At 42.8% G+C, this 57,955-nt stretch overlaps 3 protein-coding genes across 6 annotated transcripts in view; all 3 read left to right on the plus strand.

Annotated features, from left to right (window-relative positions):
- LOC309976906 (uncharacterized protein) overlaps positions 1 to 4,487 on the plus strand; it is a 9,162-nt gene extending 4,675 nt beyond the window's left edge. For all 3 annotated transcript variants that reach the window (XM_082862733.1, XM_082862734.1, XM_082862735.1), the window contains 2 exons: positions 617 to 743; positions 2,044 to 4,487. In XM_082862733.1, coding sequence (XP_082718859.1) covers positions 617 to 743; positions 2,044 to 3,560 — 1,644 coding nt within the window. In that variant the 3' untranslated portion in view covers positions 3,561 to 4,487. The remainder of the gene's footprint in view (positions 1 to 616; positions 744 to 2,043) is intronic.
- A 27,804-nt stretch (positions 4,488 to 32,291) lies between these two features.
- On the plus strand, positions 32,292 to 32,537 carry LOC309977493 (mitochondrial import inner membrane translocase subunit Tim8 A-like; the record flags this gene model as incomplete). The annotated part of the gene is made up of 1 exon (XM_082863611.1): positions 32,292 to 32,537. One exon carries the CDS (start codon positions 32,292 to 32,294, stop codon positions 32,535 to 32,537), a length of 246 nt encoding a protein of 81 aa, XP_082719737.1.
- A 14,194-nt stretch (positions 32,538 to 46,731) lies between these two features.
- Positions 46,732 to 55,849, plus strand: LOC309977025 (uncharacterized protein). Of its 2 annotated transcripts, XM_082862938.1 has the most exons (4): positions 46,732 to 46,972; positions 50,272 to 50,310; positions 52,257 to 52,383; positions 53,683 to 55,849. In XM_082862938.1, exons 2-4 carry the CDS (start codon positions 50,278 to 50,280, stop codon positions 55,236 to 55,238), a joined length of 1,716 nt encoding a protein of 571 aa, XP_082719064.1. In that variant the 5' UTR covers positions 46,732 to 46,972; positions 50,272 to 50,277; the 3' UTR covers positions 55,239 to 55,849. The 2 variants fall into 2 exon arrangements, with proteins under 2 accessions (XP_082719064.1, XP_082719063.1); XM_082862937.1 differs by lacking the exon at positions 46,732 to 46,972 and having other exon boundaries at positions 50,265 to 50,310.
- The last annotated feature ends 2,106 nt before the right edge of the window (positions 55,850 to 57,955 follow it).

Below are 57,955 nucleotides of genomic sequence, written 5' to 3' on the forward strand. Positions count from 1 at the left end.
CAGCATGTGGGACACTGTGGAGGACAAGGACTCGGGCATCTGAGCCCGCAAGATGTCTGGGTGCTGACGTGGGAACAGGGATCAGGGCCATGTGGGGAGACAGAAAGTAGTACTGGGACCGCCTGTAGCAGTGGGTCCCACAGAGGCCTGGGGAAGCACTGAGTGCTGGGTGGCACGAGGGGAACATGATGAGGTGCCAAAGGCCTGGGGCCGAGGTGGTGGCGTGGCGTGGGGTGTGGGTCACGGTCGGGCACGTGAGGGATTTGTGACCCTGCAGGGCTGGGCAATGGAGAGGGAGGGAATGTGAGCATGGACTCAGGGCCCTTGTCCCCAGGCTTTACTCCAGGGGGCTGAGCACAAGTGTCATTGTGTGTGGTGTGATCTTAGGAGAGTCGACTCTGAGGAGAGTGGCTGGGGTTCTGTGTGGCAGCCTCAGAGCGTCTTGTGAGACTGCTTGTCTCCCTCTCTGTTTTAACTGAATGATGTAACACTAGCAGGTTCCTGTGGCATCAGGGCCTGGTGTGTCCTCTGAGCTGGGTCACTGGGGTGGACGACCATGAACTGGGGGTCCTGGTTGCAGAGGCTGCTGTGAACTCACTTGTCCCCCTCATGACAGGGCCATGTGATCTTTGAGGATGTGGCTGTGTCCTTCTCCCAGGAGGAGTGGGGTCTCCTTAACGATGCTCAGAGACTCCTGTACTGTGACGTGATGCTGGAGAACCTGTCACTTATAGCCTCCCTGGGTAAGGACCCCTGTTCCCACACCATTGCCCCGTATGGGACTCTGCCCTTCTTTTTGCATGGCTCACTCCATCCTTCCCAGCCTGGACCTTGGACATTGCTTACTTCCCCGATTTCCTGGCACTTGAGCTGCATTCCCCCACCCTGTGTGTGTTCAGCCCTGTACCATAGGCTCTGAAGTCTTTCACAGAAGCCTTTGGTCTCAGAGGCTTGAAGCCTGTCCAGCTGATGCCACTTAGGTTTGCCACTGCTAGGTGTGTTGACTGTTCAGATGTGTGCAAGATCTGTGTCACACGTTCTAACCCTTTTTTTGCACTGCCTGTGTCAGGAATTACAGACACTTACATGGTCAGCATTTGTGGTCAACCCTAGATTATTTTTGCAAGACTCCTTAAGGTTCTTCTAGTGATACATTTTTTTTCCTGAAATCTGTCATTGGTTGGTTCACTCTGGGCCAGTGTCTTTCTCCTAATGGCCCTATTTTCCTCTGAGGAGTTTGATCTGGTAGGGCTCATAGTCACCCAGCCTGAGCTGAAAGCTGGAGGCAACCCTGGGTGCCTGATGAGGTAGGCCCCTGTCTAGTCATAGGATGAGGGTTAATTGCATCCTGAGCCTGGTGAGCAGGAGCTGTAGGAAGGCATGATATCATTGATGAGTTCTAATCCTACAGGGAAATGTCCTTTGCTCTCTCCTCTTTCAGCGTCAAGACTCATCATGCTCATACTTAATTTCTTTCTTCCACTTCTCCCCATTTTGACACTTTGCCCACTTTTCATTTCTACTGTGATTTCTGACTCCTGTTTTCCACCTTAGTGTCCTCCAAAACTCTCCTTTCCCCCTGTCTGCACTGTTCTCCAATTTTATGTATTTTTTATATTGTATATGCATATCCTTAATGTATCATGAGAGGTACATGTTTACTTACATTGTCTTTGAACACTGATAGTCAGGTGTAATTGCATTTTCCTGGATTGAGACACGCATTCTACAGAGCTGACCCTTGTCACCACCAGAAAGTCCTGCTGAAAGCCATCTGCCTAGCAGTGGGTTGTTCTAGCCTCTCCTCCCGGCACGGCGCCACTACCTGGTATCCTGTGTTCTTGCTGGTTTGAGACATTTCCTGTTCTGCAACCATCAGAGACCTAGCATTGTAGAGTATCCCCTTCTACCACTTGACCCTTCCTCCCTTGTTTTAATAACAAACCCATGGGCTTATTCCTACATGTGTCATGCACAGATTTGTAGTGGACTCCTGTACCACCAACGTCTCCATACAGTTTATCAGCATTTTTGTGCTTTCAGGGTGTTGGAGTGCATTAGGTACTGAGGAGGCCACTTCTGAACAATGTGTTTCTGTAAAACAAGTGACACAAGACAGGAATCCAAATCCAGACCTATCTATCCTGAAGACTCTTACTTCAGATATGGGTGCCCTGGTAGAGAAATATGTTTTGTACCTGGCTGAGCACCAAGGAGTGCATCCTGGGCTGAAACCGTCCTCTTCTGGGGCTTGTGGGAAAATGTTCACTTCTCACCTACAACAGCACCAGAAGCAGCCCAGTGGAGAGAAACACCTCAGAAGGGAAGAGAATGGGGCCTTGCTTGTGACGAGCTGCAAAGTCTTTTTACCCGACAATATGTTCACATGCGGAGAGATTGAGAAGGCTTTCTTAGGCAGCTTGGGCTTTCCCCAGCACCAGCCCTCCCACGATGGACAGCATCCAGGAAGAAGCAGGGAGAGCAGGGAGGTCTCTCACCCTGGACAAGGGCATTACGAGTGCAGCGAATGTGGCAAAGCCTTCAGTAAAAAGTATAAATTCACGGAGCACCTGAGAGTTCACACTGGAGAAAAACCTTATGGGTGCAGCGAGTGCGGCAAATTCTTCAGACTCAGGGGAGGTCTTTCTCATCATCGTAGAGTTCACACAGGAGAAAAGCCTTTTGATTGTGGTAAATGTGGGAAAGTCTTCATCTACAAATGTAAACTTGTTCAGCACCAAAGAGTCCACACTGGAGAAAGACCCTATGAGTGTAATGAATGTGGGAAAGCCTATGCCCGCAAGGATTCACTTGTCCAGCACCAAAAGGTCCACACTGGAGAGAAACCTCATAAATGCAGTGAATGTGGGAAGCTCTTCCTTTACAGAAATAAACTTCTTGTGCACCAGAGGATCCATACTGGAGAAAAGCCTTTTAAGTGTACCGAATGTGGAAAGTCCTTCAGTTATAAAACCAGTCTTATTATCCACCAGAGAACGCACACTGGAGAAAGGCCTCATATGTGCAGTGAGTGTGGGAAAGCCTATGTCAACAAAAAAAGTCTTATTGTACACCAGAGAATTCACAATGGAGAAAAAGTTTATGGGTGTAAGAAATGTGGGAACTTCTTTATAAGCAGCTTTGCCCTTAATAAACACCAGAATGTTCACACTGCACAAAGGCGTTATGAGTGCAGTGAATGTGGGAAAGCTTTCAAGAGGAAAATCAGACTTGCTGAGCACCGGAGAATCCACACTGGAGAAAGACCCTATGAGTGTAATGAATGTGGGAAAGCCTTCAAGCTGAAGAATACACTTGTTAGCCACCGAAATGTCCACACTAGAGCAAAGCCTTTTCAGTGCAGTGAATGTGGGAAGCCCTACAGTAACAAAACAAGTCTTGTTGTCCACCAGAGAATCCACACTGGAGTAAAGCCTTTTCAGTGCAATGAATGTGGGAAGCCTTACAGTTACAGAACAAGTCTTATTGTCCACCAGAGAATCCACACTGGAGAAAGGCCTTATGAGTGTAGTTCTTTGTATGTAGCTCCAAGCTCATAAAAAAGAGGAAAGTTCACACTGGAGAAATGTCTTCTGGACTTATGTGTTCCTTCACTTGAGTTAATATCTAGCACCACAACTCCTGTGTTGTAGAGTAGGTGAACGTTTAACTTATGTGGGGTCAAACTTTTTTTTGTGTGTGTGGTACACGGCCTTCTCACTGTTGTGGCCTCTCCCGTTGCGGAGCACAGGCTCCGGATTCTCAGGCTCAGTGACCATGGCTCACGGGCCCAGCCACTAAGCGGCATGTGGGATCCTCCTGTACAGGGGCACAAACCCGTTTCCCCTGCATCGGCAGGCGGACTCCCAACACTGAGCCCCCAGGGAAGCCCCAGTCAAACTTTTTAAAGTGGTAGTATCCTTTTACAGTCTTGCCAGAAACACCAGAACCCAAGTTCCCATTCTTTCCATTCTTACCAACACTTGGTATGTGCAGGGTTTCTAATTTTTGTGACATCGTAGGTGTATAGTGGTATCAAGTGATTTTAATTTGCATTTCCCTAATGACATGATGCTGAGTGGTCTTCCATGTGTTAATTTCCAGCCATATATTGTTATTGAAATTTCTATTCATTTGATTTGTTGTTCTAATTACTGAGTTTTGACATTTCTTCATGAATTATTGAATACGGTCCTCTAATGGAAATACTTAGCAATACTTTCTTCCAGAATTGGTCTTGTCTTTTCAATTACTTTTCCAGAGAACAAGTTCTTAATTTTAGTGTAGTCTAATTTGTCCATTCTTATACTTTTTCCTGTTTCCTCCTGTAACTTTTATGGTTTAGGGTTTTTATTGATACAAAGGAATCATTTTCAATTAATTGTGGGAGTTATTTTTTAAAATATAGACACCCAATTGCTGCAGTGATACTGATTTAAAAGATTATACCTTTTCCCCTGAATTGCTTTAGTATCTTCATTGAAGGTCAATCATTTATGTATATGTTTATTTCTGGAATTTCTATTCTGTTGCATTTATCTACTTTATTTATGCCAGTATTTTCATGTATTAACTAATTTGTTTTTATAGTATGTCTTGAAATCAAGGTTGTATACTCCTTTGACTTTCTTTTTTTCAGTCATTATAGCCTTTCTTGGTTCTTTGCTTTTCCATATGAAGTTTAGAATTCACTTTTCAGCTTACACAGCACAAAAAAATCCTACTAGGAGTTTCACTGGGCTTGCATTTAGTCTTCAATTTATTTTTATTTTTATTTTTTGGCTGTTCCATGCAGCTTATGGGATCTTAGTTGCCTGATCAGCAATTGAACCCAGGCCAGGGCAGTGAAAGCGCTGAGTCCTAACCACTGGACCTCCAGGGAATTCTCCTAATCTTTAATTTAGAAAGAAATACTGAGTGTCCCAATCCATAAACATGATACATCTCCTTTTATGTAGATCTTATTTAATTTTGGATGGAAATGTTTTTAGATTTCTTTTTATAGGTCTTGCATATGTATTTTCTAAATCTGATAATATTGTGAATGAGAATTAAAAAATTTTTGTTTGTGAAATGTTCAGTGCTAGTACGCTAAGAGAGATATCAAACTACGGATAGAAGTGAGCCTTCTTAATCCTACAACATCTACAAAGAGTAATTAGAAATACTATACCTTTGAACCATTATTAAACTATTGCCATTAGAATAAAAGGAGGGCAGCTGCTCATTGTTCTCTTATTCAGTATCATCCTGGAGTTCCAATTTCATTCAATACGAAAAAAAAAAAAAAAAACCCGGCAAAATAATGAATATGTAGCAATTGGAAAGGAAGAAAACACCTAAAATATATCCTTAGTTTTCATCTTCACTATGAATCCAAATATGGACACTCATTTTAGTGCCTCAACGCATCATAAACTCATAATTGTTTCATCACCCATTCACTGACCTTCTTACTTCCTTAGGACCCATCACCTTCTATTATGCTATGCAACTTAATATCATAGAAGAACTGCTTATTTTATTTTTCTATCAAATACAGAGTAAGTTCCAGTAGGAAAATATGTATTTACATGTTGTGCACTGATACATTCTGTATTCCTAGAAACATGCCTGAAACACATATGGTACTTTTTTATTTTTGGCCTTAGTGCGTGGCATGTGGGGTCTTAGTTTCTGGACCAGGGATCAAATCCTTGCCCCCTGAAATGGAAGTGCAGAGTCTTAACCACTAGAACGCCGGGCAAGTCCCCCATGTGGTACCTACTGACATCTTAAAATATGGAACAAAATGATAATGCACATTTAACATTCATTTGCACAACTGTGGGTGTACTTTCTAACTCTCCTCACCCTGCTTTTTCCTTCAGTTTTACTACCATGAATGCTCTGAGTTATAGGAAGAAATTATGTTTTGTGAAAAGCCTTTAAATCTACTAAAAAATCCCCAGTAGATATTTTAGTGGTTTCCTTCTCTCACTTACTAGATGTCAGGTGTGTGTGTGTTTTTTTTTTCCTCACATTCCAGTGGGATTTTGATTATTTCAAAAACAAGTTTTCCACCATCAATTTCTGCCAGTCCTCATGGATATCTATCTCATTAAGCACTTTTATTATTTTATTTTTTTTTAGTTTATTTATTTCTTTTTGGCTGCTTTGGGTCTTCATTGCTGTGCGTGAGCTTCCTCTAGTTGTAGCTAGTGAGAGCTACTCTTCATTGCAGTGTGCAGGCTTCTCTTTGGGATGGCTTCTCTTGTTGTGGAGCAAGGGCTCTAAGTACGTGGGCTTCAGTAGTTGTAGCGCATGGGCTTAGTTGCTCGGCGGCATGTGGGATCTTCCCGGACCAGGGCTCAAACCCATGTCCCCTGCATTGGCAGGCCGATTCTTAACCACTGCGCCACCAGGGAAACCCTAAGTACTTTTAATAGCTCTGGATAGTTACACAGTCTGAAATGTTTTTCTGAGTTTGTCTCCTCTCCATATGCAGACACTGTCAGTGCACTTACAGGTGACGTAATCACTTCCAAGGAGCAGATGACATCGTGGGGTTCTAAACCTTTATCTCAGGCTTACGTGTCCCCATTGCACACTCAGATGCTGCTATGGCATCCTTGTTATGGGAGGAAATACACATTTGGTAAGTATCTCTTCAGGTATCTGATTCTTAGAAAACATTTTTGTCAGAAAACTGGAAATTAACTCTTTCTAAAATAAATTTCACTTCCTGAGGTCAGGACAATAAAAAAGGAACAATCTTATATAGGTTATAGATATAGACAGACATAAGAACAAAGCCATAAAAACAGGAAAGGCATTTGCTGAGGAAACCAGAGGCATGTTGCCCCCTCATCAACGTGCATCAGGAGTGCCTGACAGTTCCCCTCTCTCCTCAGTTGCATTGTTTTGAAACTTGTTTCACTGGCTTCTCACTAAACACACTGATCATAAACAGGGTTCACTGTAGAGGCTTCATGATAAGGTAGGTTGTGAGTAATAAGATGAAGAAGATAAACTCCTACTCTGAGTAGATGCCTAGTGTCTGTTGTATCTGCTGATGAGGGGCATGTTGTGTCATGGAGACTTGAATGATGTGTCTCTAAATTTTTGTCCTTGGTGAAGTGCTGTTCATTGCATCTCAAGTACTTGGATGTTCTCTTTATCATAGTAATCAACACTCTCTACCCTCCCAGGGCCTTGGCTTCCATTCCTCACCTATAAAAATGGATCCATTCTTCTGTCATCTGTATGTCTATCATCCACCTATATGTCTACCATCTATATATCTATCTCTATCATCTTTGCCTTATTGTGATTTCATCTCAATGACATGTCCCATTTATAAGATAATTTTCTTAAACAGAAAATAAAAATTTGGACCAGACATCCTCTTAGAAGAATGGAGTCACCCTGTGCTCAATGAGAACAGGGCATTTAATTTAGACCCTTCCTGTGTCTCTGCAGAACCTCTATGATCAGAGGAAGTTGTCAATCATTACTACCTGTGACTCACTGGAGGTCATTAAGAGTGGACTGATCCACAACCTAAGCAATGTCATGGTTGTTAGACTCAGATTTATGCACACTTCCAAATTCCCATGGGAAATTCTACTGGCATAAGTTTTTGTTATTTAACTTCATCTTGTGATTCTTATCAAGATTTCTGGTTCTTTCTTTTGTCCCTTATTTTGCTTCATTTTCTAGTTTTGTAACCTATTTTCATCACACTGGTGATATTTTTTACTTCAACCTTAAATAGTATTATAAAACTAATTTTTACTATGAATATTTTGAATGAATCCACTGGTGTATAAAGTTAAACTGAATAATGATATTGATACACTGCACTCCTCCTCCCTTACAAAGTCCGCATCCCAGGGAAGCAACACTTCACAATTGGTGAGGATCTCTCCAGACAGAAGTGACAACTTCATAGAAATATTTGATAAGATCCCAGAGAACACCCCATAACCACTGGACCACCAGGGAATTCCCTCCCTTGGATTTTTTAATTGAATTATTTATTGTGAAAATCAGTGATTCACATGCAAGGGTAAGAATGCAGAGAGGGAGTTCCCTGGTGGTCTAGTGGTTAGGATTTGGTGCTTTCACTGCCGTGACCCAGGTTCAATCCCGGGTTGGGGAACTGAGATCCTGCACACCTTGTGGCACAGAAAGGAGAGGACAAAGGAAGGGAAAGGGAAGGTAAAGAATCAGAGAGATCCTGTGTGTACTTTACCCAGTTTCCCCAGTAGTAAGACTATATTATATCACAACAATTATATTGACGTTGATACTATCACCTGATCTTATTCAGATTCCTCTAGTTGTACTCAGGTTGTGGTTTTATCCCTCTTTTTTTTTTTTAAGTTTTATTTTATATTGGGCTATAGTTGATATCCCTCTGGGTTAAGCCACTTTCTTTATCCTGGATATACCATCAAGGCAACACAAAATCTCTCTCAATTTTTCTTCCATTTTACTTTTGATGTTATGGATTTTAAAATTCCATTTTGATTGAGCATTGTTTGTTTAAACTTTATGGGAAATACTTAAATTTGTACAAACTCAAAACTACAGCACAAGGAAATTTCATCAGTTTTGTTCCTGTCCTTCCAATCTGTTAAATCTCTGTCCCTATATTTATACTCTTCTACTTGACTCAAAAAACATGGTATTTATTCACTGTTATACACTGTTCTGGACCATAGTTTTTCACTTAAGAATACATCCTGGTAAGGGAACTCTTGATACTGTTGGTGAGAATGTAAATTGTTGTAGCCACTGTGGGAAATAGTATGATGGTTTCTCAAAAAAACTAAACATAGAACTACCATATGATCCAGCAATTCTACTCCTGGGTATATATCTGAAAAAAACCAAAAACACTAATTCAGAAAGATACATGCACCCCAATATTCATAGCAGCATTATTTACAATTACCAAGATATGGAAGCCATCTAAGTGTCCATCAAGAGATGAATGGGTAAAGATGTGGGGTGTGTGTGTGTGTGTGTGTGTGTACACACACACACACACACACACAATGGAATACTACTCAGCCATAAAAATGAATGAACATTTACCATTTGCATCAAGATGCATGGACTTGGAGAACATTATGCTAAGTGAAATAAGACAGAGAAAGACAAATACTGTATGATATCACTCATATATAGAATATAAAAAATAAACTAGTGAATAAGACAAAAAACAGTCTTACAGATAAAGAGAACAAACTAATTGTTACTGGAAGGAAGAGGGTGGGGCAAAATAGGGATGGGGGATTAAGAGGTACAAACTACTATGTATAAAATAAATAAGCTACAAGGATATATTGTACAAGAGAGAATATAGCCAATATTTTATAATAACTATAAATGGAGTATAACTTTTAAAAATTGTGAATCACTATGTTGTACACCTGAAACATATAATATTGTACATTTTCTCTCTCTGTCTCTGTCTCTCTCTCTATATATATATGTATGTGTGTGTGTGTATGTATATATATATATATATATATATATATATATGTATGTATGTATGTATGTATGTATGTATATATCCTGGAGAAAACTTCACAGAGTCAGTTCTACAGCAATGCATTGTATGTGTTCCTGAAAACCACCAAGTTATGCAAAATCCAACAGAAAATCACAAGGCCTATTGAGACCCTTGAAATACCTTCAGTAAAACAAAAAATAAAATGGAAGCCTAATATATGTGGTACTACAGTTTGACACGTTAAAAGTTTGAGAAACAAACAAAATACCGTAACAAATATGGTCCTTGACCTTCATTCTGTCATTGGCACATGTGTAATTACAAACACTGGGCCCTGTAATAATTTATTTAAATAGTCCCCATCATTTCTGTTTAGTCAGTCTCTGTCTTCCCTGTAACATTTTATGGGGCATATTCTATCCTAAGCATAAATATGTCACTTCAAACTTTGAAATTAACTATCCTCAAGTATCTCCATATTCTGGTGTACATGGCCACAGCAAGAATTTCTGTGCTGTCTTGGTTTTCAGACTTACAGCTGTTGTCCAGGGGTTCCATCCTCAGCCAGACTTACAGCTGCTGTCCAGGGGTTCCATCCTCAGCAGAGGAGTCAGGTAATGCCCTTCAGTCAGCCCTGCACCTCCTCTTCCCTGTACTGCAAAAAGTGAAATCTTTTTTGGCAAGGCTGAAAGGGCCTTAAATATTACATGGGAGACACTTTCTATGTTCCAGAAATGGTTTAGGAAATCTGGAAGGAACTCGAATTAAGAAACTAGACACTTTCAGGTCTGTACAATTAATGGGCACCAATCTGACTGCTATATATAAGTTTGCCTACAGCAGGTTAATATTTCCCACAAATGTTCCCCTGCAACTCGTCCTGGAGACTGGGTCCTACTGAAACACTGGAAAACTAAGCATCCAGAAGACCAGTCCATATTTGCTGGGCCAGACCTCATAAGGAACGACACAGGGAACAGAAACCACGCTGTTGAAGAAAACCATGACCAATATCATCCAAATCCTGGCTGGTTCCAGATCCCCGATACTGACTTCTCTGAATGGGCAATGAACCCCTACAGATCTTAAGTTGCTTTCAGAAGGAAGTTACGAGAAAGAAATTAAGGTGAGGGACTTCCCTGGTGGTCCGGTGGTTAAGAATCTGCCTTACAATGCAAGGGACGTGGGTTCGATCCCTGGTCGGGGAACTAAGATCCCACATGCCATGGGCCAACTAAGCCCGCGCACTCTAAAGCCTGTTCGCCACAACTAGAGAGCCCGTGTGCTGCAACTGCTGAGCCCACGCACCACAATGAAAGATCCCATGTGCTGCAACTAAGACCAAACACAGCCAAGTAAATAAAATAAATAAATAAAATATTTTTTTAAAAGAAATTAAGGTGAATGGTACCAAAGCTCTTGTTCAGTCAATAGGATTGTCTGCTGGCTTTATATACTGTTAACCTAACTGCATGCCTGACATTTATGACTGAGGAACTCTAAATCTTTGTGGGGATATCTATGCTCCTAGTGGGATGGCTACAGTGGTGACTTTGGCAAAGTAAAATTCCTCAGAAGGTAATGCCCCAAGGCAAAGCAACAAATAATTAGCTCACTAGATCACCAGAATGAGTGTTCTTTTCTTTTGCTATATTTCCTCTGTGATTTTATCCTTCCAGGTTTGGAAGAATAATTAGGATTTCTCAAACATTGGGAAAAACAGGCAATCTTTCTAGATGTTGGCTAAGTCATCTAAAACCTTTTTCTGTATGTAATCATGCTGACCCCTTGGTTGTGCCTGTCATGAGTGTTTTGGCCATCCTGAACTTCACTATGATTATGAATTAAAAAAAAAAACTTCAGATGTACTCTGGGAAAAAGCTGACTCATTAGCCAAAGTAGTCCTAGATAATTGTATAGCTCCAGATTATATACTAGCTGAACAGGGTGAAGTTTGTGCTATTGCTAATACCTCTTGTCATGTATACATTAATGCCTAAGCTGAAGTGGAAACTCATATAGACAAATCAGGCAACAGACTACTGGCTACAGCAAATATCCCAGAAGTACTGGGTCCAAACTGATTTCCAGGACTATTTTCCTGGATCCAATCTCTTAGGAAATATATGCTCATGGATCCCATCAGGAATAAGATCTATATTATAGGGATTAGTTAACTAGGTGGTGGTGTTTTATGATTGCTAGGATTTATATTTCTTCTTGTCAGAAATCTACTTGCTGTTTGTCTCATATGTTTAAGCCCCAAACCCCAACCCATATGAACATAAAGGCCCAGAACAAAAGCCTTGGCCTCATCTAGGGAATCATGAGTATTTGCAATCAAATAAGAAACAGTTTCATTCCTCAAGCCCATATCAGGCCTATGCCCCTTTTGCAGGAAGTAGCCAGAGTAGTCATTGCCCCTCTTCCCTTAAGACTGAGTAATGATCAAAAGGCAGGGGGTGGGGGTGGTGTGATGAACTGAGCGATTGAGATTGACATGTATACACTGATGTGTATAAAATTGATGACTAATAAGAACCTGCTGTGTAAACAAATAAATAAAAATTTTTTTAAAAAGATGGGGTATTGAAACTATTCCTTATAGGGTTAAAAAACCCATCCTGAAACCGTGCCCCATAGGGTTAACAGAAATTGGTGACTAACAGAAATTCTTGAACTTGTCTGACAGAACAGGAGATAATGGAGCAGCTAGTTGAAAATACCTTGGCTTGTAACACAACAAAAGTGGCTGAAAATAGATGAAACCAATGTGGCCAAACCAAGTATGCACAGAATAGACTTGGTTGTCTGATAAATGACCTTCAACTTTACAGCCCCAAATTCCCCCAAACGTTTCATACCAACTCCTCCTGAATTTGCACGTGTCTCTGAAAGCATGTAGCTTCATTGTGCCTGCACAGAACGATGATCATTTCACCTTTTCCTGCCTCCAATCACCTTCCCTATACCACTGACCACACTACACTCTTCACCCATAAATGGCCCAAGTTCCCCATCTCCTGAAATGTGTATTTGGTATTTGTTCTCCAATCTCCTCACTTGGCTGCCTTGTACAAATAAAAATAAGCCCTTTCTCTGCTGCAAACCTCCACATCTCAGTATTTGGCTTGCTGCACATTGGGCAAAGGAACCTGGTTTGGTAATATGTTTTTCTTCACATAAAATTTGTTTCTATAAATGCAAAATAAACGAGACTTTATTTTCTCTGAATGAGAATGAATGTTAACTTTCACAACTGAGAGAAATTTAGAAACATACTAGACTTTGTCTAACAATACATGCCTCTCCCCCCCTTTGCAAAACAAAGGAACACCACCAAAAGCACTTATGCATAGCAGCAGCTATCATTCTCAAACTCAGCATCTGGGAACCCATCTTCCCTGTCTTACTGCTCATCACATGCTTGTAGGAAGAAATCTTTAGAGTGAAACCTGTGAGGTTCAGTGTGCTTACTAGGGATAAGTGAGAGATGTTTTCATAAAGGGTTGGTAACAGGAGGAGAAACGAAAATCTCCAGCAGCCCTGAAGCAGGTGGACAAGTGTGGTGATAGCCTCTGGTTCCCTTAACAAATGTCTTTCCTTTCCTGTTTTTGTCTGTCTGCTATCTGTCTCTCTAATTTTTTTAATATTTCAACCTCAGAAAGCCTAATTATTTTTTAAAATGCTTATTTATTTATTTTTGTCTGTGTCAGGTCTTTGTTGCTGTGCATAGGCTTTCTCTAGTTGGCGAGCAGGGGCTACTCTTTGTTGTGGTGCACAGGCTTCTCATTGTGGTGGCTTCTCTTGTTGCCAAGCACGGGCTCTAGGCACGCAGGCTTCAGTAGTTGTGGCTCATAGGTTCTAGAGCACAGGCTCAATAGTCATGGCGCATGGGCTTAGTTGCTCCATGGTATGTGGGATCTACTCATTGTGGTGGCTTCTCTTGTTGCAGAGCATGGGCTCTAGGCACGCGGGCTCAGTAGTTGTGGCTTGAGGGCTCTAGAGTGCAGGCTCAGTAGTTGTGGCACACGGGCTTAGTTGCTTCACGGCACGTGGGATCTTCCCAGACCAGGAATTAAACCCATGTCCCCTGCATTGACAGGCGGATTCTCGACAACTGTGTCATCAAGGGAAGTCCCGCCTAATTATTTCTTAATCTATGAATCTATAATCTTCATAGATTTCCTGAAATACATTCCTTAAGAGAATGTGAAACCTATCTGGAGGGAAAAAAAAAGAAATCTACTAACCCAATTGTTTGCTGTGAGAACAGTGGCTGCAGGTGTGGAAAGGGGGGGATTCTGAACCCTGGGTAAATGTTTTGAAATGCCATGATCTCATCTTTTTGCTGGAAGGTGATTAATCACTTCATCTGTAATTGCAGTAATAGTGTCTGCAAAGGGATTTGAGGTCATTTCTGGAAAACATTTGTGAGCTATGCAACCACTGAAAGCTACTAAAAGTGATTAATAAAGATATCTTAACAGGAGAGCAGAACAGATAGGGGAGAAATTATTTTTGAAATAAAAATCCTAATGGAAAAGGAGCAGAAGACACTGAAATCTAATAGTTGAGAGAAGAAAGAAAAAAACTGAGCACATCCTATTCATCTTTCTTAGTCAATTCAGCGTTTGAATCCAAAATATGACTTCTTTCCATTCCTGAGAACCCTTGAAGGTATTGAAACTGATTGGGTGAGACAGGAATAAGCAGTGTTGGAAAAAATAGCAAACAATGTTACAAATGAACAGGAACTTCCGGTTTTCATGTTTGTTCAGTGCTTCAACATATATTCATTGCATATCTTGTCAGGCACATTCCTAGATATATATGAGTGCACAGAACATAATAAGTAAAAAAAATGCATCCTCATGGAAATTGCATTCTGGTTAAGGGAAACACACAACAAGCAATGTGCTAAGTTGTTAAATTACATAGTATCTTAGATGGTAATAATAGGTCTTAGGGAAAGAGAAAAGAAGAACCACATAGAGGTGAAGAAAAGTATAGGGAGTAGGGAAGCATTGCAATAGTAAATTGGGTCTCCATAGTAGGAGTCAGATGTAGATGAAATTTGAGGAAATAATTAAGGTGGTTAGTGATAAAGTCTTTATTCCTTCCCAAACATTATATATTTATCTCTTGACTTATTTCACTAGAGAGAAACACCAATGTAACAATGAATAAAAGTGCATAGAGCAGTTCACAATGCGTGGGGAAGTATTTTATAAGGGACAAAGAGGCATGACATTTGCAATAGCACTTTTGTAGAAGCATTATATAAGATAAAAGAAGATCCCTTCTGTATTAGTTTGATTTCCCTCTCCTCTCCATCTCTCTCTCCTCACACACACAGCAATTAAAAAAAAAAACCAAAATAAACAAAAAACACACTGGAAAAAGTATTTTGAGCTGAATAGAAAAAAACACTCAACAGAAGAAAATTTGTGAGAGGTTTCTTTTTTGTTGCATTCATTCATTATTTTTTTACGTTTATATTAGGTTCAGGTGTATAACATTGATTCATTATTTTTGTGCATTATGAAATGATCACCTCAGTAAGACCAGTTACTATGTTTGAGCACTGGTTACAATATTAACTATATTTCCTATGTGCAAATTACAACCTCATGACATTCATTTTATATCTGGAATTTTCTACCTTGTAAACTGCTTCACCTATTTTGTCCAACCATTCATCCCCCTTCCCTCTGGTAACCATGAGTTTGTTCTCTGTATCTATGAGTCTGTTTCTGTTTTGTTTGTTCATTTTTTTTTTTTGTTTTTTAGATCTAACATAGAGGTAAAATCATATAGTATTTCTTTCTCTGACTTATTTCATTTAACATAACACCCTCCAGGTCCATCCATGTTGTTGCAAATGGCACAATTTCTTATTTTTTATGGCTGAGTGATATTCCATTTTGTGTGTTATACATAGCTACACACACACATACATACCACATCTTTGTCCATTCATCTATTGATAAACTTAGGTCCTGTCAATATCTTGGCTATTGTAAACAATGCTGCAATGAACATAGGGGTGCATATGTCTTTTCAAATTAGTGTTTTTGTTTTCTTCAAATAAACTGAAGTGTAATTGTTCAACCATTGATAGTTCTATTTTCAGTTTTTTGAGGAACCTCCATACTGTTTTCCACAGTGGCTGGGCCAATTTACATCCCCATCAACAGTGTTTGAGGGTTCCCTTTTCTCCACATTCTGGTCAACACTTGTTTCTTTTTAAAAAATTTATTTTACTTATTTATTTTTGGCTGCAGGCTTTCTCTAGTTGTGGTGAGTGGGGACTACTCTTTGTTGCCGTGTGTGGGCTTCTCATTGCAGTGGCTTCTCTTGTTGTGGAGCGTGGGTCCTAGGCACATGGGCTTCAGTAGTTGTGGCTCACAGGCTCTAGAGCACAGGCTCAGTAGTTGAGGCGCATGGGCCTAGTTGCTCCATGGCATGTGGGATCTTTCCAGACCAGGGCTTGAAGCCATGTCCCCTGCATTGGCAGGCAGATTCTTAACCACTGCACCACTAGGAAGTCCTGTTGTTTCTTTTTTTTTTTTTTTCTGGTACACGGGCCTCTCACTGCTGTGGCCTATCCCGTTGCGGAGCACAGGCTCCGGAGCGCAGGCCCAGTGGCCATGGCTCACGGGCCCAGCCACTCCGCGGCATGTGGGATCCTCCCGGACCAGGGCACAAACCCGTGTCCCCTGCATCGGCAGGCGGACTCCCAACCACTGCGCCACCAGGGAAGCCCTGTTATTTCTTTTTGATAAGCCATTCTGACATGCGTGAGGTGGTATCTCATTGTGGTTTTGATTTGCATTTCTGTCATGATTAATGAAGTTGAGCATATTTTCATGTGCCTGTTGGCCATCTGTATGTCTTCTTCGGAAAAATGTCTATTCTGCTTCTTAACCCGTTTAAAAAAAATTTTTATTTTAAATATAGAGTTCTATGAGTTCTGTATATATTTTGGATTATCAACCCCTTATTGGATATATCATTTGAAAATATCTTCCCCCATTCAGTAGGCTGCCTTTTCATTTTGTTGGTGGTTTCCTTTGCTGTGCAAAAGCTATTTAGTTTACTGTGATCCCACTTACTTATTTTTGCTTCTGTTGCCATTGCCTGAGGAGACACATCCAAAAAAATATTACTAAGACTGATGTCAAAGAGGTTACTGCCTATGTTTTCTTCTAAAGAGTTTTATGGTTTTGGGGTCTTAAATTTAAGTCCTTGGGGCTTCCCTGGTGGCGCAGTGGTTGAGAGTCTGCCTGTCGATGCAGGGGACACGGGTTCGTGCCCCGGTCTGGGAGGATCCCGCATGCCGCGGAGCGGCTGGGCCCGTGAGCCATGGCCACTGAGCCTGCACATCCGGAGCCTGTGCTCCGCAACGGGAGAGGTCACAACAGTGAGAGGCCTGCAAACCGCAAAAAAAAAAAAAAAGAAAAAAATTTAAGTCCTGGGCTTCCCTGGTGGCACAGTGGTTGGGAGTCCGCCTGCTGATGCAGGGGACACGGGTTCGTGCCCCGGTCTGGGAGGATCCCACATGCCACAGAGCAGCTAGGCCCGTGAGCCATGGCCGCTGAGCCTGCGCATCCGGAGCCTGTGCTCCGCAACGGGAGAGGCCACAGCAGTGGGAGGCCCACGTACCGCAAAAAAAAAAAAAATTTAAGTCCTTAATCCATTTTGAGTTTGTATTTATATGTGGTGTAAGTGGTCTAGTTTTATTCTTTTTTTAATAAATAAATAAATAAATAAATTTATTTATTTATTTATTTATTTATGACTGTGTTGGGTCTTCATTTCTGCATGTGGGCTTTCTTTAGTCCCGTCAAGTGGGGCCTACTCTTCGTTGCAGTGCACAGGCTTTTCACTGTGGTGACTTCTCTTGTTGCAGAGCACAGGCTCTAGGCACATGGGCTTCAGTAGTTATGGCATGTGGGCTCAGTAGTTGTGGCTCATAGGCTCTAGAGCGCAGACTCTGTAGTTGTGGTGCACGGGCTTAGTTGCTCCGCGGCATGTGGGATCTTCCTGGACCAGGGCTCAGACCTGTGTCCCCTGCATTGGCAGGCAGATTCTTAACAACTGTACCATGAGGGAAGCCCCCTAGTTTTATTCTTTCACGTGTAGCTACCTAGTTTTCCCACCACCATTTATTGAGGCAACTGTCCTTTCCCAATTGTACACTCTTGCCTCCTTTGTCATAGATAAATTGACCATATGACTGTGGGTTTACTTCTGGACTTTTTACTCTGTTCCATTGATCTATGTGTCTGATTTTGTGACAAGACCATACTGTTTTGATTATGATAGCTTTGTAGTATGGTTTCAAGTCTGGGTGCATGATACCTCCAGCTTTGCTCTTCTGTCTCAAGACTGCTTTGGGTATTTGGGGTCTTTTGTAGTTCCATACAAATTTTAGAAATATTTGTTCTAGTTCTGGTGAAAAATGTCATTGGTATTTTGATAAGGATTGCACTGAGTCTGTAGATTGCTTTGAGTAGTATGTATATTTCCATGATATTGATTATTCCAATCCATGAGCATGGTATATCTTCCCATTTGTTTGTGTCATCTTCAATTTATTTCCTCAGTGTCTTATAGTTTTTAAACTAGAAGTCTTTCACCTCCTTGGTTAAATTTATTACTAGATATTTTATTCTTTTTGATGCAACTGTAAATGGGATTATTTTCTTCATTTCTATGACAGTTCATTATTAGTGTACAGAAATACAACAGATTTCTGTGTACTAATTTTGTATTCTGCAATTTTAGTCAATTCACTTAGCTCTAACAGTTCTTTGGTGGAGTTTTTGGGGTTTCTATATATACAGTGTCATGCCATCTGCAAATAGTGAGTTTTACTTCTTCCTTCTGTAAACTGAAATTTCAGAAACAGACCTGATTGAAATAAAAAAGCATTTATTTGGGGTTTGTTAAGAATGTAGTCCAGGAGGGAATTCCTTGGGAGTCCAATGTTTAGGACTCTGCCCTTTCACTGCCAAGGGTGCGGGTTCAATCCCTGGTCAGGGAACCAAGATCCCGCAAGCCACCCCCCACCCCCCAAAATGTATTTAGTCCAGGACACACAGAGTCAAGGAGCATGTGAATTGTATTCTACTATACTACAAAATGGAGAAAGGTTAAAATGGAAGGCAAAAACTGCAAGGCCATAGTGAGTTACATAGTTGTCTGTCAGGAATTATAATTGGAGCAAGCAAGAAATAAGGCAGCTTGTTAACAAGGATTGGTTGGGGTTCAAAATGGTTGCAGTTACAAGGGGAAATTTTAGACCAAAAGAGTGAAGCTTCTGAGTGTTCTAAATATGGCTGATGGTGTCCTTGGGTTTGGTACAGTTCAAAGAAAGTTCAAATTCTCAGTGATGCTGGGATGTGTCTGAGATCTGATCCTTAATGGCTGCTCAACTCCATTTTGTATGCCTGAGTATGATTACACCATTACAATTTCAATTTGTCATTCCTCAAGGTAAAGATTTTATGACAGATGAATAATTCCAATATTAGGATTATCAGGATTAAAGAAAACATGAGGAAGGGGTAAAAAGGCTTACTGACCCTCAATGTGACAAAGTCAAGTATATAGGTACCTCAGTTAAAAAAAAGAAAAACAGTCTGAAACTATCAACAAAGTTGGGGTTACAGGCCTGGTCTCGACTCTTGCGATGAGCTGTCTACTCAGATGTCATCTGCTTCTGACCCAGGGAAGTTTTTCTTGTTCTGACGAAGGTCATCAATGGGTTGGGAGGTCCACTCAGGATTGGTAGCCTTTTAAAAATGAGAAACGTGACTCCATGATTGAACACCAAAGGTTTTGCTGCACATGGCTTAGTGAACAACCTGTTAATACCTGATTAACAACCTCTTTCCATTGAGGTTTCAAAGCATCTCCAGGGAGGTGTCTTTTCCAATAAATATAATCACCTGGTTGTAAATTATTTTCTTTAATGTCTTTGTCTCCTGGGAACTCTTTTTTTTTTTAAAGGTTTCTCACTTATAAAAGATTCTAGTACTAGTAAGCATGAAGCTTTAATGTTTTTAGTTAATTCTTGGCAATATGTTAAGAGGTCTCCTTTAACCACATTGGGCTTATGTAGTGCATTATATATATATATATATATATATATATATATATATATATATATGTATATATATATTTTTTGTGTGCGGTACGCGGGCCTCCCACTGCTGTGGCCTCTCCCCTTGCGGAGCACAGGCTCCGGACGTGCAGGCTCAGCGGCCATGGCTCACGGGCCCAGCCGCTCTGCGGCATGTGGGATCCTCCCAGACCGGGGCACAAACCCGTGTCCCGTGCATCGGCAGGCAGACTCTCAACCACTGCACCACCAGGGAAGCCCCTGCATTATATATTTTCATTGTTCTTGCCATAATTATTTCAAAGGAAGAAAGTCGGTGCTTACCAAAAGGGGTAGACCTTAGGCTGAGCAATACCAGGGGCAGGGCTTCCAGCCATGGTAGATTAAAAGATTCAACTAGTTTGGCCAATTAAGTCTTTTTAAAATTATTATTATTGAAATATACTTGATTTACAATGTTGTATTAATTTCTGCTGAACAGCAAAGTGATTCAGTTATATATATATATATATATTCTTTTTCACATTGTTTTCCATTATGGTTTATCACAGGATGTAGTTCCCTGTGCTACACAGTAGGACCTTGTTGTTTATCCATTCTATTCAATATATATTGTATAATAGTTTGCATCTGCTAATCCCAAACCCCCAATCCATCCCTCCCTAACCCCTTCTCCCCCCTGGCAACCACAAGTCTGTTCTCTATGTCTGTGAGTCTGTTTCTGTTTTTATACATAAGTTCATTTATGTCATATTTTAGATTCCACATAAAAGTGATATCATATGGTATTTGTCTTTCTCTTTCTGACTTACTTAGTATGATAATCTCTAGTTCCATCCATGTTGCTGCAAATGACATTATTTCATTCTTTTTTACGGCTGACTAGTATTCCACTGTATATATGTACACCTTTTTTATCCATTCTTCTGTCGATGGACATTTAGGTTGTTTCCATGTCTTGTTAGCCAATTGAGCCTTAATGGCTCTATATGTAAGTTCCACTAGCCCGGAGGACTGTGAATGATAGAGGCAGTGGAAATACTGGGGGGGGGGGAATAAAAGGCCAAGTTTTACAGATTGACTGAATAATTTGCCCTGTAAAATGAGTTCCTTGATTACTATGAAGCTCAGATGAAATACTCCACGTAGAAATTATTTTTTCCAAAAGAATTTTGCCTACCAAAAGTGCTATAGCCCTGCAACATGGAAATGTTTCAATCCAGTGAGAAAACATGCATACTAGTACAACTACATATTTATATCCCTGAGATGGTGGCAGTTGGATAAATTCCATTAACCATACCTCAAAGGGTCCTGAAGGCAAAGGAAAACAATCTTTAGTGAAATGGATGGGTTTACCTGGATTACGTTTTGGACAAATGTTACACTTCAAATATACTTCAGTGGCTATTTTGTGGGATGGTTTTCAGTAGCATTGTTTTGCACGTATCATTTTATCTGGGCCCCCATGTATGTTCAATAATATGTTCCTGGAGGCTATGAGTCAAAACTGGAGTATTGTTAGACCCATACCATAAATTATGATCTTCCCAAAATTTACATCCCTGGTATAAGATTTGTCTTGTTCCTCTGGAGAAACATTGTTTTATGTTTCTGCCAGTAAATCCCGTAAGCTAACATAAGGTTAGGTAATAATTAAAGCTTTTTTGAAGTGGGTCAGAGAGCAGCAGTCATTGCTACAGTATCGGCTAAATTATTTCCTTTCCTTTGAACCAAGCCTTGACTAACCTGAGATATTTATAATGGCCAGAAGTTTTAGTATTTTAATAGCTTCCAGAAGGTCCAATACATATTGGCTATTCTTAATAGTTTGTCCTGTGCGAGCCCTTGTCCAGGAAGGTCCCACATGCCGTGGAGCAACTAAGCCCGTGAGCCACAACTACTGAGCCCGTGTGCCACAACTACTGAAGCCTGTGCACCTAGAGCCCATGCTCCACAAGAAGAGAAGCCACTGCAATGAGAAGCCCGTGCACCGAAACAAAGAGTAGCCCCCACTTGTCACAACTAGAGAAAAAGTCCCCGTGCAGCAACGAAGACCCAACACAGACATAAATAAATAAATAAAATTAAAAAAAAAAAGGGGGACATGGTGGCTGATGTCTCTTGTTTTTTTTTTTTTTTAAAAAAAAGCATACTGGCTATCAGTATAAATAGTAACAATTTGATCTTTTGCTATAATGCAGGCTCAAGTAGTTAGAGGCTGTCTTTTTGAGAAGCCTGCATGCCTGAAGAGCAAAGAAGTTAGTTATCCACATATTGGAGTAAAGTGAAGTCATTTGGGAAAGTAACATCTGCAAGGTATGATTTTAAGGTCTGAGAAAAGTAAATAGGACTCTCCGTATATCCCTGGGGCAATACTGTCCAAGTGTACTGTTGATCATTCCAAGTAAAGGCAAACAAGGATTGGCTGTCTGGATCCACTGGCATAACAAAGAAAGTACCACATAAATCAGCCATGTGAAAACTTGCTGTCTGTGGGAACTGCAAATAAAGGGATATGGGAATTAAGGACTACTGAATGGCGGGATATGACTATATTATTGATGGCTATTTAATACTGAACAAAATGCCTCTTCCATTAGGTTTTCTAACTGGGAGGAAGGGGGTATTGCAAGGACTGGTGCAAGGAATCACTAGACCTTGTTTAATATAGTCTTTTATGATATGTTGAATTCCTTTTATAGGTTCCTGTTTGACGAGATATTACTTGATGTTGGGGAGGGGTTAAGATGAGTCTACATCTATTTTGATTGGGGTTGCTGAATGAATTTTCCATCTATCCACAGAGATTTGAGACCGTAGTGTTTGTACAAGTTCATTCTTTCTTGGGGTTATGACTGATGTGAGAAAAATGATGGCACTTCACATGCAGGGCCTAAATTTGTGTCATTAGGGCCTTGTTGATTGGAATGTTCTTCCAGATGTAAAACATTTCCCCCTTTTGTGAGAAGGCAACATGTGCATTATGGACCTCTAAGAGGTCTCTTCTGAGGATGTGTACAGGAGTGGAAGGAAGAAGGAGAAAGGAATGTGTCTCTGTGACAGGGCCAAGTTGGAATGGAGTGGGTTGAGATTTAAAAACAGTCATAGGGTGCTTAGAAACTCCCACCATTGAAATTGTTTTAGTACTCCACAGAAGAGAATGTTTCAAAGTGCTGGGATTGAGAACAGAAAGAGTGGTACCCCGTATGAATTAAAGCTCTCTCTGCTCTCAAACAATGGTGAATTCAATTTCTCCAGAATGTTAGTGAGAAGAAAGGGAGAAACTCCAGGTATTTCCTTGGAGCAGCCCTAGGTGAGACAGAAAGGAATTTGCATAGGACCTTTGTTTGGAGAACGGCTGGCAGGATTTTGTTTTCTCTCTGAGTGATTTTCTGAATTTATAGCAAGCTCTTTTAAAATTCCCAGGCTTTTTCTGCAATAACAGCAAAGGTACCTTTGAAGGTCTTCTGTGTTGGAGCGTCTTTCATTGTAAGACTTGAGGCATGTTGGCCTTTTTTGGCCAGTCAATTGCTGAAGCTGTAAACTCATTATTTGAGTAGCCTTCTTCTTGGCTATTTTTGTATGGTCTTGGACAGCTGCTGTGCCAAACTGCATAAATCACGGGCATCCATGGCTGTCCAATTTCACTGATGCCTTCTAACTAAAGTGCCAAGTTCTTAATCTAAACCGTTCATGAGTTGCTATTAACATTTTCCATCCCTGAATACTCTTTGAAAGTTTTTTGAAATCTTTCAAAGAATTCAAGTACAGGCTCCTTAGGTTTTGAGTACACAGTTGGACATGTTTCACTCAGTAATATTTGGGGAAACTTCTGGAATAACCAGTAAAGGGTTTTGGCTAAGCCTTTGGCCCTATCTTGATCTTCAGTTGTTTTCTTTTGGAAGTCTTCTATAGGTTTTTTCCAATCCATCTTATTAAGCCATTCTTTTGCTCTGCCTTCCCCTACCAGCATGTGTATAAGTTGATAAGGATCAGAATAGCTTGGTTCATAGGTTTGTGTAACAAGATTAAATTGTTTGGCAAAGGAAATGAGGTCCAAAAAGAATCACAGAATTCTTTAGCTATAGCCCTAAGTTCACGTTTACTCCAGGGGACAAAGACAATAAAAGGTTCAGGCGGACTTCGTTTTAATAGGGGTGGCCAGGACAGGGGGGTTGAGTGGGGTTTAGGCTCAGGAGTGTTAACTGATGGAGGAGGAGAGGGAGGGTGTCTGGTGGAGAAAGAGAAGAGAGGGGGTAAGTTAAATAAAAAGGGAGTTTGGAAAGAGGTGGGTAAAGGAATGGAGGAGAAGGTGCAGAATTGGGAGGAGAATGGGAATGGGGTAAAGAATTTCATGATTTCTTAAGTTTAGAAACAGCCTGAGTCAATTTTTAATTACAGCTTGGAGGGAAGCAATTTCCTCAGTATTATGTTTAGAGGCCTCTAAATATCAATTAAAACATTCCTTCTGAGACCTCCCTTGTGGCACAGTGGTTAAGAATCTGCCTGCCAATGCAGGGGACATGGGTTTGATCCCTGGTCTGGGAAGACCCCACATGCCACGGAGCAAGTAAGCCCATGCACCACAGCTACTGAGCCAGCGTGCTGCAACTACTGAAGCCCACGCTCTGCAACAAGAGAAGCCACCGCAATGAGAAGCCTGTGCACCGCAACGAAGAGTAGCCCCCGCTCATCGCAACTAGAGAAAGCCTGTGTGCAGCAATTTATTATTTGTTATTTTTAATAATAAATTAAAAAAATATGTTTTCCATTAATTTTTCTCTGTTTCTGGTATTTCTTTCTAGGCATGCATGAAGATTGACAAATTTGGGAATTTCAAAAGCTTCCCATTTTGGCCAGGGCAGTTTAAAATCATACCAGGTTAAATGGACCCATTTAGATAGGTCGTTACAGGATGAGGGCCCATAGGTGTGAAACACAAAGCTGACAGGGTTTTGTTTTGTTTTGAATGAGAACTTGGCATTATTCTGAGTACTCATCAAAATCAAAAGAAACCTGAAACAGAATCTCCTACCAAGTGGCATAGATTAAAACAAAACAAAATAAAACCAACATAAAAACTCCACTCCCAAAAGGGAGGACTAAAGTCAACACTGAGAGACACCCAATTTTATTTATGATCTAAACCTTGACCAAATGAGAGTTTTGGGTTCAGGAGGACTCTCTGCAGTCTTTATGTGAGTGAAAAGATTGCTAAACGCAATGGGTCTATGTAGGTACTGAATGCCAACACCAAGTCTGAAGAAGTGCTGGAGGTCACACTGGGTAATACCAACTACACCAAGCAATGTTAACCTAAATTTCAGAAATGGAGGCCTTATTGAAATAAAGAGGCATTTATTTGTGGTTTATTAGACTACAGCCTGGGAGACACAGGTTCAAGAAGCACCTGAACTATGTTCCTCTGGATTACAAAATGGAGGAAGCTTACACAGGCAAAAAACTGCAAGGGCAGTTAGTTACATATGTTGTTTGTAAGGAATTATTTAGAGATGGCAAGAAGAGTGCTTGCTAAACAAGCATTGGTTGGGGTCTGAAATTCTTGAACTGACAAAGGGGAACCTTGAGACCATAAAGTTACACCCAGCAGGTGTTGTTCTAAATATAGCTGTAGGTGTCCTGGGGTTTGGTACTTCACAAAAAGTTCAAGTTCTCAGTGGTACAGGGATGTGTCTGAGACTAGAACATCAATAGTCTTCCCAATCCATTTTGTACACCTGAACTATAATTACTCCATTATGATTCCAATGTTTCCTCACTTTGCAATTTGGATGCCTTTTATTTTTCTTGCCTAGCTGCTGTGGCTAGGACTTCTATGAATGGTGGTGGGGGCACATCCTTCAAGGACTGAGGTTTAAGCCACTGGGGCCATGTACCTATTTCTCCTATCCTGAGCCTCAGAACTGTTCCCTAGTTTCCGCACACTGGTAGAAAGTTGCCCCCACCCTGTCCCATACTCTCACATCTCAATGTGTTCATGGTATCCATTACAGGAGTGCAAAATCACATTGTTTTAAATGGAGTTCACATGATGTAGCCTTGAAATAAGGGGAAATCAGAACATGTGAAGATATCTTTGCCATTTGCAAAGGGCAGGGTGACTTTGAGACAGATGTGTGCCTCTGTGAGCCTGGCGCCGCCTTCCAGCAGGGCAGGGATTTCAACTCTCACACAGTTTGTGATTATCTATGTGCTAAGATTCTCCTATTTGGGGATCCAAAAGGAGGGTAGAATCCCACACCTGATTTAAACCAAATTGAAAACAAATTCATTTTTCCTTAGCAGTGTTCCTTCTCAGATGCAGACTTTTCCCATTTTGCACTCTCTCTGTGGCTTTTGGATTAAGAGACCTGACCCACGTCAAGCATTTGTTCAATCGCTATGGAAGGCAGTGCCCATTGATTAATATTGTGTTATTGCTACATTAAGTGAAAAGCTACTGTCTGTGCTGCCTACATAAATACTGCCCATTGTCATGCACAACCCATTGACAACATGCAGAAGTAGTCTTTTTTTTGTGGAAGTGGGTCTAGTGGTGAAGGGTTGTGCTCAGAGCAGAGGACAGAAGTCAGGAAGACATGTATAGCAAAGTCAAATCCTTCAAGGACTTTGGGGAAACCCCTTCTTACACTTGTTTAAGATCTATACACCTTTGGTCTCTTTTTCATGTATCAATATTCACTGAGCACCTAGCACAATGCCTGGCCCATATTAGGTGTTCAATAAATATCTACTGAATGAATGAATGCCCTCATCCAAGCAAGGTGAATATACATTATTATATTTTATGGGTACTTAGAAATTATATAATGTTCTTTAAATCTTTGTAAAGGCTAACAGGCTAAGTCTTTTATTTGTGGGTATGAAGTGGCAAATTTGGGAAAGAGAAAATAACAACATGTTTAGGCTGTTTTCAGTGGGTGCAGCCTCTGTGTATAATGAACATCCCCCCCCACCCCAGTGATTCATGATGATCAAACTTACCCTTGTAATTTAGCCCTGTGAGAAAGACAGCCATTACCCAGACATCAATGCACATGACTGTACCGCCAGTGCCTTCTAACTTATTCATTCTAAATATCTGGACACAACAAGGGGAGAAGGATTCAGAAAGAGTGATCAGCACAATGAGAAATTTGGTCTCGGGTAGATTACACCCCAGATCTTCTCTTTCCCACAAACCTAATAGTACAAGCAACTTCTTACAAAATATTTGGATATAAAGGTAAAAGTCCAACAAATTTTTTTGTTCAAAAGCGTTGGGAATGAAGCTATAATAAAAATTTTGTGGCCACAATACTAAAACGGACAGGAACACACGTTGTGCTCTATTTGTAACCATGGAGATCAGCTCCAGCCCAGATGGGGCTGATGTAGGCACTGCATCCCCGCCTCAGGTGATCTTGTGGTATGGGGTACGCCCCCTCTTCAGTTCTGTGCAATCCAATTAACAAATACTGACCTGGCTTCGGCCAATCATGGCTGGATTGCCCACAAAACCAGGTAAGCATTTGCTGGGATGGAAGCAGGGACAGGGGAATGGGGCATTCAAGAAAGAATCAGGAAGGGAATTCCCTGGTGGTCCAGTGGTTAAGACTCCCCACTTCCACTGCAGGGGGCACGGGCTTGATCCCTATTTGGGGAACTAAGATCCCACAAGCCATGTGGCATGGCTAAAAAAAAAAAAAAATCAGGAAATCTGTACCCATCATTTTATTTATGGAGTGCTTGCTATTGCCAGACACTGCCCCTATCACTGGATAAATAGCAATCTTTCTCTCCCTCATGGAAATTACATTTTTGCATTAATTAAAAATTTATTTTCCAACGGAATATTGTTTCTATTTTGAATTATTTGGGAGGGTACCATAATCATTTTAGTATTGTTGCCATAAAATTTTTATTATAGCTTCATTCCCAGCATGAGGTAACGACTTTTACCTTTTTGTTTGTTAAATATTTATTTATTTATTTATATTTTACTTGGCCGTGTCAGGTCTTAGCTGCGTCACACGGGATCTTCGTTACAGCGTGCAGGATCTTTAGCTGCTGCGTGTGGGATCTTTAGCTGTGGCATGCTAACTCTTAGTTGCTGCATGTGGGATCTATTTCCCTGACCAGGGATCGAACCCGGGCCTCCTGCATTGGGAACACCGAGTCTTATTCACTGGACTACCAGGGAAGTCCCTAAAGACTTTTACCTTTATGTCCAAATATTTTCTAAGAAGTTGCTTGTAGTATTAGGTTGAGTTTTTTAGTAGGAATGATCACTGCTGTAAGGGTGAGAGAAGTCTCACATAAATCCAGGAAGTTTGGCTTTAGGCGAAATATGCAAAGTCAATAGCAGGAGTAATTACCAGCAGTACTATCAGGAGTTAGGTGTCACCATGCTGAGTCTGAGGTATTGCAGGCACCTCTAAGTGGAGGTGTTAGTGGGCATGTGAAATATACACCTGGAGTTCAGGGAAGGAGGGGGTTCATGTAAAGATACCCATAAGCAGGAGATTGGCACATGGACTATGTCAGATTTAAGAGGAACACCCCACAGGTTATGTGGCAATGCCATTAAGGCTGAAGGGAGGGTATTCTGCATGGACTGGCTCACTTGCCTGGACCCCTGGACGGCGTGGTGGCTGTCATCATCACTAAGACAGGTTAGGAAGTACAGCGACCATGAGACAGAGTGTGTGTGTTTGCATGAGTGTGTGTAGGGGGTGCGGGAGGAGGTTGTCATCATCACTAAGACAGGTTAGGAAGTACAGTGACCATGAGAGAGAGAGAGAGAGAGAGAGAGAAAGAGGGAGAGGTGTGTGTGTGTGTGTGTGTGTGTGTGTGTGTGCGTGTGTGTGTGTGTGTGTGTGTGTGTGCATGTGCATGTGGTGCGGGAGCTGGCCTCAGATGAAGATCCAGGAGTGACACGAAATTCCAAGGAGGTGAATAAGAGATTTATTGAGAGGCAAAGCAGTAAATGGAATCAGATGACACTGAGATAAGACCTGGTGCTGTTTTCCTCTCTATAGGCTCAGAGTTTTGTGATAACTCCTGGTGAAGCCTAAAGAGTGTCAGACTGGATGATAGATTAGCTAAAGAGTAAATAAGGTCAATTTCTACCAAACATACAAAGGAGAACTTACACCAATCCATCTCAAAGTCTTCCAAAAGACTGAAGAGGACGGAACACTCCCCAAGTCATTCTATGAAGCTACCACCACCCTGATACAAAAACCTGACAAAAACACCACCAAAAAAGAAAATTACAGGCCAATATCGTTGACGAATATAGATGCAAAAATTCTCCACAAAATATTAGCAAACCAAATCCAACAACACATAAAAAAGATCATACAGCAGGATCAAGTTGGATTCGTCCCAGGATCAAAGGATGGCTCAACATATGTAAATCAATCAATGTAATACACTACATCAAGAAAAGAAAAGACAAAAACCACGTGACCATCTCAATAGATGCAGAAAAAGCATTTGATAAAATTCAACATCCATTCATGATAAAAACTCTCACCAAAGTGGGTATAAAGGGAACATATCTCAACATAATAAAAGCTATTTATGAGACTTCCCTGGTGGCACAGTGTTTAAGAATCTGCCTGCCAATGCAGGGGACACGGGTTCGAACCCTGGTCCAGGAAGATCCCACATGCCACGGAGCAAGTAAGCCTGTATGCCACAACTAGTGAACCTGTGCTCTAGAGCCCACAAGCCACAACTACTGAGCCCGTGTGCCACAACTACTGAAGTCCATGTGCCTAGAGCCCATGCTCTGCAACAAGAGAAGCCACCACAATGAGAAGCCCATGCACTGCAACAAAGAGTAACCCCCACTCACTGAAACTAGAGAAAGCCCGCACGCAACAACAAAGACCCAATGCAGCCAAAAAGAAAAGCTACTTATGACAAACCCACAACCAACATAATACTCAACGGTGAAAAGCTGAAAGCCTTCCTGCTAAAATCTGGAACAAGACAAGGACGCCCACCCTCACCACTTCTATTCAACATAGTATTGGAAGTCCTAGCCAGAGCAATCAAACAAGAAAAAGAAATAAAATGTATCCAAATTGAAAGGAAAGATGTAAAATTCTCATTATATGCAGATGACATGATACTATATATTGAAAACCCTAAAGACTCCACACAAAAACTACTAGAACTGATAACTGAATTCAGCAAGGTAGCAGGATACAAGATTAACACACAGAAATCAGCTGCACTTCTTTACACTAACAATGAAATATCAGAAAGGGAAAGTAAGAAAACAATCCCTTTTAAAATTTCATTAAAAAAATTAAAATACTTTGGGCTTCCCTGGTAGCACAGTGGTTGAGAATCTGCCTGCTAATGCAGGGGACACAGGTTCGAGCCCTGGTCTGGGAAGATCCCACATGCCACGGAGCAACTAGGCCCGTGAGCCACAGCTACTGAGCCTGCACATCTGGAGCCTGTGCTCCACCACAAGAGAGGCTGCAATAGTGAGAGGCCCGTGCACCGCGATGATGAGTGGCCCCCGCTTGCCACAACTAGAGAAAGCCCTCACACAGAAACGAAGACCCAACACAGCCAACAATAAATAAATAAACAAATGTGGGGTTAAAAAAAATTAAAATACTTAGAAATAAACCTGATCAAGGAGGTAAAAGACTTATATGCTGAGAGCTATAAAACACCGATAAAAGAAACTGAAGATGATTCAAAGAAATGGAAAGCTATCCCATGATCTTGGGTTAGAAGAATTAATAGTGTTAAAATGGCCATACCACCCAAAGCGATCTACAGATTCAATGAAATCTCCATCAAATTACCCACGACATTTTTCACAGAACTAGAACAAGAAAATTCTAAAATTTATATGGACCCATAAAAGACCCATATTGCCAAAGCAATCCTGAGGAAAAAGAAAAAAGCTGGAAGCATAACCCTCCCACACCACAGACAATACTATAAAGTTATAGTCATCAAAACAGCATGGTACTGGCATAAAAACAGACACATGGATCAATGGAACAGAAGAGAGAGCCCAGAAATAAACCCACACACCTATGGTCAATTAATTTTCAACAAAGGAGGCAAGAATATACAATGGAAAAAAGACAATCTCTTCAGGAAGTGGTGGTGGGAAAGCTGGACAGCCACATGTAAATCAATGAAGTTAGAACACTCCCTCATACCATACACAAAAATAAACTCAAAATGGCTTAAAGACTTAAACATGAGACATGATACTATAAAACTTTTAGAAGAGAACATATGCAAAACATTCTCTGACATAAACCATAACAATGTTTTGTTAGGTCAGTCTTCCAAGGCAAAAGAAATAAAAGCAAAAATAAACAAATGGGACCTAATCAAACTTATAAGCTCTTGCACAACAAAGGAAACCACAAACAAAACGAAAAGACAACCTACGGACTGGGAGAAAATATTTGCAAACAATGTGATTGAAAAGGGCTTAATTTCCAAAATATATAAACAGCTCATACAACTCAATAACAACAAAAAACAAATAACCCAACAAAAAAATGGACAGAGACCTAAATAGACTTTTCTTCAAAGAACATACAGATGGCCAATAGGCACATAAAAAGATGCTCAACATCACTAGTTGGTAGAGAAATGCAAATCAGAACTATAAGGTGATATCACCGCACACTGGTCAGAATGACCACCATGAAAAAGTCAAATAAATGCTGGAGAGGGTGTAGTGAAAAGAAAACCCTCTTATGCTGTTGGTGAGTATGTAAGCTGGTAAAGCCACTATGGAGAACAGTATGGAGGTTCCTTAAAAAACTGAAAATAGAGTTACCTTATGATCCAGCGATCCCCCTCCTGGTCATACATCTGGAGAAAACACTAATTCAAAAAGATACATGCACCCCTATGTTCACAGAAGCACTATTTACAATAGTCAAGACATGGAAACTACATAAATGTCCAACAGATGGAAGGATAAAGATGTGGTGTGTGTACACACACACACACACACACACACACACACACACACAATGGAATACTACTCAGCCATAAAAAAGAATGAAATAATGCTATTTGCAGCTACATGGATGGACCTAGAGGTTATCATACTAGGCAAAGTAAGCCAGAAAGAGAAAGACAAATACCATATGATATCCCTTATACGTGGAATCTAAAATATGATACAAGTGAACTTATTACAAAACAGAAACAGGGGCTTCCTGGTAGCACCGTGGTTAAGAAGCCGCCTGCCAATGACATGAGTTCGAACTCTGGTCTGGGAAGATCCCACATGCCACGAAGCAACTAAGCCCGTGCACCACAACTATTGAGCCCGCGTTCTAGAGCCCTCTAACCACAGCTACTGAGCATGCACACCACAGCTACTGAAGCCTGCACGCCTAGAGCCCGTGCTCTGCAACGAGAAGCCACCACAATGAGAAGCCCGTGCACCCCAACAAAGAGTAGCCCCACTCGCCACAACTAGAGAAAGCCCGTGCACAGCAACGAAAACCCAATGCAGCCAAAAATAAATGGTAATAAATAAAATATTAAAAAATCTTAACAAACAAAACAAAAGAGAAGCAGACGTGAAGGTTGGTGAGTTGGTGCAGAGTTTGTCTCAGCACGCGTGGCCGCGCTGGGATGGATTCCTCCTCATCTTCCTCCACAGTGGGTTTGGGCTCGGTTGACTGGCAGCTGCAGCATTTCATGGACGTAGAGGCTCAGAAGCAGCGCTTCCAGCAGCTGGTGCACCAGATGATGAAACTTTGTTGGGAAAAGTGCACAGACAAGCCTGGGCCAAAGTTGGACAGTCCGGCTGAGGCCTGTTTTGTGAACTGCATTGGGCGCTTCATTGATACAAGCCAATTCAACTTGAATCGACTGTAACAGACCCAGAAATCCAAGCCAGTCTTCTCAGAAAGCTGTTCTGACTGACTTCAGCATTACCTCTTTGGAAAAGGAAAGTAGTTCAAGAAAAGAAGAGCAGTTGATGGGATGGTTGAAGAAAAGGTGGGGGATCGGCTCCCCCTTTGTCACTCTTGGGACATCCTGTCATCTGAGAATGAACAAAGACCAATTTTTTTTGTGAGGGGGGTGTTTGAGGGTCAAATGTGTTTGGGGTTATGTTTTTTAATGCTAATCTGGGGAAAACAAATGACAGATGAATGGAAAATTCTACTAGATATATATTACTCTATGTGGGATGAAGCTTTTCTCATAGTCCCATTAACTGCTCCCTACAATTTTAATAGGGGAACTGCTCTATAATTTGATAGTGGGGCCACATAAGTAATAATCTGTTATTTGTGTGGATTCGTTTCAGATTTCTAGAGAGATCGACATACGTCTTTGTGTCTCTCAGAAAGGGCAGCAGCAGGGGAAAGAGTAATTTGGTACTTGACTGTAGCCCTCCTTATCTCGTGTTTGACTATCAGTGATGGAAAAAAAGATGTATTGAATATTCATACAGTACATTTCACCTTTCTAGATTATCTCTCTCCCTTATACTGTGATTCACTTAAATATCTATATAAATTACAGTCTTGAGCTAGTACAGGTAACCTGAGAGTCTAGAGGCCTTTGGTTAAAGGAATCTAGCCAGTGAACATAATTCTCATACTAAACTGCCACAAGGAAGAAGTTAACTTACCCTGTATATTGAGGTCCAAAAAAATTGAAAGATGTGCCTAAATGAAAAAATAAGTTATAAAGATTTAGGCCACTCAAAAACTAACAGCCGTTTCAGGTAGAGGTGCATGCCTAATGTAAATCAGCATAGTTTCCGTTTAGTGCGTTCTTTTAATCACTGAAATAAAAGATTCTACAAGAAAAAAAAAAAACAGAAAAAGAAACAGACTCACAGATACAGAAAACAAACTTAAAGTTACCAAAAGGGAAAGGGAGTGGAGGAAGGGATAAGTTAGGAGCTTAGGATAAACAGATACAAACTACTATATACAGATAAACAACAAGGTCCTACTGTAGAGCACAGGGAACTATATTCAATATCTTGTAATAAACCATAATGGAAAAGACAAGAGTAAATGAGGCCAGCTGGGAGTCTCTTGGGCTGTGGTGGGAGAGGTGGGGTTGGGCTTTGGATGAGAGGAGGTAGATAGAAAAAAGGTGTGACTGGTGTAGAGTCAGCACATGCAATACTGGAGAGGACGTAGGGCTTGTGACTTCCACACAAGGTCAAAACCTGTGTTCCTGTTTTATCGGGTTAACCAAAAAGTTCGTTCAGGTTTTCCCGTAAGATGCTACCGAAAAACCCGAACCAATATTTTTGGCCAACCCAGTATTTTGTAACTCTCGCAGTTTTAGGTTTTTCTATATATGTCTATGATCCATAGTTATTTAATTTTTATAAGTTCTCTTTGCATACCCAATTGCATACCCAACTGCTACCGCACACTGATCTAACAAATCATTCTTTCTATACCAAATTGCTTTTGTCCCTTCACTGAAAAACAACTGATCAGTTGTGTGTATGTTTATTTCTAGACCTCCTATTCCCTTACATTTATCTATTTGTATTTATGCTAGCACTTTCTTGTTTCCAGGTTGTTTGGCTATTCTTGGTCCTTTGCACTTGCATTTTCATTGTAGAATCCACTTCGCAATTTCTATTAAAATAAAAAGAGCTTACCGAGATTTTGACTTGGATTTCACTTAATACATAGATCAATTTAGAAGGAAATATTGAGTGTTACAATCCGTAAATGTGAGATATCTCTCCTTTTATTGGGTCTTAATTTTTTTTCTCTAATTTTTAAAATTCTGTTTACCCATCTTGCATGTATTTTCTACATCTAATGGTATGCTAAATTTTAATTGTATTGACTATATTTTCTTATTTTTTTTGTATTTTTCCTACTCTGGCCTTTGGGGCCTTATTCCTGGCAAGGCTATCCCTCTCAGAGCTAGTTAATTCCTGCAGGTAAAAAATCCCTCCCCTATAAGCATGCTTGTTATACACAAACCGACCAATCTGGAGCCCACACCCCCAACCATAACCTTATCAAACTCACACACCAAACCAATAATCCTCCCTGCCCTATACCATACCTAGCTCTGGTACCTATACCAGAGCTAGGTACGGGACAACTAGTGTCCACCCTTCCAAAACAGAGCCCGTTGAAAAATTTCAAACTGTCTGTCTTAGTCTTATAGGTCTGCTATAACAGAAGACCATAGACTGGGTGATTTATGAAGAACAGACATTCATTTATCCCAATTCTGGTGACTGGAAGTCCTCCAATGTCATAAAGGTGCCTCATGATTGGGTGAAGGTCCTCTTCTGGGTGGCAACTAGGGATGACCCCTGAAGCCCAAAGTCTGCCAGAATTTTTCAAGACTGTGAGCCATGCTCTTCTTGACCTGCCTCCTGAGCAGAAGGTGGAGGCCCAGCATATGCGGCCCAGTATGACATGCTGTGCTTCCTGTTTCTAGGGAACCGTGTAAGTGTCCTTCTTCAAAGTAACTTCCATGTCTGCATGTCTCACAGTGCATGATTAAAACAAGTCTCTGGTACATTTCAACACAGACATTTGGGGCGGGGAGGGGGGATCTGAAGTTCTCAACTGTTTATTGTTATTGCAAATAGAATGGTTTCTTTTATATGGATCTTGAATTCTTCAAGCTTCAGATACTCAGTCGTTCTAGCAGGGTCTTTTGGTTAATGTTATGTTTTGTTTTTTATTGAAGTATAGCTGATGTACAATATTATATAAATTAGAGGAGTACAATATAGTGATTCACAATTTTTAAAGGTTGTACTCCATTTATAGTTATAGAATATTGGCTATATTCCCTGTGTTGTACAATATATCCTTGTAGCTTATTTTGTACATCACAGTTTGTACCTCTGATTCCCCTACCCTTATATGGCCCCTCGCCACTTCCCTTTCCTCACAGGTAACCACTAGTTTGTTCTCTGTACCTGTGAGTCAGCTTCTTTTTTGTTATATTCACTAGTTTGTTGTATTTTTAAGATTCCACATATAAGTGATATTATACAGCATTTGTCTTTCTCTATCTGACTTATTTCCCTTAGCATAATACCCTCCAAGTCCATCCATGTTGTTGCAAATGGCAAAATTTCATTCTTTCTTATGGCTGAGTAGTATTCCATTGTATATGTTTATTTTGGGTTATGCTTTGTTTGGAGATCCCATAGAGTTTTCTCCGTAGATCAGTTTTATTTTTTCCTTAGCAATGTGAGTAATTTTACTTTTTATTGCCTCATTATTGTGACAATAACCTCCATCTCAATATTGAATAGAAGTCTAGTTTTATTAAAATTTCCAGTATAATATTGAACCAAAGTCTTGCTTAATTTGGCTTTGTCTTATTTTTCTACTTTTTTAAGGGACAACATGCCATTAAATTGAGGCCATTCTTTTCGCACATGTGTTTGGTCTATAAATTTTAAAATTACAAATAAAAATATAGGTATTTACTCCATTAAAAAAAAAGCTTCACAGTGAAATCTAGACTGGTATTTGAACAATATTCAGGTATCACAGCCGAGTCAAGTTGATATATAAAATTAATCATCACAAGTTCACCTCTTGTCAACTTGGCACCATACAAACTTAAACCACTCCTTATCTCCAAATAAAGACAACAACAAGGTCATGATACAACTATCCTGTGTACAACTAAAAATACAATAACTCTTTCTTCAGAAAGGAGACAGATTCCCTGGGTAACATTCACTCTCCTCCTTGATATCCTATAACAAAATACTATGATATAAATTTAACAATACTTAAATACTGTGATGTGAAGTCAACACATCATCTGTTAAATGACAAGGGCGTGAAAGAAGGAAGAAAAAGATATTGGCTGGAGCTTCCCTGGTGGCGCAGTGGTTGAGAGTCCGCCTGCTGACGCAGGGGACACGGGTTCGTGCCCCGGTTCAGGAGGATCCCACATGCCGCGGAGCGGCTGAGCCTGTGAGCCATGGCCGCTGAGCCTGCACGTCCGGAGCCTGTGCTCCGCAACGGGAGAGGCCAAAACAGTGAGAGGCCCACGTACCGAAAAAAAAAAAAATTAGGAAGAAATACTCATGACATTACTGATTACTATCCTCACTTCTGTTAATGGTCACATGAGCTAACTAATATGTAGCTCTTCCACAATCCATTCCATGCTCCTTTTGTCCTCAGCAGCACCTCGAATGGTCTTTTCTTTCTTCTTTTTTTTGCGGTACGGGGGCATCTCACTGTTGTGGCCTCTCCCGCTGTGGCACGCAGGCTCCGGACGCGCAGTCTCAGCGGCCATGGCTCACAGGCCTAGCCGCTCTGCGGCATGTGGGATCCTCCCGGACCGGGACACGAACCCGTGTCCCCTGCATCGGCAGGCGGACTCTCAACCACTGCGCCACTAGGGAAGCCCTCGAATGATTATTTTTTATTCCCTGATGGGGTGACCAAAGCATTCTTTCCTGAAGGGTCTGGGCCATGAGTTGTCCTGCCTGAAGTAGGTTGTGGATAGTTTTCCATTGACTTTACCATAGATCATGACAAGACATCTTAAGGGATCTCTGCATTCCAGACACACACTTCCTTTGTGCAAGTACCAGTGGGAAGTATAGTCCAATTTGCACCTGATAATCACATTCAATCACCAGAGCCAGCACAGTAACTCTTACTTTTCCTGTTGATTCAGAAGCATGAGTAGTGCAAAGTGGCAGACTGGCAGTGTTACTCTCCAGGACAATGGAATCATTCTACTGCAGTAGTGAAAGCACTCTTCCCTTTGCAACTAAGACCTCTACACAATCAGTGCTTCATGAAGACAGGAAGCAAAAATTTTCCCTAGTGCCTCTCTATGGATAACTGTCAGTGGTGCCACTCACATATCTACCCCTTGATTCCTGGACGCATCAATCCAGGCTATGGGACAAATAGTCCTATTTGTTGTTTGATGATTCAGAGCCTATACAGCTTCCTGGGGAATCTTTCCCTGGCCCTCCAAGTATTGCCACATAGCAATCTGCCCAGGCCACAGGAAACATGTGAGGATCATGTAGACACCAGGGACCTTTGAAACAATATTGTGCTGTTTAGGAAGATCCCTGGGTGGCACTGATGACAAATGCCATGTAGGGGTCTGCCTGACTCACCCTCTCTTCTGAGAACAGCCCTGCTAACTGGGCTGTGGGGACACCTGACCTCAGCAGGCTGGGCCAATCAGCTTCCCTCCTGTGGAATCAGGAACAGGGACCTCAGACTGAGGCCCAAGGGTGCTGGGCACTGGGATGGGGGCTGGTGTTCAGAAGGACATTGTTTCTATCCCACCAATTACTGCTACAGACACAGCGAGACCAGGCAGGAGAAGGGACCAGAAAACTGCAGGACCTGTGGGGAGGAGGAAAGGTGACTCCTGTGTCCTTCCTGATCAGCCCAGAAACAAGGTGGGTAGTGTCCCTCACAGGTGTGAGAGCTGAGCACTTACCCAGTGAGAACAGTAGCTCACAGGTCTCCAGCATCACCTCCTGTTACAGAGTCCTCTGGTCCAGGTCAAGTTGTCCCCACTCCTCTTGGTCACAGCCACATTCTTAAAGGTCACCACCACCTGGAGAGTCAAACACAGGTAGTGGTGTTGGCCTTGTGCACTTGGCTGGGATCAACCCTGTCACTCTGTTGCTGGTGAAGATGCAGAGAAACCCAGGCTTGAATCATCGAGGCCTCTGGATCGCCAAGTTCTGTGTTGGGCTCAAGGGAAGCAGATGCAACCTTGGAACATAACGCAATTGTGGCTGAGAGAAAAGCCTCCCATGAAGGAAGTCACTGGAGATGACACAGACAGTGTCACAGTGACACAGACAGTGGTGTTCCATGAGGACTGGGGAGAGATGGTAAGTGCTCTGGGAAAATGATCATGATGATAATTCCAACAATGGTAACAGTAAAGTGATAGCACTTAAGCCTCCCTGGTCCTCACAGTGCACCTGCCCCAAGTTGAGGCCTTTACACAATAAGATTCCTTGCTTGGGAACCAGACTTCCAGGGTTTGAATCAAGACTCTGGAATTTGACATTTCCTGCCAGTGCGACCACAGGGAGGCCATCCCATCATTTCTCTAAGCCTCGATTTCTGCATCAATAGAACAATCAGTCCCACTTCACCAGGCCGTTTGGAGAACTAAAGAGAAAATGTTTACATGTGAGATGCTGGACTGCCTGGCACAGTTACGTGTTCAATGTATTTTGTGACTCTTACTAATCCTCCCACAGCCCATGAGGTAAATGCCATCATCACCTCCGTGTCACAGCCAGAGGTCTGAGCCCCAGGCAGCTCTAGAAAATCAGCCACAACCTCAAATTTAAGGAGCAGAAGTGGGAATTGAACATCCAGTAAAAGCGGGAACAGAGTTGCCAGAAGATTGGCAGGTAGGGCAGGGGTACCTTAGCCAGAATTATTATAAAACAGCCAGGAAAAGACTATCTTAAGAGGTGACACTGATGCACAGGAAGGGTGGGGAGAGATAGCCCTGCAGAGATCTGGGAACAGGGCCCCAGACAAAGAGAAGTGCAAGCTGAAGCTGGAAACTGGGCAGGACTTTTACAAGTTCAGGACTGCCTGGCCATGTGTGGTGAGTGAGGGAAAAATGGAGGGAAAAAACCTTGGGGGGAAGCAAGGGGCAGATCAAGTAGAGAGAGCACTGTGGGCCATACATAGTTGGGAGAAAGACTATTTATTATAAGTGTGAGGCAAGCACCTGAGGGGGAGACCCATTCATTTACTGAACCATTTGTTGAGTACCTTTTATAAGCCCAGGCTGTTGTTCTATGTCCTAAGCAGCAACAGGTGCTCATGCTCAGGGGCTGGGAAGAGATCCTAAACAAGCAACTAAATAAATGAGCAAGACAATGTCACAGGGACACAAAGATTCCAAAGTCAAGAAAATAGCGCGAGATGACAAGAGGTTACAGTCTGCTTTAGACAGGGCACCACGAAAAGCCTCTTTCAGGACAGTACACTGGAGTGAGTCTGATATAAAGTGAGGAAGGAGCCAAGTGAATGGGAAGTTAACAAATAAGACAAGTCCTGACAGCGATCAGGACTATGATGAGGGTACTCAGGGTCACGGCTATGGAATTACCCAGGACCTGTTGTGTTTTAATGTCCAAAGGGACACCACACTCCTGCACACTATCACCACTTACCATATGTAACTGAACCTCAAACAGGAAAACAGATTCAGTGGGAAGCCAGTTCGACTGGCTGTAAACTGAAAGACAAATTCCTTGGCCTTCTGGGCGCCCTGTCTCTCCTGACACCTTTTCTATCCTAGCAGGGCTGCAATCCCCAAGCTGCTGCAGGCTACTCCTGCCTCTTCCCCACCCCAGCCCTTATCTCTGTAGAGGTTACACAGCTGGGAAACCCAAGGGTCAGATTCTCCCAGGAATGAGCCTCTAACATCAACAAAGGCTCAAGAGGCACCTCTGTGGAAAGAGAGCCAGAGCGATGCTCCCTGCACCGTGCTGGACGCGGGGGGATACACGTCACCCATGTGCTTTTTCTAGTTCCCTCAAACCCAGTTGGAGGAACTTTAATATACCTGTTTTGTGCCCGAGAAAACAGAAACCAAGGGCAACAGGGAAAGCTGCTCAAGGTCCTAGACTCGGGAAGGGGCGGGGCCGCAACACACAGAAAGGTCTCCGGACTGTGCGGCCTGCACTCCTCCCTGCGGGTCCTTCCACGCCAGCGGTATGGGGTCAGGGAGATTCGAGAAACCACATCTCTACCTACCACACAGCGTCCCACTGACTGACAGAAATGGGACCCTCCGTGTGAAGCTCCTAACCTGGATTCCCACCCGGAGCACAAGCGACCCCATCCCGAGGCTCCGACAAACAATGCCCTGGGGAGGACAAGGTGACGACTCACAGGACACCACCATCCTGCACAGCAGCGCGCCTCGGCCACCTGGATGGGGTCCGAGCGGGCGTGGCCTGGCGCACCTTCCACTCACCTGCGCCGGGGTCACCAGCGCTGCCATCGCACCGCGGGGAGCGTAGGGCCACGTGAGGGCGCCGGAGACCGGCGGGTCCAGCGGGCTTAGCTGACCCTCCCCCAGGTCGTACAAAGGCACAGGTGGGCCCTCCAGGTTGTCCTCCCCGCTCCTTCCCTAAGTCCCGGGAAGAACTCGTAGTGGGTGGGGACACACCAGCCTCACCACAAAGAAAACCCCGCTCCTCCGGCGCAGGAAGTCCCGCCCCTGACAACGCGAGCCAGTAACGCCCCTTTTCTGTGACGCCATCATTCCGGCCCTCACAGCCATCCCGCAAAGCACAGCCTACTGGGTAGTGTGATTCTTTTTTAAAAATTATTTTATTTATTCACTCATTCATTCATTCATTATGCGCTACGTCTTCGTTGGGGCCCGCGGGCTTCTCTGGTTGTGGCGCGCGTGGTAGCGTAGTTCTTGTTCTGCAGCCGGCCGGGAGAGGCTGTCTCTGTTTCTTCTAGGAGCCTGGGGCCCAGAGGCCTGGAGAGGAGCTGGCAAAGGAAATGCAGAGGCTCTAATGAAGGAGGCGAGGCATGGGATGTTCCTAAAGGGAACGATCCAGATTTCCCTGTTGTGTTTTTTGCGTCTTGTCATTTAAGATGCTCGGAATATAACAAGTGGACATACTGTATTGTAAATTTTTTAATGTTCGTATTCTGCTGCCTCAACATCCCCACAGACTGGCTGTGAGCACATCCCCACCCCACCACCCCACCCCGGGTGACTGGGTACACCAGAGTGATGAGGCTGTGGCCCCAACTCAAGTTCCCCTTCTTGTCCTCCCATGACTTAGTGACATTCCAACCCACCAATGAAATCCCCCCATGACTTCTGCCTGGGTACTCCGCCCTGATCCCCAGTAATGGCACTTACCTAGGGGGCCCCACTCTTCTGCTTCGTTGAGAATGCTCTTCAGGTGCTCCTCCTATATGGCTCCTGTGTGGGGTGGCATGCCAGTCTCTCCTAGGACCTGTGAATATAATAAATCCTTTATATGCCTCTAAGGGTACAATTTCCACAACTGTGTTGTAGTGCTCCATAAAGACCCCACAAGTGGGACTTATTTCTCTCTTCACCATATGGGGGAGTAACACATGATATGATATCACTCAGATACAAAGTACCTTCACTCATAGCCGCAAACTAATAAACATTATCTTGTTTCTTTTCAAATACATGTGGATGGAAGCTTTACAATCAGTTTTCTCAGTTTCACTATGTTTGCTCAGAGTCAAGAGAGAAAGGGCTTCACACATGGCCATTACTGGGATGTTGGGGAGGAAGAGGTTGGTGTCCCTAAAAAAGATGGACAGTAGTGAAATCTTTTCTATAAACTTTTAAATAAATTGATGAAGTTCATCAAAAGTAAGTTGGGAAAATATAGGGTAGATTTTTTTTAAATGAGGGTGTTTTGACATAAATTATAATTTTAAGCATATGTTATTATCCAAGTATCTTTATTTTGTCTCTTCTGTTTTTTGAAGAGGTATTCCCTTTAAAGGGAGATATTGTTTTGTAGACTGCATTCAGCCAACAGGAACACAAAGGAAAACCTGAAAGCACACACTGCAATGTCATTCAGTCACAAACTGCATGCTTTTTTTTTTTCTGGCCGGGCTGCACGGATTTCGGGGATCTTAGTTCCCCGACTAGGGATCAAACCTGGAGCCATGGCAGTGAAAGTGCCAAGTCCTAACTACTGGACTGCCAGGGAATTCCCAATAAACTGCACTGCTCTTCAACTCTATGTAGCTCAAAGCTTCAGAGATAATTTTGTAGGCTTCAGTATGTGCAATCAAGGAACAATTAAAAAAGAGTTAAGCCAAGATCATGACAGGGGAAATGGATGATATCTGTCAGGATGCCAAGTCGGAAGTAGATGATGTGGTATTCTGCCTGTTTCCCACACAAAATAATTCTTTCCTGCATGAGTACATCTCAGTGTTTCTGTTGAAACCCCAACAAGTCCAACTATTTTTTCCATATATTTCTAACTCAATTTCCTGAAATAGATACTGCTATGGTCTCAATGTTTGTTTTCCCCTCAATTCTTATGTTCAAAACCTAATGCCTAATGTCATGATATTAGGACATAGGATACTTGGTAGGTGGTTAGGTCAGAAGGGCTCTACCCTCATGAAAGGAACTGTGCCCTTATAAAAGAGGGCCCGGAAAGTTCACTGCTTTTACAATGTGAGGACATGGCAAGAAAAAGGAGGCTTTCTATGAAACAGGAAGTGGGCTCTCACCAGACACTGAATCCATGGGAAACTTGAGTTTGGACTTCCAGCCTCCAGAGCTGTGAGAAATAAATGCCTGTTGATTATAAGCCACCCAGTATATGATGTTTTCTTACAGCAGTTCGAATGGACTAAAACAGATAAAATTAATTTTAAAATATGAGACTTATCTGGGACTTCCCTGGCAGTCAAGTGCTTAAGATTCAGCACTCCCAATGTGGGGGGTATGGGTTCGATCCCTGGGAGGGAAACTAATATCCTGCTTGCTGCATGGCACAGCCAAATAAATAAATAAATAATAAAATAAAATAAGATGGACTTCCCTGGTGGTCCAGTGGGTACTCCGTGCTCCCAATGCAGGGTGCCTGGGTTCGAACCCTGGTCGGGGAACTAGATCCCGCATGCATGCCACAGCTAAGAGTTCCCATGCCACAACTAAGAGTCTGCAAGCTGAAACTAACAGCCCACATGCCACAACTAAAAAAGATCCCGCATGCCACAACTAAACATGCCACAACGAGGATCCCACGCACTGCAACTAAGACAGGGCACAGCCTAAATAAATAAATAAATATTTTTTTAAATAATAAAATAAAATAAGAGACTTATCTGAAAAGAAGAGCCACTTACTAAATGTTTTTTCCTACTAGGAGAGTGCCTACCACGATCACAGTCTTAGTATGTGTGCAACAGGGGCACCTTATCCCTGAGATAAACATTTCATTATTATTTGAGCATGATGTTAGTTGTCCAAATAATTATCCTGAAAAATTGCTAGAGTTGAGGGATCAAGCTCTTGCCTCCCTGATCTTTACAAACTGTATTTTGAGGTAACTGAACGGAAGATTATGGAAAAACTCTTCTTTACAGAGGATTTCTAGCTAATAAATGCAGAAATAGCAGAAGTAGGTGAAATGTTTCAACAGCTTATAAAATAATCAACGACATCAGTGCATGCTGATACAATAGATAAAATAGATAAAAATACAATAGATAAAAGATGCATGGAAACTTGGTACCTGGAGAGAAACGCTAATAACATTGGAAAACAAACACAAAAGAGAGACACCCAGACATCAGAACAGGCTTATGTGATACAGTCACAATTTCTTAACATTGTATGTGGAGTATTAAGGCCAAAGGATGAATCTGAATTTCAAACTTGTTTGGATGGCAAGACTATTCACTGAAATTGGAAATGAATTTCTGTTATTCATGATGAGTTCATGGTGTGTTTAAGACATTCAAGTGGACGCTTTGGATTGAGGAGGTTGATGGGCATTCGGAACAGAATTAGGATCTGAGTTAAGGCTGGACACAGACACTTACCAGCTGGCTGAGCAGAATGAAGGATGTTTTGAAAACAAGAAATATGAAAATATTTTTCTTCTTATTTAAGAATTTACTGTATATCTACACTAACTTTAGAGCAATGGGAAAGCATAGAGAATGTAGATATTTACAAACCCTAATAATGTCAATTTATTTCCTGTAAAGTTGCCAAAGGCATGTAAGGGGGAAAGGATAATATATTGAACAAATTTGCCGGAAAAATTATATGGTGGGGCTTATGTTAAAAGTAAATTTAGGGGGCTTCCCTGCTGGCGCAGTGGTTGAGAGTCCGCCTGCCGATGCAGGGGACACGGGTTCCTGCCCCGGTCCGGGAGGATCCCACATGCTGCGGGGCGGCTGGGCCCATGAGCCATGGCCTCTGAGCCTGCGTGTCCGGAGCCTGTGCTCCGCAACGGGAGAGGCCACAACAGTGAGAGGCCCGCGTACCGAAAAAATAAATAAATAAATAAATAAATAAATAAATAAATAAATAAATTTAGGGACATCCCTGGTGGTACAGTGGTTAAGAATCTGCCTGCCAATACAGGGGACACGGTTTCGATTCCTGGTCCGGGAACATCCTACATGCTGTGGCGCCACTAAGCCTGTGAGCTGCAACTACAGACCCCGCGTGCCTATTGCCCACGAGCCACAACTACTGAAGCCTGTGAGCCACAACTACTGAGCCCACATGCTGCAACTACTAAAGCCCATGTGCCCAGAGTCCGTGCTCCGCAACAAGGGAAGCCACCGCAACAAGAAGCCCGCGCACCGCAACAGAGTAGCCCCCGCTCTCTGCAACTAGAGAAAGCCTGCACGCAGCAACGAAGACCCAGCGCAGCCAAATATAATAAATCAATAAAATAAATAAATTTAAAAAAAAAAGAATGTTGCCTTCAGTAGCTCCCTGGTGGTCCAGTGGTTAGGACTCGGCCGTGGGCCTGGGTTCAATCTCTATGCGGGGAACTAAGATCATGCAAGCCGGGCAGTGGGGCCAAAAAAAAAAGAATATTGCCTTCTCAGGTTTTAAATCTTCCTCTTTTTAATTTGTAGTACTTAAAAAAATAGTAGTACTTATTGAATTTATTATTTATATATTAACTCTTTTAAAATTATAGGTAGCTCAATATCTTCTTGAAGGGTTTTTTTCTTGTTTCAATTTTAATTTTTTTTAAATAAAAGAAGCCTGCTATTATCATATAGTTTGTGCATATGCTATGAAAATTTTTATATTTGCTTTGAGAACTCCTGCAAGGCATGACAAATTAATAGTGTTGTAGAATGTGAAATAAAATGGAATCACTGATGTCAAGGGGTTTTAACGTGGAGCTGGGAGGCTATTAATTAGTGGACATCCTGCACCTCCCCACCTGGTGAAACCATGAACTTTTGATCTGAGCCAACCTGCAAATATTCCAAGGACTCTGCAATAACACTTGCAACTTGTCACACTAATGGACTATTACTTCCCTCTAGTGATAGTCTTAGTACATAATCCTGTTCAACCAAGACTAACTTCTGCCTCCAATTCCAATTAAAATTCTGTAATACAAAACTCTCTTTGCATTTAAAATCCCCTGTATTTTACTCCCTAGCAGAATACCTTTTGGGTTGCTACTTGAATGCGTGTCCCGAATTGCAATTCTGTGATCCCAAGTAAATGTGTTGTGCTTGATTACTGCCTCTCAGGTTTACTGAGGTGGACAGTATCAACGATAGACTAATGTTATCTAACTTTATGTAGTTATTATTTTAGACAATAATGAAGCACACTGAGATATTTTTTTGCATATAATTCCCTTTTTCATTCCAAAATCTTATTGAATTGATTTTTCTTACTTGAAAACTCTTCCAAGATTTTCATAAAGAAACAAAAACAACAAATAAGGACTGTGGCTTGTCTCAGTCTTTTCACAACTGGAATGCATTTTTTTCTAATCCTATATAAAGTTTTATGCTGAGAAATACGAGCTAAAGCAGAATTTTATAAATGTTATGGATACAGGTTTTGCTGGGTCTAATTTTATGTATTTTATTTAATTTTTTTTTAATTTGAAATATAGTCGATTTACAAGGTTCCCTTAGTTTCAGGTACTGTAAATACATTTTTTTCCTGGCCGCGCCATGCACCTTGGGGGATCTTATTTCCCTGACTAAGGATCGAACCCGCCCCCGCTGCAGTGGAAGCCCGGAGTCTTACCCACTTTACCGCCAGGGAAATCCCTTGACGCGTTTTTAATTTGTCCTTCCCGCACCTACTTGGCTCATTAATGCCCAAACAGGTTGGGGGTGGGTCTAGTCCGCATCGCACTCGGTGGCTTGAGGGGAACTACATTACCTAGAAGACTGTGCGCGGATCGGCTTGTTCTCCGCACCAATGAAGGCCCCAAACAGAAGTTCTTCCGGGATTGTGAAATACGAGGGGACGGAACTTCCGGTGTCTTTCTGTTGGCGGCGGTTTGGGGACTTTGCTGCGTTTGCAGGACCCAAAGCTCTAGATCACTAGGTGCAGCCCAGGTAACGGAAACTGGAAAAAGCTCGAGGGGACGCCGTCCACACTCCGCGGGAGTGAGCGGGATGCGGAACCTGCTTCCGGAATATTCGGGCCACGTTACCACCATTATCCCGCCGCGCTCAACGGGTCCTACGGCAACCAGCGGGCTACAAGACCCGACCTGTAAGATCGGATCTTAACAAACGGCACCGCGAAACAGAGGAAAGCTTCAAGTGAGCTTTATTAGGGAGCGCTCCCGGGCGAGGTTCACTGGTCCGAGAGAAAGGGGTCAGAGAAGTCGCGCCCAGTACTGGATAAGAGGGATTTTTATTGGGGTAAAAGCAGAAGGCGGCTTGCAAGGGGAGGGGGTGGTTTGCTATACAGGGTAATTCCTTATTTGGTGAGGATACAGCAGGGCCAGGTGTTGGTTGGTCTGTTGTGGGGCGTAAGCCCATTTTCCCTTCCCATCAGCCCCATTGTTTTCTGGGCAGGAAGTTAGAGTCTCTTGTTGATTCCCAGAACAGGTGAGGTCGTTGTGTCCCAATGCCTCTCCTACCTCATACTGGTCGATGTTTACTCTTACCCCCCGGGCCTCCTTTCACCCGGGCCAACAGACCTTACACGACCTAGGTGACTGTTGGGGCCCCCCAGATCCTGACCCGAATCCTCAAGCCTCCAATGAGGGTCTCCTGTTCAGGGCACTGCGGTTCAGGCCCCTGTCTCCAGAACTTTAGGTGTGCGTGTGTGGTGGCCCTATTTCTGACAGGCCATGTGGAGAGTGTTAAAGGCTGGGGGCTTGGCACGTGCAAATCCTTGGAGAGTCACAAGAGCCGGGAACATTCTGGAAACCTGGGGTTGGAGTCCCTTCTTCAGAGACGTGGCATTATGGAGGAGTCATATGAGCCCTTCTGGGCCAACAGTCGGCATTTTGGAAGTCATGGAGGGTTGTGAATAAATCAGGAAGACACACTGAGTTAGTTTTAAAGTATTTCAGAGGCTGCTCAGGGGAGAACAGACTGGGAAGGGGGAGCTGAGGGTGGAGGCAGGGAGACCTGGGAGAGCCTAGTGCATTCCACTCCAGAGAGTAAGTTGGTTTCTGGACCAGAGTGGTGCCTATGGAAGTTATTGACCTGAAACAAATAGCCTCCCAGCTATTTCTTCTGCAAAGATGAGTTTTTTTCGGGATCATCAGGGAATTACAATTGAGATGTGCGGCCATGATGAACTAACACTTTTATAGAGATTAAAGAGGGAAGTTAGAAGGGCTATAGTCACCAGAGTCCATGGCTTTTCGTTGCCTGAGTCCTTTCCAGGAGAGAAGAGAGTCGTCTTCTTCCTTTTGGATACTGTTATTGTCTCAGGTCAGTAAGGGCTCCCCCCTTCTGGTGTGCCAACTCTGAGGTTTCTGTTTATTAATTTTTTACAAAGGAATACAACTAATAAGGTTCATAATAAATCTGCAAGATAATTGGCAATGAATGTTGTTCTAAGTAAAAGGACAGAGTAAAGGACAATAAAGATTTTCTTTTGGCTGAGCATCTGGAAGACATGTCAGGGAGAGATTAAAATTGGATTTTGGAGGGAGTTCCCTGGTGGTCCAGTGGTTAGCACTTGGCGCTTTCACTGTTGTGGCCCTGGGTTCAACCCCTGGCGAGGGAACTAAGTAAGATCCTGCAAGTTGTGTGGGGCAGCCAAAAAAAAAAAAAAGTAAGGAGTTAACAGTCGGGGCCAATTGGTGACACAGGGGCTGCTGGAGTCCCTAATCTGGAATTGGGGGAGGAGGTCACTAGCTCAGCAATGTCCATGTGGTGACAGCCTAAGTCCTGGACTCTGGCCATGTCTGGACTCAAATTTAGGAGGGAAAGTCTTGTCACTTTTCTGTGCAAGGAGACCTCAGATCAAAGTAGAGAGACCTGGGGTTGGAGGGCAGGGCAAACTGGGTGGGACTTTCTGAGGTTGCCTGAAGATGGGAGGGTCCTGTGGTTCCAGGGCTTTCTGGGGAAGCAAGGGTATAAGGAGTAAGGAGCCTTGCCTGAGATGGAGATGGAGAAGGAGTTGTGAGATTGTATAGATTCACTGTTCTGAACACTCAGCCGACTGCCCACTCCTTGTGGAGTCAGAAAAATGTCAGCCATGCTGGTGGAGCAGCCCAGGCCCAGTCAAGGGCACACGTGCCTCAGCTCTCCCAGGAAACTACAAGGTTAAAAATGTAGAGATTTGGCAAGTTAATCTTGTGTAAGCAAGTAATAACTGCTTAAAATGAGAATATATATCTGTGTTATAATAATATATATATGTTTAGGTTTTGTCTTGAGTTCTTCACATAGAGCTCTGAACCCCTTAGAATTGCCTGGGAATTAGGACTGTTTTTGTTATTCACAACTAGCCCTTTTTATCACGTAGAAGTTTATTATAATGAAGTGACATAAGGTGGATTCTCCAGATACCCTCAGGATGGTCCTGCTCTCTAGAAAAAACAAGTGATTAGAAGTTTCAACTCCCAGACCTACACGGCAACTCCTAAGGATCTGAGGGGACCTGGAGATTAGGTATAAAAACTGCTGAACAATGAAGTTCAAGGTTCCTTCAGATTGGTGAACACATTGAAATTGTGGAAGTGCTGGAAGGGTGGCATGTACTGAAAGGGCCTGGAAACCCCTGATGCCCTCTACCTCCCCCACCCTGACGTAGACGTCATTTCCATTTGACTGTTCCTAAATTGTATACATTACAGTAAACCAGAAAAAGTAAGAAAAGTGTTTTCCTAACTTCATGGGTCATTTCAGCAAATTATCAAAACCGAGGAGGGGTTTATGGGAAACTCTGAATTTGTAGCCAAGTGGGACAGAAGTCCTGGTAGCCTGGGGACCAGGGATTGGAACTGGCTTCTCAAAAGAGGGCAGTTTATGGGCCTGATGCCTTAAACCAGTGGATTCTATCACTAATTTCAGGTAGTGTAATAATAGGAATGAATTGTAGGGCACCAGGGTGGTGTCATAAAATTAGATAATTGGTGGTGGAGAAAAGATACTTTGTCTCAGAAAGCCTTGAAAGACATGTAAGAAAAACGTAATTTTCAAAAACATTTATAGAAATCTTAATCCTGTGTTCTGTAATAGCTGAATCTTACCATGGGAGAGGTAATAATGCATTTGGTATGTACACATTATGAGACAGACATCCTAAGTGTTGCCATTTACATGAAGACACTGAGACTCAAAGAGGGTGAGTGGGTTCTTTTTGCCACACCACACGGCATGTGGGATCTTAGTTCCCCAACCAGGGATGGCACCCGGGCTCCCTGCAGTGGAAGATTTAAGTCTTAACCACTGGACCGCCAGGGAAGTCCCAAGGACATTGAGTCTTTGTCTAAGGCTATCGAGTTGTCAAGCTATAGCTCTGAAGAGTGAGGATCTGAGGTCAGAGGTCAGCCTCAGATGACTCATGTCCAGGAAAAAGAAGGGAAGAAACAGCTCAGCCTTTACATCCTCACCATAATCACCTTTATCTCAGATACTCCCTCTTTTCACAGGTTCCCATGGTAGAAGCAGCATTTATGGTCCCTGGACAGGTAAGTGGAAGAAGCCCCTGTACCTACACAGACGTCATCCCTACCCCTGGTCCTGACACACAGATATAGGAGACAGTGTTGTCCTGGGATTATGGGCCCTTAGGTCTGGACCCTGGCATCATCTCAGGCACAGGATCATTAATCAAGGCAGAAGTTGTACAGAGGTGTTCCCATGTGTCCAGTGGAGAAGGTCAAGTGGTGACATGTCCTTGGGCACAGCCTGGAGATGAGACTGAGAGGGGAGTGTTCAGGGAACTGCAGGACCCATGACTTGGGCTGATAAAGACTGAAGTCATGAGTCATTCCTGGGATGGGAGCCTGAGGAGCTGGGCCTCTCCTGAGGGGGCGGGTCCATGCCATGTTGGCCGCAGAGGAGGGAAGTGATCTGACGCTGGGTCTGAAGAGGCTGCTCTGCCTGCAGAGAGGAGGAAGATGGTGGTGGTGGTGGTGGTGGGGTGCGAAGGAGCCAGGGGTCCAGTGGAAGGCACAGTCCTGTTGAATGTCGATTGTGGCTGGATCCTGGCAATGGCTCTGTAGCAGGAGAGGAAGTGAGTTTCTCAATCTCGTTGGTGGTACACCTGACTTTCTGCTGTACAGGATGAGAAAGAGTAGTCTGACATGACCCCAGGATGTTTGTCTCTAAGTGATGGTGGGGACGCCATGTCTGAGATGAGAAGTCAAAAGTAGGAGTAATGGACAGAAGGAATCTCCAGAGTTCTGTGTCCCCATGCTGAGTCTGAGATATTGTCGGGCTGTCTCACAGGAGGTGTCAACTGGGCCATTGGAAACACACCTGGAGTTCAGGGAAGGTGGGGTTCAGGATTGAAGATACCCCTTAGCAGGTGGATGGCATGTGGACCATGTCAGATTCCAGGCCCTCAGGTCATGTGTGGGTGCCATGAAAGTTGTAGGGTGGGGAGGGTGTTCTCCGTGGCCTGGCTCATCTCCCTGGGCACAGGGACAGGGGTGGCTGTCATCACTAAGATGGATGAGTCAGTGCAGTGACCATGAGTGTGGGGAGGTGCAAGTGGCCTCAGGGGAAGTCCTTGTCGTGGCACAGGATTTGAAAGCGTGGATAAGGTATGGATTCAGAGCAAAGCAGGAATGGAGGTCAGATGACAGAGAGGTAAGGCCTGGGGCATTGTTTCCCCTCCACAGGTTCAAAGTTTTGTGATGACTGTGGTTGGAACCTGAAGAGTGTGAGACTGGACGACAGACCAGCTGAGGGCAGATGAGCGCAGCTGGGACAGGGTCTTGGGCTTGGCTGGGGAGTGGGGGGCGGGGCTTGGAATGAGAGGAGCAGAGAGAGGAAGGGGTGAGTGCTGCAGGGTCAGCACGTGGGACACTGTGGAGGACTAGGTCTCCGGGCATCTGACCCCACACAATGTCTGGGTGCTGATGTGGGAACAGGGATCAAGGCCTTGTGGGGGTATGGAAAGCAGTGCTGGGACCACCTGTAGCAGCGGGTCCCACAGAGGCCTGGGGAAGCACCGCGTGCTGGGTGGCACATGGGGAACAGAGTGAGGTGCTGAAGGCCTGAGGCTGAGGTGGTGGCGTGGGGGGTCATGGTCGGGCACGTGAGGGAGTTGTGAACCTGCAGGGCTGGGCAATGGAGATGGAGGGAGTGTGAGCATGGACTCAGGGCCTTTATCCCCACACTTTACTCCAGGGGGCTGAGGACAAGTGTCATTGTATGTGGGGTGGTCTGTTTGATCTCAGGAGAGTTGACTCTGAGGAGAGTGGCTGGGGTTCTGTGTGGCAGCCCCAAAGCATCTGTGAGACTGCTTGTCTCCCTCTCTGTTTTAACTGAATGATGTAATGCTAGCAGGTTCCTGTGACATGAGGACCTGGTGTGTCCTCTGAGCTGGGTCACTGGGGTAGACGACCATGATCTGGGGTCCTGGTTGCAGAGGCTGCTGTGAACTCACTTGTCCCCCTCATGACAGGGCCATGTGATCTTTGAGGATGTGGCTGTGTCCTTCTCCCAGGAGGAGTGGGGTCTCCTTAACGATGCTCAGAGACTCCTGTACTGTGACGTGATGCTGGAGAACCTGTCACTTATAGCCTCCCTGGGTAAGGACCCCTGTTCCACACCGTTGCCCCGTATGGGACTCTGCCCTTCTTTTTGCATGGCTCACTCCATCCTTCCCAGCCTGGACCTTGGACATTGCTTACTTCCCCGATTTCCTGGCACTTGAGCTGCATTCCCCCACCCTGTGTGTGTTCAGCCCTGTACCATAGGCTCTGAAGTCTTTCACAGAAGGCTTTGGTCTCAGAGGCTTGAAGCCTGTCCAGCTGATGCCACTTAGGTTTGCCACTGCTAGGTGTGTTGACTGTTCAGATGTGTGCAAGATCTGTGTCACACATTCTAACCCTTTTTTTGCACTGCCTGTGTCAGGAATTACAGACACTTACATGGTCAGCATTTGTGGTCAACCCTAGATTATTTTTGCAAGACTCCTTAAGGTTCTTCTAGTGATACATTTTTTTTCCTGAAATCTGTCATTGGTTGGTTCACTCTGGGCCAGTGTCTTTCTCCTAATGGCCCTATTTTCCTCTGAGGAGTTTGATCTGGTAGGGCTCATAGTCACCCAGCCTGAGCTGAGAGGTGGAGGCAACCCTGGGTGCCTGATGAGGTAGGCCCCTGTCTAGTCATAGGACGAGGGTTAATTGCATCCTGAGCCTGGTGAGCAGGAGCTGTAGGAAGGCATGATATCATTGATGAGTTCTAATCCTACAGGGAAATGTCCTTTGCTCTCTCCTCTTTCAGCGTCAAGACTCATCATGCTCATACTTAATTTCTTTCTTCCACTTCTCCCCATTTAGACACTTTGCCCACTTTTCATTTCTACTGTGATTTCTGACTCCTGTTTTCCACCTTAGTGTCCTCCACACCTCTCCTTTCCCCCTGTTTGCACTGTTCTCCAATTTTATGTATTTTGTATATTGTATATGCATATTGTTAATGTATCATGAGAGATACATGTTTACTTATATTGTCTTTGAACACTGATAGTCAGGTGTAATTGCATTTTCCTGGATTGAGACACGCATTCTACAGAGCTGACCCTTGTCACCACCAGAAAGTCCTGCTGAAAGTCATTGGCTGAGGAGTGGGTTGTTCTAGCCTCTCCTCTCAGCATGGCGCGACATCCTGGTATCCTGTTTTCTTACGGGTTTGAGACATTTCCTATTCTGTGACCATCAGAGCACTAGTATTGCACAGTATCCCCTTCTACCACTTGACCCTTCCTCCCTTGTTTTAATAACAAACCCATGGGCTTATACCTACATGTGTCATGCACAAATTTGTAGTAGACTCCTGTACCACCAATGTCTCCATACAGTTTATCAACATTTTTGTGCTTTCAGGGTGTTGGTGTGCAGTAGGTACTGAGGAGGCTGCTTCTGAACAATGTGTTTCTGTAGAACTAGTGACACAAGACAGGAATCCAAATCCAGACCCATCTATCCTGAAGACTCTTACTTCGGATATGGGTGCCCTGGTAGAGAAATGTGTTTTGTACCTGGCTGAGCACCAAGGAGTGCATTCTGGGCTGAAACCATCCTCTTCTGGGGCCTGTGGGAAAATGTTCACTTCTCACCTACAACATCACCAGAAGCAGCCCAGTGGAGAGAAACACCTCAGAAGCGAGGAAAATGGAGCCTTGCTTATGACGAGCTGCAAAGTCTTTTTACCCAACAATATGTTCACATGCGGAGAGGTTGAGAAGGCGTTCCTAAGAAGCTTGGGCTTTCCCCATCACCAGCCGTCCCACGATGGAGAGCACCCAGGTAGAAGCAGGCAGAGCAGGGAGGTCTCTCATCCTGGGCAAGGGCATTATGAGTGCAACGAATGTGGCAAAGCCTTCAGTAAGAAGTATAAATTCATGGAGCACCTGAGAGTTCACACTGGTGAAAAACCTTATGAGTGCAGTGACTGCGGGAAGTTCTTTAGACTCACCTCCAGTCTTACTCACCATAGGAAGGTTCACATAGGAAAAAGGCTTCATGAGTGCCCTAATTGTGGAAAAGTGTTTGCCCACAAATATAAACTTGTTGAGCACCAGAGAATCCACACTGGAGAAAGACCCTATGAGTGTAATCAATGTGGGAAAGCTTTCCTTCAAAAGGATACACTTGTTAGGCACCAAAAAGTCCACACTGGAGAAAATTCTCATAAGAGCAGTGAATGTGGGAAGCCCTTCCTTTACAAAAAAAATCTCCTTGTGCATCAGAGGAGAAAAGAAAAGCCTTATGAGTGTAGCAAATGTGGAAAGTCATTCGTCTTCAAAAAAAGGCTTCTTGATCACCAGCGAATCCACACCGGAGAAAAGCCTTATATGTGCAGTGAATGTGGGAAAGCCTATGTCTACAAAGGAAGTCTTGTTGTGCATAAGAGAAGTCATACTGGAGAAAAGGCTTATGGATGTAAATGTGGGAAGTTCTTTACAAGCAGCTCTGCCCTCAGTAAACACCAGAATGTTCACACTGCAGAAAGGCCTTATGAGTGCAGTGAATGTGGGAAAGCTTTCAAGGTCAAAATTAAACTTGTTGAGCACCAGAGAATCCACACTGGAGAAAAACCCTATGAGTGTAATCAGTGTGGGAAAGCCTTCAAGCTCAAGTATTCACTTGTTCGGCACCAAACTGTCCACACTGGAGAAAAGCCTTTTAATTGCAATGAATGTGGCAAGCCTTTCAGTTACAAAACAAGTCTTCTTGAGCACCAGAGAATCCACACTGGAGAAAGGCCTCACACATGCAATAAATGTGGGGAAGGCTTTGTCTACAGAAGAAGTCTTGTTGTCCACCAGAGAATCCACACTGGAGAAAGGCCTTATATGTGCAGTGAATGTGGAGAAGCCTTTGTCTATAGAAGAGGTCTTATTGCCCACCAGGGAATCCATATTAGAGGAAAACCTTGAGTGTAGTTCTTTGCAGGCAGCTCCAGGCTCATAAAAAACAAGAAAGTTCACACTGGAGAAATGCCCTCCAGACTTAAGCTTTCCTTCACTTGAGTTAATATCTAGCAGCATATAGAGTAGGTGTCATAGAGTAAGTGAAAATTTAACTTACGTGGAGCCAAACTTTCGTAGACTGGTAGTATCCTGTTACAGTCTTACCAGAAGCACCAGAACGTGAGTTCCTGTTCTTTACATTCTTATCAACACTTGGTATGGTCAGGCTTTCTAACTTCAGTGATGTAAGAGGTGTATAGTGGTATCTAGTGATTTTAACTAGTATTTCCCTATTGACATGATGTTGAGTGGTTTTTCATGTGATAATTTCATTCATAGTTTTTTGAAATTTCTGTTTATATGATTTGTCATCTTAATTACTGAGTTTTGACATTTCTTCATGGATTATTGATTAAGGTTCTCTAATGGAAATATCTGACATTATTTTCATCCAGAATTGGTCTTCTCATTTCAGTAGCTTTTCCAGAGAAAAAGTTTTCAGCTTTAATGGAGTCTTACTTGTGCATTTATTCTTTTACTGCTTATGCTTTTGGTGTTCTATCAATAAATGAAAAATGTTTCCCAAATTTAAAGACAGAAGTTTTTCTATGTTTCCTTCTGAAACTTTAAAGTTTAGTTTTTTTAATTGATGTAAATGATTCATATTTAGTTCATTTTTGGAAGTTCTTTTTAAAATATGGATACCCAGTTGCTGCAGTGATACTGACTTAAATACCTTCTCCACTGAATTGCTTTTGTATCCTCATTGAAGGTCAATCATATGTATATGTTTACTTCTGAACTTTATCTTGTGTTGCATTTATCTACTTTATTTATGTCAATACTTTCATGTGTTGAATAATTTGTTGTTTTAATATGCCTTGAAATCAAGGTCATGTACTTCTTGGACTTTCTTTTTCAAAGTTGTTATGGCCATTCTTAGTCCTTTGCCTTTCCATGTGAATTTTAGAATCCACTTGTGAATTTGAACATCCCAAAAACCAACTAGGATTTTGACTGGAATTGCATTTAATCTTTAATTTAGAAAGGCATACTGAGTGTCCCAATTCATAAACATGATAGCTTGTTTTATTTAGATCTTAGATTAATTTTTGTTAGCAATGTTTTTTGGTTTTCTGTTTATAAGTCTCGTATGACTTAAACATCTCCAGGTATTTTCTACATAGAATGATATAGTGAATGGAAACTTAAAAAAAAATTTTTCAATTTCTGAATTTTTCATAGCTATTACAGTTAGATATTAAACTAAGGATAGAAGCAATCCTTTTTGATCTTATAAACATCTACAAAGAGTTATTAGAGGGACTTCCCTGGTGGTGCAGTGGCTTAGAATCCACCTGCCCTGGTCCGAGAAGATCCCACGTGCTGCGAAGCAACTAAACCCATGTACTACAACTACTAAGCCTGCACTCTAGAGCCCATGAGCCATGACTACTGAGCCCATGTGCCACAACTACTGAAGCCTGCATGCCTAGAGCCCGTGCTCTGCAACAAGAGAAGCCACCACAATGAGCAGGTCAAGCACCACAACAAAGAGTAACTTCCACTTGCTGCAACTAGAGGAAGCCTGCCTGCAGCAATGAAGACCCAACACAGCCAAAATTAAAAATAAATAAATTTATTTAAAAGAGCTATTAGAAATACTATACCTTTGATTGATTATTAAAATATTCGTATTAGAATAAAAGGAGGACAGCTGCTTATTGTTCTGGAGCAGGCCCAGACCAAGAGTACTCCCTGGTGAGTGCCTTGGAAGGGTGGCTGGGTTGGAGCAGCCCAGGCAGGGAACAGTTTATTGGGGTTTTCTTTTTTGTTTTTTTGTTTTTAATTTATTTGGCTACATTGGCTCTTAGTTGTGGCAAGCAGGATATTCACTGCAGCATGCAGGATATTTTCATTGCGGTGCATAGGCTCTTAGTTGCACAGGCTTCTCTAGTTGTGGCCCATGGGCTCCAGAGCATGTGGGCTCAGTAGTTGAGGTGCATGGGCTTAGTTGCCCTGCAGCATGTGGGATCTTAGTTCCCTGACCAGGAATTGGACCTGCGTCCTTTGCATTGGAAGGCGGATTCTTAACCACCAGACCACCAGAGCATTCCTTTTATTGATGATTTCTTTTCTCTTTCTTTTTAAAATTAATTTATTAAATTTATTTTTGGCTGCGCTGGGTTTTGTGGCTGTGTGTGGCCTTTTCTCTAGTTGCAGTGAGCAGGGGGTACTCTTTGTTGTGGTGGCTTTTCTTGTTACAGAGCACACACAGGCTTTAGGCATGAGGGCTTTGGTAGTTGCAGCATATGGGCTCAGTTGTGGCACGTGGGCCCTAGAGCACATGGGTTTCAGTAGTTGCAGGGTGTGGGCTCAGTAGTTGTGGCACATGTGCTTAGTTGCTCCACCACATGTGGGATCTTCCCGGACCAGGGATCGAACCTGTGTCCCCTGCATTGGCAGGCAGATTCTTAACCGCTGGACCACCAGGGAAGTCCTATTGGCGTTTTCTTAAGCAGTACTTTAGGGAAAATTTATCCCACATTTAACACTTATAGAAAAAAATGTGTCAAATCAAGGAACTCAGATTCCACCTTCAGAAACTAGGAAAAGAAAAGAGAAATCCAGAGAAAGCAGAAGAAATTAATATCAAATCAAATATGAATGCCCTACAACTACTG

This window comes from Leucopleurus acutus, assembly GCF_964270905.1.
Source record: "Leucopleurus acutus genome assembly, chromosome: 20".
Classification (NCBI taxonomy): Eukaryota; Metazoa; Chordata; class Mammalia; order Artiodactyla; family Delphinidae; genus Leucopleurus; species Leucopleurus acutus.

Bases quoted from the DNA above. Each gene is read 5' to 3' on its own strand.
- LOC309977025 (XM_082862938.1), top strand. From the start codon at position 50,278: ATGGTAGAAGCAGCATTTATGGTCCCTGGACAG. The intron at 50,311-52,256 runs GTAAGTGGAAGA...CCCTCATGACAG, and splicing joins CATTTATGGTCCCTGGACAG to GGCCATGTGATCTTTGAGGA. The intron at 52,384-53,682 runs GTAAGGACCCCT...TTGTGCTTTCAG, and splicing joins GTCACTTATAGCCTCCCTGG to GGTGTTGGTGTGCAGTAGGT.